Source organism: Aristolochia californica, unplaced genomic scaffold (assembly GCF_029961685.1).
Source record: "Aristolochia californica isolate CCGP_79_NKW_82.1479 unplaced genomic scaffold, dmAriCali1.0.hap1 SCAF_7, whole genome shotgun sequence".
Classification (NCBI taxonomy): Eukaryota; Viridiplantae; Streptophyta; class Magnoliopsida; order Piperales; family Aristolochiaceae; genus Aristolochia; species Aristolochia californica.
In genome coordinates this window covers 38,250,459-38,318,863 of record NW_027182268.1, presented here as the reverse complement: position 1 = coordinate 38,318,863, position 68,405 = coordinate 38,250,459, and the positions used below count along the sequence as shown (strand labels likewise).

Sequence of the window (68,405 nt, the reverse complement as noted above, 5' to 3'; positions counted from 1 at the left end):
ATTCGTTGCTGGTTCTATCGCTAATTGGACTGTTCATGTCGAATTTTGTCTAAGACCATCGTTTCAGTTCATTAATCTCTCATCACGTTTTTTTTTCCTTTTTTATATCTAATTCTTTATTTAGTGGCCGAATTGTGTTCTACGCTCTGTGATCTCATGCGCTTGTGATTTCCAGTATTTAAATTGGATATTTACATCCTCTATTGAATTCTAGTATTGTTTTTTCTCATCAAACTCGTGTAAATTTTCTACAACTACGAACTAGTAGCTGCTGACTCTCAAATTTGCTCATCGAGACTAGTGCAACCTTGCTCTTTCAGTTCATTGATCTCATTGCGAGCTCGTGTACTAGAATGAAGTTTCTACGAAGTTCCATTTTAGCTCTCCTTTTATTCCTTAGTCCAACTGCGGTCCTTTCTGCTCCGCTGCCATTAAATTGCTCTGATGCCGATCGGCTCTGCACTTCCTTTATCGCTTTCAAGCCCACTCATCACCAAACTTTTGCTGAAATCCAGAGCATGTTCGATGTTCTCCCTGAAGACATATCCATTGAAGGCAACGGTTATGACTACTTCTTCATTAAAAAAAATTGCTCCTGTTCTTCAGGTAAAAGGTACTTCACCAACACAACGTTCACGGTCAAGAAGGATGAAGGATCGGTGTATGCTATGGTTATCGATGCGTATAGTGGGCTTGCATTTCTGCCAAACACGACAAGAAAGGCGCGAGCCGGTGCCGTGGTCTCATTGCATCTATTCTGCGGATGCTCCAGTCGTTTGTGGAATTACTTGGTGAGTTATGTCATGCAAGAAAGGGATACAATCGCTTCATTGGCGAGCAGGTTTGGCGTGAGCATGGAAATCATTGAGACGGTGAATGGGATTGCAGATCCTAATAATGTTACAGTGGGATCATTATATTATATTCCACTGAACTCAGGTGTGCACTACTACTTTCGTTTATCTTCTGCAAAAGTTTCTCTATTTAGGTGTTTCATAATTGAGAATTGTTCGAGGTGAAAAAAATGGGCCAAGAACTAGAAGAAGAGAATCTTTCTTTGTGTCTTCTTATCTAATTTATGCGGTGGTGAAACCCAATGATTGTAATCTAGGAAGGAAATGTTTGTTTGGATCTTTGATCTGCTACTCATCTTCGTCTCCTGTCAGAAGTTTTCCCATTTCCGTTTATGTGGATGACGTATCTAAAGAGCAGAGGATGTAACAGGAACATCACGGAAGTAAGAAGTATCAGTTTACAGGAATTCAACTATCATACAGCTGTGATTTGAAGTCGTTTTGGCTGCTGCAACGTAGTCATTATATGGTTGATCGAAGAACATGCTAATCTGATCGAATCCAATTCTTGTCTTGAAATTAACTAGATCCAAGGCTTAGATAAAGGATTATTAGTCAGTTTGGGAAGACAAAGATTTTCTCGTAGTTTCCTAATATAATAATGTCGGGTATTGTGCTTTTGGCCAACTCTTCCAATTTCTCAAAAGAAGAGTAGTTTACCAAATTTCCTGTTTTTAACTGATCTGTGAAAGATAATCTCAGTTTTTTTATTTACCAGCTTCCTTTACAATGGGTTTATACCCAGACCACAGGCAGTGGAACTCAAACCTGAGACCTACTACAAAACCCTCCATTAGATTGACTAAGTAGAAGCCCAAGCCTCAATCAATTACCTTCTCTAATTATAATAGCACTAGTATAAACATTTGAAACTATAGCCAACATCCTTGTGAGCTTTCAATGCTTACAATGGTCAAATCAAGTCTTTTCTTCAATTTTGACACCTGCAGAATAATATTAAGAAAGTCAACATACATGTTCTTCCTAAGGAAAAGAAGCATGGAGGTGTCCACAAACTAATGACCCTCAACAATGTAGTGGACATCTCTTCAACTGATCGTTGTTTAATGGCAATAATACCTGGTAAACATCCTGGATAAATACTTCCTCCATGATATTTTTGCAATTTCTAAGGAGCTTGTGCTTATACTATTTCATATGCTTATGAAATGGTGGTGTCAAACTGATTTTTTTAATCTATTTTTTGCAGTTCCTGGTGAGCCATATTCTATAGACAAAGGGATATCTTCTTCTCCAGCACCTGCCACACCTCCTGTTTCAGCTGATATCAATTTCCCAGGTAGTCATGCTCTAGACTACTGTGAGTCTTTGTTTCTAGTTTCACTGTTGAAGCTAGTCAGTATCTGGGAGTTAAATTTGTTGATTCCATGAGTGATAATGTAATTTGAGGTTGAGAAATGACATCTGTGCAAATGGAAATTGTTATATGGTTTGAGCTTTTTGATGAAATGAGAAAATAAATTGTTATATTCTGCCCATGCAAGTCACTTTGGTCTATATGAATGTTTAGCATTTCTATTTTTCTAATCAGAATTGTTACATGCAAACATGTGGAAGTGTGACATCCCATTACTGGAAAGAACTTACTTCTTTTCAAGATTGAGCTTTTCTTATCAATAAATAATAAAATATAAATGATAGTGGTGACTGCCACTAGAGTTAACTTGTATACTAATAAACATTTAGAATCTCATGGTACTTTATCCTTGCTAGAAGACCCCAGTGTACTGGAACATTTTTGGAGTCCAACTTCCTTTATTAATCTGCTCATTTCTCATTTCTGTCGATTAATGAAAAGATAGAACTTTACAGAGGCAAAGAGTGTACATCTTGTTTTACATGTTTAAGCAGGAGAGCTAATTGCAACCTTATTTGCAGATTCTGAAGGGCACCATTCCTCTCATTTTCCATATGGATGGATCTTAGGGAGCATGGGAGTTGCTTTGGTACTGATACTTGGTGCTGTAATTGTATGTGTTTCATTCAAATCAAGGATGTGTTGTAATCAAGTCCCAGGGAGTCATGGAAAAGATCCTAATAGGAGAACCTCTCACAAATTTCAAACCCTTCAAAGGCCCAGTTTCTGTTATGGCTCAGGACGGTACCTTTGCTGCAAATCTGGAAAGTGGGACCCAAAAAATGGCGATGCGGCACATCATCAAATGAATGTTCATGTTCCTAAAGGTCACAAGTTATCCATACTGTCAACTATTTAAAGTAGTGATTAATTCACATTGTCAACCGTTCAAATCAGTGGTTATTGGCTATTCTCTGTTCGAGTGAGTTGTCTAGCTAGCTGCTCCAGTTAGTAGATAGTCCATAAAGTGCTTTGCTGAAATTCACATGAATAATGTGGCATAACCTATTCTTTCCAAGAATGCAGTTTTTGTACTAAGTGATGAGTATTTCAGGCAAACTTCAACAACCAAATGCTCGGTAGGAGAACTTTATATATAACTTTTTAAGGGTTTGGTTTGGCTATTTGTGGCTATAGCCCAGGTTTGGTTTATAAAAAATTATATTGAGAGAATAAGATAAGAATTTAGTGGTATAGGATGTAAAATTACAGAATGTTCCACTTGTTCATCTCAAGATTTTCAATGATTTTCATTATTTCAGCTGGGAATAAAGATATGGGTTTCACGTAAAGTAAAATTCCGTGAACCTTAAATGAGGATTATATGTATGATTTAACTAAAAGCTGTTTCATACGTACAAGAGCAGTGCAACAAGTGTCATTAAAGAAAAAGAGAGAATCTATTAATTATCCCTGCTTAGTTCCAGTTGTTGCCAATCCTATCTTCCATAGGCCATCCAATGCATATCTAGATCCTGCTTTTGGTAGTCTTTGTTACAATGGTTATTGTACACTGATTTGTTTTCTTTTTTCTATGCAGCTATTGTTACAAACGTGCTTGATGTGGAGAAGCCCATAGTTTTTTCATATGAAGACATTTTCTCTTCAACTGATGGATTTTCTGATGCAAATTTGCTTGGTAATGGGATGTATGGTTCGGTCTATTATGGAGTTCTTCATGATCAGGTCAATCTTCATTCAACACATTTTTTTTACTTTCAAAATAACATGTTCTTTTGTTTTCAGTTTTCTTTGTAACCGTTTATTGACTAGAGAGTTATGAATCTTTATAGGAGGTTGCTATCAAAAGAATGACTGCTACAAAAACTAAGGAATTCATGGTAGAGATGAAAGTTCTCTGTAAGGTCCATCATATGAACTTGGTACTGCTCATACTCTATTATGTGACTGTTTAATTTCCAAGTTTCTCCAATGTTTTGGTAACAGTTTTTCTAACTACCATGTGCTTCACTTTACGTTGTCAAGGTAGAATTGATCGGTTATGCTGCCACTGACGATGAGTTGTTCCTCATTTATGAATTTGCTCAGAAGGGTTCTCTTAAGAGTCATCTACATGATCCTCAGAACAAGGGTAATGGCATCTCAGAAACTAATTCAAGATTAGTTTTTTAAAGAAGCCTGGGCCTTTATATGTTCATTTTTTTGTTAATAAAAATGATTTTTTTTTGTACAAGGTTTTATATAATAATAATTCCAGGTGGCTTTAAGAAGCTTCAGCTATTCAATGTGCTTTTGTCCTATAGAGTTAATTAGTTTGTGTAAATAAATGCCAATGAATGTTTGAACTTTAACAAAAATGGTTTAACTTTTTTGAGATCTTGGGTGAAACCTTTTAAGAGTACATAATCCCCTTGCACTAGAAAGAGTACTTTGTTTGGAAATTGATGATATCAGTGCAAAAAGCTATCTGGTTTTATTGTTATTCTGTGTACAAGCTCTACTTTCCCCGAATAGTTTCTATTTTATTTATATCATTCTGCTGAAAATATGAACACTAACTGGAACTAGTCCTTCATTTGAAAAATACATGCCAGAAACCTAATGCTACAAAACATTGACATTAAATAGTAACTGAAAATGGCAATAAGCATGATGAAAATCAGTGAACAAAAAGAATACACTTTGCACTTTTGTATGGTAAGACAGTACTTCATTTTAGACAGGAGAAAGGCATACAACAGAAGAGTTTACAAGATCAAACGTAATCGACCACATGACTGAGAGACTATGGGATATTGCATTCAAATGGATAGTGAAGTCCCCCTTACATACACGAGATACACTGCTAATAACAAGGTCGACCATGCAGATATATCCATGCTAGGTATTAAAAAGTGGAGTGCTCTTCCTAGTAGAAGGTGGAACTTCATAATAATCATATTGATCTGAAATTTCCTGCAGTCACACAAGCTAGAAACTTCCATCACTGAGACAGGGGCAGCTAGGTAAGCCCCAGAGTTGGACAAGCCAAACACACCTCCTGAAAGAGGCATGATGGGTTGAGATGAACCCACAACATGTTGTTATGCTGTGCCAGTTATAAGACTTCTCTTGAGCAATTTACATAAACAACAAAATATTCAGTGCTTGTTATAAGACTCTTTTTTTGCAACTTGTCTTATATTTGGTTTTAAGAAATGATTCCTTTGGGTTCTAAGTTGTGGAGTCACTGCACCTTCAGGTCATACATCTCTTTCTTGGATTGCAAGAGTTCAGATTGCACTTGATGCTGCAAGAGGCCTTGAATATATTCATGAACACACCAAGGCTCATTATGTTCATCGAGATGTCAAAACAAGCAATATCTTACTTGACAGTGCACTAAGGGCAAAGGTTATTAATTTAGATATGAAATCATGGTTACTGTTGTTACCTAAAGTTTTGACTGAATGAGTATGATTTGCTTTAATTTGATAACAGATTTCAGATTTTGGACTGGCTAAACTTATTGGCAAAACTGGCGATGGAGAAGCATCTGTCACTAAAGTTGTGGGAACTTTTGGTTATTTGGCTCCAGAGTAAGCAAAATGCAGTATAAATTACATTCTTAATAAATGCTCCCTGAAATTTGCAGTTCACACCTCATTTAGAAAATTTGCCATTTACTGACTTAGTTCCATGGTTCCTTTAGATACCTTAGAGATGGCTTTGCTACCACCAAAAGTGATGTGTATGCATTTGGAGTAGTTCTGTTTGAGATAATATCGGGAAAGGAAGCAATAACAAGAACAGCAGGCAGAGCACTGAGCAACAATGAAAGGCGCTCTTTGGCATCCATTGTAAGTCCTGTTCTAGTATTTATAGTTGTGTAAATCAGCTTTTAACATGTTAAGGCTGCAATGTAATTCCATGTAAGTGATTCTGAGGCTGTGTGAATCTCAAATTTTGTGGGGACTATATAACTGTCATGATGCACATACCTCCTCCCTCAGTCAAGGGTGACTTACACTGGTTACTTGGGTGATATTCAGATGTTAGCTGCCCTCAAACACTGTCCGAGTTCAGTTAGCATGGAAGGCTTGAAAGAATACATTGATCCTAATTTGGCTGATTTATATCCTTATGACTGTGTTTGTAAAGTAAGTTTCTGTTGAATCAACCTTACCATTTCTTTTCCAATATCCAGTTATATTCTAGAAGTATAAAACTCTACATGAAGCTCTTTCATTTCCAATATCGAAGTACTGAGACATTGTGAAGTAAGTGAACAGATGAGTGAACAATGTGCGAGCTATCAAAACGATGAAAAGAGGGGAGGGAAAAACCCTTTAAAGTAGAGAATCCAAGCTTGTACAAGAAAGTCAAAATTGAGGGCAACAGTTCACCTTGTTCTGAAACAGTTTTTGCATTTGTAGGTGGCCATGTTGGCAAAGCAATGTGTGGATGAAGATCCAATTTTGAGGCCAGACATGAAGGACGTTGTAATCTCACTGTCACAGATCCTTCTCTCTTCTATTGAGTGGGAAGCTACACTTGCAGGAAACAGCCAAATTTTCAGTGGGCTTGTACAAGGAAGATGATTGGTTAGTTCCTTTTTGGCACTTTTTTACAACAATTTGTGTATATAGGAGCAGAATTGGTTCCTTGTTCCTACTTTAAACCCTCGTTTCCAAAAATACGAGTTCTTCTTTTTCTTTCGAGTTCTTTTTTATTTCATGAGAAAATTTTGATTTGTAAGATATTAATGTCGATATTGTAACAGAAAATACAGAACGGTGTGTACCCGGAGTTGATATAAGACATATTAGCTACTTATATCAGCTAGATTTGCCTCTGAAAATGCTGTCTTTTCTGAAAAATGAGAAGTAAAGTTGAACGAGTACTGAAATTTATTAACTATAATCATCTTTTCTGTTTTTAGTGGCTTAAGCAAACAAAGAGCGGTCTTTCAGCGAGTTGCAGATACGTGAGAAAGTGTGTTACTTTGGATTTCATCTAATGCAGATAAAGTTATTTGGTATTATTGATGGTTTTGGAGTTCTATCTACCCGAGTGGCCACTAATTCAACTGAGGAAATTTCTTCAATGTCTTCAGTAGACGGACGGGTTTAAACTTCGAAAATAGGCTTGGTTTTTATTGTGCATGCTTTGCTTGTTCAGGAGATTGGAGTGGACCGTTGTAGCGGTGTTGGTAGAAGGGGTGCGGGTTAGGACTTCGGAGCGGGCGTTTGGTAATCAGATTCTGCCCCCAAAAACCTGACTTAGAAACCCACTTCTGCAAAATTTCGTTGTACAGATGAAAATCAAATTAAGCGTGTAAAATATAAATCATATATAATTGGAACAGGATAAGTTATTTTTTATATTTTTTATATTTCTTTTAATTTGATTATTATATTTTATTCAATGTACTTTTTAACTATCCAATTATATAATAGTTGAGCTGATAATCAGGTAAATAAATAAAATAGCTGTAAAAAATATTTTATAAAATAAAATAAATTACATTAAAAAAAATGGATCCATTGATTGACCAGCCTGAAGGCAAACAACTACATGAGATGATGTTTTTGTTATGGATGGGGTGGAACCAGAGGAGAGGGCCCTAGAAATGCAGCTGATTTCGCTCCAGCTAGATTATCCAAGGCACTGAACGACGAGTTTAGCAAAAGAAGCTAGGTTACATAGGCTAAAGAAGTAAGACTAAATATTCCAGGCAAAGGGGCAGCAAATCCATAGATGATCAATGGTCTCATCTCAAAGGCGGCAAAGCCTACTAGAAACACTGACGATTGAGGTTCCTCCCTTCATCAAGTTATCTAGAGTAAGAAATTTGCCTTTCAGGGACTCCAGACGGAAATTTTGGATGTAGGAGGCACGAAAAGACTCTAGGTCAGACTTGCACAATTCCTACCGGCAGGTTGGTCATAATTTAGGAGACTAACCCCGTAACACTCGTGGCTGGCTTTGTTTAGTCCAACGACAAGAATTGGGTTGGGTTAGCACGGCTTACACCGTCATATTCCTTGCCTCTCTCATCATCTTTTCTGGTAAGTCAAAAAGCGTTGATTCCATCCAGGCTTGCAAGGCTTATGTAAGCGCAATTCTTGGATCAGCTTACGCTGGAGTCTTGACGAGCCAAGCACCGAATTTGCCTTTGTTTGTTTGCACTTTTGCCCTTTTGCACTCCTTTCTGCTTAAGGTTAAAATCTTTATCCTGTTTGAAATCATCGGTGACGTTTGCTTCCGACATTTTCGATTGATCTCTTCCCCTTTTTTTATAATACAAAAAAAAATGTCCCAAATTCTCAATTGCAATCTTTCAATTCTCCTCGAGTTGGGAATGGAATAAAGTGATCGCCGACCCAAAAGTAGAGAAAGACCTGCTTTTTACCCGAAGAATAAATTGAACGGTGATTGTGTGAATGAATAGGGAATATAGTTCTTGTTCGGCTTATCAAATCCTTTCCCCATACTAAGAGATATTATTCTTGTTCAGTTCTTCTCCGTTGCCGCATTTTCTGGCCAACAATTCTTCTCCAGTCAACCAGTTCAGTAGAAATCGGCAAAAACATGAATTGCTTCAGGCCCAAAACCCGCCGATCTTCCCCGAAAACCACTTCTCCTGTGAAAACAGAAACTAACCAAACCAAAACCAGGGAAGAAATTCTCTTACGAATCCCAAACTCCTCAATCCACCTCATGGAAGGGGGCGAGACGGTACAACTCGCTCAAGGAGACTTCGTGGTGGTCAGGCTCGTCGAAGACGATGTAGTCCTAGCCACCTTCATCAAGGTCGGGAAAGATCTTCAGTGGCCCTTGACCAAAGACGAGCCCGTAGTCAAGGTCGACCGACTCGATTATCTCTTCTCGTTACCCAGCGAAGGAGATGAGATTTTAAGCTATGGTGTGTCTTTCTCTGAAACCGGCTCTGGGTTGGATTCACTGGACGCGTTTCTCCAAGAAAATTCATGCTTTTCCTCGCCTACTTCGGATTCTCCCCCACCGCCTGTTGCTCCTTTGGACGCTCGAAAGCTGTACTGGAAAAAGTTTGCACCCCGGGTGGAGGACTACAATGGGGTCATCGCTAAGGCCATAGCCGGAGGGACAGGCGAAGTCGTGAAAGGGATTTTCAAGTGCAGCAATGCCTACGTTAAGCTGGTGGGCTGTTTCCGTATTTTAGTTTTTGTTTTCTTTCTTTCTATTGTTCATTCGAAGCCTGATATTTGATGCTCCCGGTTCCCGTTGTTGAACACACATTTTGATGTAATATCAGATTCAAAAAGAAGGGGAGATGATACGGTCTCGTGCCCCGAACAATGGCATCGTGGATGAAATACCATACGGAGCCCAAAGCAACACAGAGAAGAAGAAGAAAAAGAGTGAGATTCAGAAAGGCATGAAAAGGTAGACATGGTCTTGCCAAAAGGTTGAACTGTAATACATTAACCTTTTCTTTCGATGTGGGGATGCTTATTCTTTCATATCTTCCTTTTGTTCTGACGATTTGGTTTTAGGGTAAGGAAACTATCGAAAATGACAGAGAAGATGAGCAAAACATTGCTGAATGGCGTGATGTTAGCGTCGGGATCTGTTACTGCACCCTTGATTCGATCACAAACGGGCAAACGATTCCTAGCCATGGTCCCCGGCCAAGTTCTCTTAGCTTCACTAGATGCAGTCAGTAAGTGCTTCCTGATTTCTACCCTGCACAGAAGACGGTGCTTATAGTGTTCTTGAGTTTGATTATAACCTAATTATTGAAGTTCAAACGGTGGGGGGGAGAGTACCGCGAATGAACCGGTGATGAGTTTGATTTATTGACAAAAACTGCAGATAGGGTCTTGGATGCATTAGAAGCGGCTGAAAAGGAAACTTTCTCTGCCACGTCCACAGCAGTATCGGGAGCCGTCTCCAGAAGGTAATATGGACAGGCATAGCTACAAAGTAAATCTCCCTATTGAGCTTTTGGCTTGTAGATGTGAGCGTGATCGTTTCCTGGTAACAGATACGGCGAGAGTGCTGGAGAGATAACGGAGGACGCGTTTGCCTCGGCTGGACATGCTGCAGGGACAGCTTGGAACATCTTCAAGATCAGAAAAGCCATCAATCCCGCTTCCTCTCTTCCTTCTTCAATTCTGAAGAATGCAGCAAAGACTAAGGCTTGATGCAGAGAAAATACATCAGTTTCTGTTAAATGTTTTGTTGTTGCTCACCTTAGTTCATAGAGAGGTTGTATGTTGCTCACCTTACTTCTGGTTAATGTGGATCGCAGAAGGAAATTCTAAATTTATTGATCATCTACACCACCACTTTGAAATGCAGAATATAAGGTCAATTAGATACTTTTTGGGTGGTAAAGTATGATTTTCACCAATGAAATATGCAATGGATCTTTTAGATAAGTCAAGCTTAGTGAATTGTAAATCCATTAATACACCCATTGCAGTAGCTTATAATATTCAAACACATTCTAACAGTTATTAATTCTCCATAATGGGGCGTTACAATACCTAATAATATGTGAATCAGGCATGCCAATTTATACACTCTTTTCTATCAGCCTTATATGGAGGCCTAAAAGAGAATGAGCAATATCTTTTAAGGGCATTAACACGGTTGGGTATTTCATTGACTTGTTGCAATTCGAGTATATTAAGCTTGTCTAGTGTTATCCTCCAAGTGAATTATAGGAAACTAGATGGGTGTAGTTCAAATAATCTAAGAGAATAGTACCTACAATTACCCTAATAATAATATAAAAAAAAAAACAGAAGAAGCTTATGCATGTTATCCCTGAAAAGAAATAAGTGTAGGAAAAGCAGAATACTGTGTGTAAACAAAATTGTCATCGTCTTTGGCTAGAGATCACTTGATGGTGATTGATTTGTGGCTGCAAAGTTATTCCTCAGAAGGTTAGTTTTATGAATAAATCGAACGGGAATGAAATGAGCATCTTTGTAAAAGTAATCCCATTCAGAAAATGGCTCCAGTAGTATCTAATTCCTGGCAAGAAAGCTGCAGTTTGCAACTCTTTAGCTCCTACCTCAAAACGCAGAAACTGCGGCGCTTTGATATCCAAGAGTTGTTCATGGAAGCAGATTAGGGAGCTCTCTTCTCCAGACGTTCTCCACTACCTGCCTGAATCCAGTTCACTTTTTGTGACTTCTCCGTTGAACCCAAACTCAAACAACACAGAAAACATGAACTGGGTCAGGCTTAGAAGCCGCATGATTGAGACAGAAAAAACCCCGGCCAAACCACGAGAAGAAACCATCCTTCGCATTCCAAACTCCACAGTTCACCTCATGGAAGGCTGGGAAACCTTAAAACTTGCCCAAGGCGATTTCAGTCTTGTTAAAATCGTCCAAGATTCTCTGGTGCTCGCAATCTTTGTGAAGGTCGGGGAAGATCTTCGATGGCCTTTAACCAGAGACGAGCCGATTGTTAAGGTCGATCAACTGCACTATCTTTTCTCGTTACCGGGACAAGGAGGCAAGCTTTTCAGCTACGGAGTCACCTTTTCTGAACAAAATGCTGGATTGCCTTCACTCGACTCACTTCTTAAAGAGAACTCGAGCTTTTCCATGTCTTCATCAGACTCTGCTCTAGCTGCTCCATCTGACTCCAGCGGCCTGTATTGGAAGGAATTTGCTCCACGTGTTGAGGACTATAACGGACTTCTAGCAAAAGCCATTGCCGCAGGGACCGGCGCTGTGATTAAAGGGATCTTCGAGTGCAGCAGTGCTTACTCCAATCAGGCGAGGAGATTATGCTCATTTGCTTTACGAGGAAGCACAACTAATTCAGATTTTAGCTGTTCTGTTTTTTTTAACATCCAGGTTAAATATTGCAGGTCCAAAGTGGTGGAGAGATGATTCGAACTCACCTCCGATCCGTCATCGGCAAAGCCTCAGGCAGCGAGGTTGCTGATACAGCTCAGACTAATGTCAAGGAGGAAAACGACAAGCTTAAGATGGGCTTGAGAAGGTGATCAGTTAATAGTTAAGCTGATTTTCCCCATTCTCGTCTCTGAGAAAAATCCACTGTAATGGCTGGAATCTTAACGATTTTCTTTCCAACTCGATGGTGGTAAATTCATATGAATTACGAACATTCGTGGTGAGCCATATATATGTCCTAGGATTTGTCTCGTATTAGATAAAACGAGATGCTCTGTTGACTGTGATTTTAGGGCGAGGAATATATCAAACATGACGGAGAAGATGAGCAGAACATTGCTAGAAGGGATCGCACTGGCCTCAGGTTCCATGGTCATACCTTTAGTTCAATCACAAGCAGGCAAGAGATTCCTAAGCTCGACCTCCGGCGAGGTTCTTTTGGCTACATTAGACGCAGTCAGTAAGTATTTATTTAATGATCATCATTTTGATAAGCAATTCTCTCCATCGATCAAACTAACGCAGGCGAGACTTCTAGCCATCTTGTACTAAAATTGATAGCTAATGAATTTTGATAACGAATTGCAGACAAGGTTTTTGATGCATTGGAAGCAGCTGAAAAGGAGGCTTTTTCTGCAACTTCTACTGCAGTAACAGGCGTTGTTTCCCAAAGGTAGGTCTGGAACTTGGATTTTACTTAGCCGCTTGCTTCAGTCGATAAATAGAAGACTTGACTGACTGATTTGGAGTCCAAATAAGTGCGTCAGAGCATAATAGTCATCAAAGTCAGTCATTGGTTTCACTCATAAATCATAAGGTCCTTTCTGGTAATAGGTACGGAGAAGCCACCGGAGAGATGACGAACAATGCGTTAGCCACAGCAGGGCACGCGGCTGGAACTGTTTGGAATGTCTTCAAGATGAGAAGAGCCTTCAACCCTACATCAATGATCCGAAATGGAGCTAAAACAGGACGACCCCCAAATGTATCGTAACTATATCAGAGAGGAAGAGATATGTACCCTTTTGCTATACGAAGAATAAGTACGTAGAGTAAGTATTATCTGCAAGAGACTTGTTGATCAATAAAGAATAAACACATAAGGTTAAATAGTCTTCTTTTATTTTCTTTTACAATTGAAGAAAAAAACAGTTTCGCAATCATCCAGTTATCCAGTATTGTGGAGTTCAGAAATCAACAGATCCAGAAAAAACATGAATAGCACTAGGCAAACTATATATGCATTAAATATCATAGATGCAATTTGATTCACCTCCGAACAACATGAGAGACCGCCAGCTGGTATGACACTAGAAGTTTAGGCAGTAAATGACTAGGAATGGGCAAGAAATAACAACCACATCTAGGAGAGCCTCCTATAAAACCATTTTTATCATCTGGAGTTGAATCTACCTAGCCTCATAATCCAAGGGCAGAAAACATTATTGTAGTAGTCATGACTAGAGATATAGGGTAACAGGTTTCAGGAATCAACAAACTGGCAGGCACTTTCTAAGGGGCTTCCTGTAAAGGCATTTACCATAATCTCATCTGGTTTGCATATCTCTCGACTTTGTTCTGGAACAATATATACATAGTCATTGCGGCCTAACAAGTACCAAGTGTTGGCCCTAGGTTTAATATGTGAAGATAATATGTGACCAACCTTAATTTACAAAGAGAAGCCAATATTCTGCAAGGAGGTTCAAATGATCGTAGAGAATGAAGAACAGCTAAATTATCAATAAAGAGAATATCACCTTTCTTCCAGGGAATAGCAACAGATTCCCCCTCAAGACTTCTCAGGCAGCCAGGAGATCACATCAGCTAGCAAAGGGTACCATCTCCAAACGTAACAGCTTTCACAGGATCATTACGAGCATCCTCTCATCCATTATAAGCAGCCACCATACTATTAAACCTCATCTTCCTTCCCCTTAGTTTATCCGTCTTGATTGCTGGAACAGGACCCCTCACTGTTTTACCCCATCTTCCAACTATTCCAACTTCATACCCAATCAACCAGCTCAGCATCGATTTCAGGAGGCAGTGTTAAATCTATAAGTGGGATTAGAAAGTTTATATTGCCCAACCAAAACATGAAGCATTTCTATGATTGGGATTAGAAAATTTTATATTACACAATCACAACATAAATCATTAAAGTTTTCACTGCCACAAGCACGAAAAAAAGGTAAGCCTACAAATTTTACAACATCAACTCAAGTGGATCAGAAAGTGGATAGTCCTAAATCTCCATGAATTGGTCCTATCAAGTCTTAAGTTGCCATACCATTTCTAAGATCTAGAGCTACAATGGGTTGTTGAAGAAAAAAACACAGAAGACAAGCTGAAATTTTAAGTTATCCATTGATTGCAGAGAAAGGGGCATTAGATAACTGACTATCATACATAGGTTACAAATTACACACAAGACAAGTAGACAACATATCAATGATCTTAGTACTGTCCCACACAATACCTTTACTCGGTGATGCCTTTATTCTTGGTAAAAAATGTTGACAACCTGCAACCAATGGGAGAAGAAGGATCATTTTCTGAGCCGAGAATTCGTGTTTAAATCAGACCATGTTCCTCAAGCCTTTCAACAAATGCTAGATACTTCTTTTTCATCTTTTCATAAACAGGATGGCTGAGAACTAGAGGAGTTTCACCTCAATTTCCTAGCTCCATCTCACAGAAGAAAAATAATTTGGAGAGATAATCTGGAACCTACCATAGAAAAACTTTATCAGACTTAAATGAACTTAGAAGCCAACCCTAGCGATCCATTTTACAAACAAACCATACCACCATATTTTTAGTTATGTCATATTCTACAAGGTAGGGAGGATGAGATTGGCTCCTACTTAAAAAGGCCCATCCACATGCTTCCATTTTCACACAATGAACCCACATTATGCCAATTTTCTCCTAGAATTTTTAAATCATTGACACACTAGTTGAATAGAATTCATTCTTGATAATTATTCACTTTCTATTTTAGAGGACTAATTGTTCCCAGAAAACGAAAATATCAATGTGGAGATTAAGAAGAATTTTTTAGTTGTCAGGTGCACCATGCAACGAATTTGTGAGATTGAACAAGTTTTATCCACAGAAATGCTATGATCTGTAAGAATGAGGTATGTTTAAATCTGCAATTAATTTTTCTTTGTTAGAAGACAATCCAAGTGTCAACAATTGAAAAAATGATAAGTCTAAAGTAAGAATATGACCACAAACAATCAGGAAGAAACAAGAGAGAAAGAAAAACGCAGCATATATTTATTTCCTCTGAGAATTATGGAGTCGAAATGAATCAAAGAGAGAGAAAAACGGAAGTCAAACAGAAAGAAGTTACCTGAGCCATTTCATGGTGAAAGGCATCTTCTTATCAGGCGGCGACTCGTTGGCTGTAAAAACCTGTCCAGAAGGTTTGTTCGGGGAGCAGCTCCCCACAGACAGGGCAACTCACGATACCCGAAAGCCTCGACTACTTGGTTAAACTCCGAAGGTGTCTCCTGCAAAAGAATTGCGCCGCTCTGACGAAGTAGTGCAATTCAATCCTTCTTGATCCCGCTTTATGCAATTCGTCAACCGAACGAAATCCACTTCGAGAGATGGGATTCGGGGAGACGACGGCGGGGAAGAGAACCCCGCCGACGCATTTCTGCTGCGGAAGTCGAACTCGGAGGAAATAATCCGCGGGCGGCATTTTTTTCATCTTGAGCCCAAACCCGGTAGCTGTCCAAACCAGCAGAAGGAATGGTTTCGATTTATCCACATTCACTGAACCTGGACAATAAGCGCTACTCCGAGTCTCGGTTTTTATATACAATGGGTTGTTTTTAGACTTTAAATTATGATAATACCTCGACTCTACGTTTAAGTTAATATAATTTAAGTTTATAATCATTAATTGTCATAACATGTGATAATAAATAATAAAAAATAAAAATGAAAATGATGGACAATGAAAGTAAAATTAGGATAACAATTAATGATAAAAATGGTTAATTAAAAAGAAGATGATAATTATTAAGTGAGTATTTAATAATCAACCACAAATTCACATAACAGGTAAAACTATTATCGAAAAATTGGCAATAAAATGTTCTATATCCTATAATGCAAGGATATTTTGAACTTATAAACGGTTTTAAAAAAATCGATTGAAACAATCTGTCAATATAGACACCGAATTCTTTACATAGTTAAGTCACATAAGCTTGTGTATTAGACCTAATATTATAATAAAATTAGTAATTTACGTAACCATTTTATTAATTCATATATCATATTTGATTTTTTTTTAAAAATCGATCGATTTTATCGTGTTTATGTCTTAATGTTCTCATCCTTTTGTGTTAAAGTGACAGTTTATGACCTCACTGTCACACAAGAAGTAGGGTAAAAAAATTTGCCATAAATGTTTTTAGTTAAAAAAAAAATTATTTTATTTTTATAATTTTCTACATAAAAAACACCCTAAATTGAGTCTTAGATGGTAAAATATTTAGAAGTAGAATTAAGTGGATTGTCAACATTATGTACTACCGTTCTTATTGGTTATATTGGTAAATGTAGCATAAATGCTGCCTCCGCTTCACAGTTTACAGGTTGTGTGGGCTTACACGCGTGCACAACTGGCACGGCATTGGGGACTCGGAAATACCAACCGGATCCTGATTACAAAAATTCAAACATTTTGAAAGGCGCTTTCGCCCGTTAGGCTCCTGAGCTTTCTTATTTTCTTATTTGCCTCTCGCTACTTGTGCTCTCTTCTCCTGTCTTCCCACAAGCTACCCTTTCCTGATCCGGAGAAATGGCAAACATTGGCAGAGGGAAGTCGGCGAATAAGTGTAAAGCGAAATCCGCAACCGCGAGAAAGCCACTTAGAGACGTTTCTAACATCAGAAAGCTCACAAAATCAGTTGAGAAGATTTCGACAGACAAAGATCCCACTCTCGATCGCCTCGTCGTTGTTCATTCTGACCTCTCCAATCTCGTTCGGAAGGTAATTCCATTTTTTGTGCTTTAAATAAATGCATTTTTAAATGTAGTCTTTCTGATTACCTCCAGTTGTCTACTGTTGCCGTTTGCGTTCAATAAAGCCCTAATTCTATTTTATCAGCTAAAGCCTTCCATCCTAAATGTCCGTGGCGATTTGATTGAATTTCTGTCAGGCTCGAGGGAAATAGTCACTGATAATCTTGCTTTTACCGGACTTCTTTTCCCGTTTCCTTTCTGTTTTCTTCTTTTTGTATTGGTTTTGGGTTTCTAATGCTTGTTTTCAACATGGCAGTTAAAAGTATTTACGTTTTATAAGCTTCAAAGGGGTTTGACACTTAAGCTTTGAGGTCTGCACCGTATTTGCGATGCGGAGTGAGAAAGAATATTACATTTTCCTTTTGATATTAGGCTTTAGAATGCAAGCCTGCTGCTTAGACGCTTAAATGTCGCTTCATGAATTTTCAGAATTTTGTTTCAGGGCACTATATAACATGTTTTTCAATGATTCCATCTGTTTAAGCTAAATTTATGCCGGGGCAGCCCACTGTATTTTACATGTCATATTCGATAATTTTCTTCTAATGATTTTGAATTTTAAAGGAAAGAGACATGCCCAAAGAAACCAAACCATAGAACGTGTCTTAATTTACTCTGGAACAATACTCCATAACTTCATGCAGGTTTCCAGAATCTCTTCCAAATCAAGTTCCCGAATTAGTTTTAACTAATGAGTAAGTACAAGTAGGTAGAAATGCATCTATTAAGTTTCTTCAAGTATCTACAGTTTGGGGGTCTTTCACATGGTATTCCAACTTCTACTGAGAACTTCCTGAAACTTCTACTGAGATATTAGGATTCATCATTGGTAGGTGGGAAATATTGTTATGATTATCTTTATAGCGCATTAAATATAATGGAAGTGTAAAAATCAACAGAATGATCGCCATCATTAGACTTGTCCCTACAATGTTGGGCATGAGAAAGATTCACGGTGTAAGTTGCAATAAGTTTAGCCTAGTTATAAGATGATCAGTTAAAAAGTATTAGCAGTTTGAGGAGAAATATGGTCAAGGAATCATTACCTATCAAGTACCAAAATTGTAAATGTCTTCTTCTCATCCACTCGACCATTGTTGTGATCCCATCCTTCACCAATTAAAACTACTGAGTTCCAACCCGTATTGTCCTTATGCCGCTCAATTATTCATGGGAATTAGTTTTTTTATGGGCAGAAGTTTGTTTCCGTTGGGCCTTTGGCTTAGTGTTCACATGGGGGAGTTTTTACTGTGAGCTCTTGGGTTTAAATGCTGCCAAGGTTTGGGTTATGGGGTATCTGTTTAATCAACAGTCAAAAAACTTTCCTTCTGTATACTGTACAAATCCGAAGCTTTTCTACTCCTTTTATTTTGCCAGTAATGGAGGATGCTTTGACAAATTTTGCATCAAAGCTGGTTCATGTGGCATATCTTGAACTGTGTGTAAGTAGATTCCTTTTGCAGATTGATGAACTTGTTGGTCAAGCCCTAAAACATCAAACCACTTGCAAACTTGGGGTCCAAGAACTTGAGTTATTTGCAGATGTCCTGTCTGATATGCATTCAACACTAAAGGTATGAAGACTTTTGTTGTTGTGGTAGTTAAGACTTATCATACAGTTAATTTCGTGCTCCTCGACCTTCTAGTACAGATGTGGGATCTAAGATTCCAGCAAGCATGCAGTAGATCATCTACCGAATCTAGTAATCAGTTAGTATTGGAAGGAGCTTCTGTCACAACTGAACAAGAAAGAGACAAAGAAGACATTCCAGAGAGACTAGACTCGGATACTTTAATCTCTCCCTCACCCCTCGTATCATGGCGTGCTGGTTGTCGAGTTGATAGTGGAAGACAACTATTTTTGCTCACTCCATTGCCCAAAACTAAAACAGTATCATCAAAGGGTCCAGACTTGATGAGACATAAACCTGAAAGGCTGCCTGATGTAGGATTTCCTCCTCGTACTCTTTCTTTGCCTCCATCGTTAACTACTTCTGTCAATTACTTTTCTGAGGCTTTAGATGGGTCAGAGGCTGAGCCAGCACTAAAGAATTTTCCGAAATCAGCGATCTCCAAGACTGTGAGTACAGACTGTTCAATGTATGATTCTCTGTCAAAGACTTGTCAGAATATGGAAAAATCGATGTATCTTGTTACTCCACTTCAAAAGTTTTCTCCCCTGAAGACATGTGTGCTACTTGAACCAACTTCGGAATACTTTCAGAAATACAGCAGTGCCATCAATTTAGCTGTTGGAATTCAAGATTGTGAAACAGAAAAGAGTTCAGATCTTGAGTCAGCTAAGTATCCTGATCTCCTTGACCATGTACCTGGGAATATTAGGAGAAAAAAAATAGAACCGTCTCTTGATTGGTTTTTGTCACCTCCAAAAACTTGCATCGTGATGGAACCACATACTGAGAAAATAGACTCCAATGAAGCTACTGAGGGACCTTTCAGTAGTCAGTTCACCCTCGCTGAGGACTCAACTGAAGATGTTTCTGCAATAGACGCCAATAAAACTACTGAGGGACCTTCAAGTAGTCAGTTTATCCTTGCCAAGGAATCAATCGAGCGTGTTTGTGCAGTAGACAAGGATGACCTATCTATCATTCAGTCTTCTAAGCATGGTAAACACTTTTCCTCTTAGTATGTATGATGGATTTTGTTTCTTTTACAAACTTGGTCAAGATAACGAGTTGCTTTTTTCTGCAAACTGCCAGGTATTTCAAATGCATGCCTGGTACATCCGGAGAGCACTCCTATGTGGAAGGATATTGGTAGTACACAGCGAAATGGTAAGCGTCCTGGAGAAAATACACTTAAGAGGGAGTTGTGGACAAGATTCGATGCAGCCTCAACAAGTAGATTAGAATTAAATCTCTCTGTATTCCAAGAGACGAAAACAAAAGGATTTCTTGACAGATTAGAAGAGGCCCTTTGCGAGGAGAGCGATTCAGAACCCAAAGGTTTGAGATAATGAAAGCTTAATGTAGTACAGAGCAGCCTGCTATTGTCCTGTAAATTGCTGTGGATTGTTGAACTTGCAGTTCAGGCATGACTTTCGATGCTTCTCTGCTAAATGTAGTTTTCTTTTATCTTTTTCATAATCAGAGAGGCACGTATCATTTTTTTGTTCCCATTCTTCCACAATAGAGCACTGCTATGGTAGGCCATTCCATTGTCATAACTGTTAAGACTATCATTATTTGTAAAACCAAATTAAATCGAATTTTTCATCAATCTATTAAAGTTATGATCATATAAGATAAGTGAATCTCCATTCATGACCCTTTGTTATTCCCCATGTCATTTTCCCATTGAAGTTAATGTTGTTCATCAGCAATCAGAACTCTTTAACAGGAGTTCAAATTCCATGCTCATCATTCTTCTTTTTCACAAGGATTATTTTATTAATCTTTCTTTTTACTTAACTCGTAGATGATGCCTTCTTTAGAATTTTGTCTTGATTACCCATCAGCAGGGGTCTATCAACCACAGTTTTCTGTAGAGTTTCAAAATACTAGTAATTTGAAAGCATCTTTAAACAAGAAAATTCTTATTACCATTTAGTAGGCTTATCGTTATAAAATGCTAGCGAGGGATTGTTCGATATGAAAATCTTATGGAAACTCTATCACAAGGAAGATAAAAGTCAGATACTTCGTTTTGCTATTTTAGTTGATGAATATAAAGGGCTCTTTCATTATTTTACATGGTGAGAATAGTTGGAAACAACTTTTTCATGGATTGAAATATAAGTACTATATCAACGGATGGGCATCGAGAGGTTTACGGGTTTTGTTGATGTTATTTTAACTGAGTTTGAGTTCGAGTCGGGTTCAAAGTCCAACTTATATTTAAAACTATAAAAATTTAATTTTTAAAATAAAAAAATAAAAAAAATATTAATAATATTAATAATATTAATCTATTGACAAACAACAACATTAGGTGTTGAGGGACCCATTACATAAATTCCATGTCCTATTTCGAGACCCCTTAAGGACTGTTGATTTCTGTATTCATATTTTACCAATTTCGTCTAATAATTAGTTTATTAAGGTTTACTTCTTTTTATTTAAAAAATTAAGGAGATTCGGTGTCACTTCTCACTCTAACTATAAATTTAAATTAAGATATGGTCCTGATCTAAACACATTTTAAATAGCCCAACGTTTGATCTGATGGAACAAAAATAGACAACAAAAAAATTGATTAAAGAGATTCACAAATCCATTGTCGTCTAGTCCGGTTAGGATACCTGGCTTTCACCCAGGCGACCCGGGTTCAAATCCCGGCAATGGAAGTTTTTTAGGATCATATCTCCTGACAATATAGTTTTGCGATCAGGAAATCGCGTAGATCGAAAACGGATTGTTGGTCGATTTTTCAGTGAGATTGAAGGATTTCAGCTCGATTCCCTTACGGCTTATTCCAGTATCCATGCTCTATTTTTATCCTATCCTAATCTTGTTTTTTATATCCTTATCCTGTCATTAGGGCAAAACCGACCCATCCCCAACCCACGAATAAAACCTGAACCTAAGTTTTTCGAGTCAGGTCGGGTTCCAAGTAAACCCGACTCAATGCCAACCACCCCTACCGAGAGGAGTAGTATCTGCAGTTTGGGAGAACTTAAAATGCTCCAAGCGTGCAAAGAGCCCCACGCCCTTTTAAAACGTTGCTTCTTGTATTTTTCGCGGGACTATTTCACTGTTTGGAGAGTAAAACCCTCGGCTCTTGCCAAAACTCTGGAAAGTCATCTGTGATGCTCGGAATGGTGAAATCAACCTCCTGGATACCCCACCTTGAAGCTTACGTCGACTCATCTTGTTCTCCTGACAAGCAGGTTTTATATCACTTGAAGTTACGAAAATTGTGATTTTTTTTTTTGTCGTCGAAGAGCTTCTTTCATCAAATGACTAATATTTTATTTTTATTTTTAATCATTTTTGAGTCTTTTTCATCCTATACTCAGTTTTTCTCTTAGAAAAACCGTATTTTTTATTTTTTTTCCGTAAGTTCTTCTTAGTCTCTGGGTGAGCTTCAATTACTTCCACATTGCTGCTATATCAATTACTTCTGCATTTCTGAAATATCTCGTGTTTTACTTTTCTACCTTCATCTAATTCAATTTGAGCTTGTCGTTGCTTTAATTTGGTTTGCTGTAGGTAGCAAGCATTAATGCCATTGCTGCCCTCATGAAGGGCGATCTTTTAACTGTCGCAGCCCTGGTGAGTCTTTGTTGTGGTTGTTGTTTCTGTACGCTTCTTATGATAATTTTATATTATATTTTTCGACTGACACAGTTGCCACTGCTTCCATGGTTAGATTCAGGAAATGGAGATCTATTTGACCACAACAGATAATGTTATTCGCGCAAGAAGTATGTCTTTAAAAGGAAACCTTAGTCACTTAACACTATCGATTTTTCCTTTATTTCTGTAAGAAAAGTTGCTTCTGCGCGCTTAGAAACGTCTTGCATATTTTTTTTTTTTTTTTTGGAATGGCGCTTGCATCTGTTGTTTTCATTCATTAGTACCAAGAATCTCAACTAGAGTTTGTAGACCAGATTAGAACTTGGTTTGCCTTATTGGTATCAGATACACCATACATTGCTGCAGGTATCTAAAATTTCATACTGTTCAGCCAATACATTGCCTAGTATTAGCTGCGACTTCCTGTACTGGACATTTCAAAATTCAATATATACTGGCAGCATGGCTAGCCACTGACTACAGATATAAAATCACTTACTGTGATGGATATCTTGAGAATGTTAGATTCTGAGCGAGTTGGGGGAGAAGCACTTCACCAAACATCAAAACTTGTAAACAGTGTCATCAAAAGCTTGTGACATCCATATGGAGATTGATAACAGTATGACTTTATAAGATTCCACTGTTAGTCAATTTGAGCCAAAAACGCGTTTGTTCTGAGTTGAATTGGGGGAGTTGTTTGATTATGAATTTGGCTATTTCTGGTGATCTTTTCCCCATTAGGATGGCAGCAGGGTAGGTATTGCAAAACTTCTTCCTTGCCTGCCAGACAAAAGCCTGCCCTGTTCCCTTGCACCATAAAAACAAAATAGTCTCAGGCATTTAAAGTTTTGACCCATGCTTTTATAATTATTTAAAAGTGTTTTTTGTTTAACATTATGAATTGATACACTTCTACTTCTTACATAAACATAACTGTTTAATTAGACTGTTAAGCTCCATGTAAGTTATACTAAGTTTTTGTCTAATTTGTTTATTTATTTATTGTTATTTTGAGAAAGCACATAAGTTGTTCTAATTCAAAATTATATTTTAAAACTAATTTAAATATATGTGAATAACTTCTTTGTGTGGGGAGGGTTTTAAACAAACCTGCCTGTCCCTATGTAAATATTTTTTCCCAACTGCCTCTCTACCCTCAGGCTTGAAACTTGGCCTTGTCCTCACACTAAACGGGTTGATGAACCACTGCCATCAGTTCTCATGGCTATTCTTATAGTTTCTCCTTCCTTCATTTTCTATTTGTCCTTTCATTTGACTTCTAATGTACAAATACATTGATATTGTTGTTTCTGACTGTCCACTCCCAAAATAATCTCAGGTATCCTTCTTTTATCAGAAGTCCTTACACGTCTTATTTCAAAGACGCTAGACAGTGCAACTGTGCACAGTTTGATAGCATTTTTCACTGCAAGATTGGTGAGTTGCTGTACTTGTTTGGAAGTTTAAGTAACCTTTTGCAAATAGAATGATAAGCTGGAAGTTCATGATTTGTGACTGGCAGTTCCTTTGTCAGAATTTATTTATTGACATGATTTTAATTGACTCCAACCAAATTGTTACAATTTATGTTGCAAGAATGTCTGCTTTCTTGAGCCATTTCAGGGTGAGCCACCGCATGGCTAGATGTTCATATGGTTAACTGAAGACTGGACGTCTTGTAATCATTTGCATTCCCCTTTGAATTGATAGAAGGTGCGTGAATAACTTGTAGTAACAATGATCAAAGATATATGGAGCTGCTAATATGGTGCCGGATATCTTCAGACATCAATCTGATCGTGTTTTAAGGTTACTAGGGAAGGCATTGTCGGAGGTCGCATACTGATTAGATGTTGGCTCATTCAGAAAAAAAAAAATGTCTTATGGTGATTAGTTCTTCACGTGTGGTCCAAAAATGGAACTCTTGCAAATAGTTATGAATCCCAGCATCTAACCTCCTATTTCTCTAAACTATTTTTACGATTACTGATGCAATGACCATGTCTGCATCAGGCAGATTTGCAAGCTTTACGTGGTGCACTTAATGGCTTCTTGGCTACGCTCTTGCAAATAGTTATGGATCCCAGTATCTAACCTCCTATTTCTCTAAACTATTTTCCTGATTACTGATGCAATGACCATGTATGCATCAGGCAGATTGGCAAGCTCTACGTGGTGCGCTTAATGGCTGCTTGGCTCTTCTAAAAAGGAAAAGTAATGTTGGTGCGGTCTTAAATAGTGACGCAAGATTGCTTGCTGAGTCTTTCTTACAGAACATACAGGTCCAATCTTTAGCACAGTATGATAGAAAGGTAAGAATCTCAATTTTCAGGGAGCATTCAGTTTTTCATGTACATATTTATTAATTGTACATTTGTCTGTTTCGCTTCTTGACTACTTTTGACACTCTTGCAGCTTTGTTTTGAGCTTCTCGAATGCCTTTTGGACTGCTTTGCTGATGCTGTTATACCACTGGTATATCTTCCTCTAGCAAGAGCACTCAGCTCACTTACTTTTTCGTACTTCATGCTTTCAGGCATGAATCTTTATGTACTTTTACCTGTTGATGACTGTCGATCAGTGTTATTTTGTCAGTATTGTAGTTATATAAGATGAATGGAAAGTATCTTGTTCTCCTTTTTGTTTGAGGAGGAAAATTTTGGGGCATGTCTGGCAGAAAGTACTCTCTTTACCACAATAAGGGACAACTTGTTTGGTCTTTTCAATACAACCATAGCTCTGCCTGAAGATTGTTTGACTCCTTACAGTTAGGATTCTGTTGATGAGAAAACTTAAGGATGGGACGAACAATAGACAGATAGAAAGACAAATAGTGCATATGCTTGAGATGTTTATTACAAAGTTTTGTGAGAACTCTCCTCCATTATGTCGACTACAGTAGGGCTTACTTCCCAACTGGAAGTAGGCCAGGAATTGGGCTTGACCTCCTATGTCCATATTTTTGTCTCAATATATATGTGATTGGCCAGGTTCAAATTCATATGTGCTTAAGACATAAAGGATGTGTTCAAGCTGTTAACAATGGGCTTGAGCTAAATTCGGATACGATATGGACTAAGTTCCTTTATTATAATGGTGATTTCAAAATTTTACTTTTCTCTATGATATTTTCATAAAATAAAAGATGAGAAAAAAAGTAAAACTACATATACAATTATCCAATGTACCAATCCATTAAAATCTATAATCTTTACGTAAAATGCAAATGGAAAATTAGCTTAGTAGAAGTTTAATCCATTCTTACTTTTAAAGTAAGTGTTCGGTTAAGCTTGGTTTCATCCTAAAATGATTAGCCACTTATTTTTTAATATTATTACCCAAAAACACTTATTAACTTTCATCAATGTGGAGCTATTCCCATTCAATACTCTTCCTTATGTTTTGGCATACACACAATGGGCTTGAGACGTGGGCACAAACTCATAATGGCGCACAAACTAGGCCTTGGGCCTAACAAACTTCTTACACTGATACCACTGTTGGATTGAGCCTAGTTTCATCCAAAACGACTAGCTATTTAAGAGGCCTGTTGCTCAACATGATAACCTAATAACACTCCTTAACTTTTATCAATGTGGGACAACTCCCGCTCAACAATAAGTTATGTATAGGAGCTCATGGGACCTCATGGATTGAGTTCAGATGTGTCCCGTTTGTCTTCCATATCCTAATCCATGTACCTGTTTATAGCCCACTGGAACTCTACTAGTGGTCAAGTCCGATTCTTCAGGGGTCTGGCTAATCAAGTTGTGATCAGATCTGTGACCTATTGTGGGGCCTAACTGGAGGTGATTTGGCTGCATTTGGTAGCTTTATTATGCTGACTGAGCCTAGTTTATGGTTGTTCTTATATTTAAGCTTAATCTTGTTAAAATTGTATGAGCTATTTTTGGATGCAACTCTCTTTCTTATTTCATATGTGCTACTTTTTGTACTTGCTAGCTTAAGTTTTTAATTGATATGAACATTTACAATGTCTAACATTGATATATTGGTCTTATTTGGTGCAGGCAGATGGCCTCATATATGGTATTTGTGAAGCTATTGATGAAGAAAAGGATCCTCGATGCTTGATGCTAACATTTCATCTTGTGGAAAAACTTGTTCACCGGTTTCCAAATCCATTTGATCCCATTGGAAGCTTTGCAGCAGATCTTTTTGAAATTTTGGGCCGTTATTTTCCAATCTATTTCACTCACGTGAGTTAAGCAAAGCCCACACACTTTCTTTATTTTGGTGTTTATTGTTTCAATGTCATTTGGATTGTTTCTATTATGATCTTGTGGGGTCCAACTAGGGTATGGGCATCACATTGGGCCAACCTGGTATAAGATAAGTCTGAGGGCCTTGTTTTCCATGTTCTATTACCGTTGGAGCTTTTGGTGTATTGGCTTGGTAGTTGGTATCTAACATGTGGTATTATAGCAAACACCACATGTGACACTGTCGGAATGAAAATTGCTAAAAGGTGGAAAGGGGGACTTGATCCTAAGTGAAGTTGTTATAGAGTGAGTCACCTTGTCTTGAAGGAGGCAACTTACGGAAACATTACCTAATACTAAAGTGAGGGCCATAGCAAAAAGGTGAAAATGGCTTTGGATGCAACACGGTGGTTTAGATTTAAGGAATAACAAAGTCTCCTTTTAATCACGTATCATATACACTGAAGCCTAATGTAGGACAAATCTTTAAAAGAATATTACAAAATCCTAAGAAAAAAACACTTTAATCATGTTTTATTTCAAACATACATCCACTCAAACAAAAAATTATCGAATTTCCTTATATATATTTGTGAAATAGATTAATTAGGTGAGGAATAACCCTTATCTTATTCTCAAAAAAAAAAAAAAACCCTTACCCATTATTGTTCCATTTAATAAATAGTAAATGGTAAGCAGGTAAAATTACCCGAATGCCTAATCGGATAAAAAAATTTGTTCCATTTTCATTTCATTTAATAAGCAATGAAATAAAAATTGGGTAAACGGGTAAATTGACACCTCTGGGTCTGAGTTCAAGTTTAATGGGTAAAACTTGAAGGACAAAAAAGTAGGGTTTTTGCATCTGTTAAGAAAAATAGCAAAACAAAAGAAAACCGAATATAAGTTTTTTCAAAAGAGATAAAAAACCAGAATTTCATTCAATAGCAAAAGAGTAATTTCTATGTTACATATGAGGGTCTTTTATAGGCATACAAATCAACAAAATAAGAAACTCCTATGTTATCCAAAATAAAAGATACACTTTCTAAATCTATATCTACTTTTTGGAAAAGAAACTTAAAACATGACAATTTCTAATTTATAGACTTGCCAACTGTAGACTTCTCATTTAGAAAGAAAGACTAAACTGAAAACAGGAAACTACCAATTAATAGACTTTCTTGTTGGAGCTTTTAGCCAAAATGGTAAGTTGCTATTTGAGTGATGCTTCCCATAAAGTCAACAAGTTGCTTGTCTTTCTAATTTCAGCAAGTTTGAAATAGGGAAGTGTAATTTAGAGAGACTTTTTATTGTTAGAACTTGAGTCCAAAATATGAAATTCAGGTCTCTTTAAATTAGTTTCCTTCTTCCTTTTTCTTTCGGGTGATTAGGTGTGATCATTTGTTCTTAAATATTCTTCAGCTAGCTCGTCCACATTGATGTGTATTGCATCACTTACCAACCTATTCTAGAGCAAAAGCTGTTATAGAATGGGTAGTTGTGGATGTTGATGAAAAAACATGGTAGATTGTTATGATCCTATGGGGCCCAACTTAGGGTATGGGCAATGAGGCTAGCAAAGTATGAGATAGGTTTTAAGGGACTCATTTTCCACGCTTTATTTACTCTAGAGCTTTTGGTGTATTAGCTAGGAATTGTGCCGATATAATATGTTTTATTTTAGTTTATTTATTTTTTAAAGTTTAGTGAAATGACTCTTTATTAGAAAACAATTAAAAAAAATTCATTCTTAGATTTTATTTCTTGTGATATGAATTTGATACATCTGATATACTAGAGTAAGAGCCCTCTTTAGGCAAAATCTCTTGTATCTTCTTGTTTGAAGGAGCGTAGTATTCTTGCCATTTTTATGCATGCTATATCTCAATCCATGTTCACCTATTCTTTAAGTATAGTTTAAGAGTTGATATTATTCATAAATCCTGTCTTGTTGGTTATTTCTTTCCTTTTTTCTTTCATTCAATTTTATGTTTTGATGTGTAACTAAGATACATGCTTTTGCTATGTGCAGCCAGAAAACAATGATATTGAGGTAAAACGAGAGGACCTGTCAAGGGCGCTAATGGTATGTAGTTTGTATTGAAAATTCATTAAGTATTACCTTTTTGTTGGTGTTCTGGAATGTGTTGTTACTATCATACAAGTGAGGAATGTATTGTCAAAGGTGCTAATAGTATGTAGTTTGTTTAGAAAATTCATTAACTATAATTGTGTAGTTAGGTCCAAGGCCCATCCCAAAATGACTAGCCAACTTAGGAAACCTTTTTCCCAGCTAATAACTTCAAGATCTTTGTACTCACTAATCCATGTGGGACTATTCCTTAACACTCCCCCTCACGTGTAGGCCCTCTTTGTGGCTTTACAAGTGGATAATTTAGGTGTAGATTCTCTTTTTGTGGCTCTACAAGTGAACAATTTAGGTACAGGTCCTCTTTTGTGGCTCTACAAGTGGATAGTTTTAGGTGTAGGTCTTCTTTTGTTGCTCTAAAAGTAGATAGTTTAAGTGTAGGCCCACATATGAGTACTTGGTCTGATACCATGTAAAGTTGGGTCTAAGGCCCATCCCAAAATGACTAGCCATCATAAGAAACCTCTTTCCCAACTAATAATCTCAAAATCTTTGTACTCACTAATCCATGTGGGACTATTTCTTAACACTTCCCCTCATGTGTAGGTTTTCTTTTGTGGTTCTACAAGTGGATAATTTTAGGCCCTCTTTTGTGGCTCTACAAGTGGATAATTTTAGGTGTAGGCCCTCTTTTGTGGCTCTACAAGTGGATAATTTAGGTGTAACCCCTCTTTTGTGGCTCAACAAGTGGATAAATTTTAGATATAAGCTATAATCTTTTTGTTGGTGTTTCGGAATGTAATGTTATCAGTGAGGTAAAATGGTTGATGATTGGTTTGACCTGAAACATGTTTTGACATGACAATTGTGAAAGTATATGAATGGTAGCTCTCACTAAGTATGTTAAAGGATCATAACTGTTCATTGCTAATACTTGTTGTATGGTTTCCCATTGGTTCACAGTGTGCTTTTGGGTCATCACTAATTTTTGAGCCATATGCCATCCCTTTGCTCCTGGAGAAACTTTCTTCTTCCCTTCCTTTAGCAAAGGTTAGTGAAATCAGGTTATAGCTCAATAAACTATAAAAGTGTTGGTAAAGTGACTTATCTTACCTGATGGTAAATTAATGACTTCGTAATTTGTTACAGCTTGATTCTTTAAAGTATCTGAGACATTGCTCACTGCATTATGGAGCAGATAGGATGATGAAGCATGCAAACGCTATTTGGTCTTCTTTGAAGGATATCATCATGTCTTCTTCATCACAAGAGCTGCCTATCTCATTTGAACCAGAGCACATGGAATCCCAAAACAATGAGATTATAAAAGAAGCTCTTTTATGTTTGCAAGAAGTAATGTTTCAATTTGGTAGCTCTGATGATGCTTCTTTTATAAATCTAGTTGTTGAAGATGCAGAATTGGTGATGATTTTAAGGTCTTTTAGTAGTGATAGAAGTTATGCAGATATTCCTGTTGAAGGGAGACAGAAACTACATGCTCTTGGAAGCATTTTATCAGTTTCAGCTAAAGTTTCTACTGGTTGCTGTCAAAGAGTCATGCAGAGTTTCTTTCCTGTATTGATGGATATGTTGGGAATTTTTTCAGCTAATTTGCCATGCAATCCCATTTTGGAGGGCGGTGATTTAGAAACTGGGATAAATAATTTTGGGGCACTTTATCTTTGTGTTGAACTTCTTGCTGCATGTAGAGAACTGGTGTCAGGCTTGGGAGAAGCTGCCGGACAATCCACACAGGCACAGGATACATGGTGTTGCATGGTTCAAAACTATTTTGGTTCATTATCTGGTTTTCTTGGTTCTACTTTGGTAATGACTGGAAATAATGCTAACAAAGAAGCATATGCCCATGTTGGAGGTAAATTGGTCTTTCTCTGAATCTTCTTTTTCATTGGATGATTTTACTGCTTGTGACCTTTTGTTTTGAATCCATTTTACAAAATCCGAGCCAAGTCAGCTGCTCAAAAAGTGACCCGGTCTGGTTGAATCTGATTGACCCAAAGATGGCAATATTTGAGGCCATAAGCTTATTTTTAAAATGATAAAAAAAGAAAAAAAATTGATAGGGGGAGAACCATCTCCCTTATTTTAATGGTAAAATATATTGATTTACTATAGTTTAGGGGAGGCAGTTGCTCCTCCTGCTCCCCTGGTGAGGACCCTTCCCTGGTCCTCAAAAAGGAGGGAAAGCCCGGCCTGTGGCCCCATTCTCCACTACCTTTTGCGATGGAGGATGGATCCCTCACCCTCCCCTGTTGTTGCAGTAAAAAAGGAGGAGGAGAGGGGCAGCAATACCCCTCAGTTTCCGCCATTCATCCATTTGGAGAGGGCAAGGGGGAGAGGGGCTGCTGCACTTCCCACTCACTGGGCTAGGTCAGCTGGTCAACCAGTTGAACTGGTAAATCTGGCATAGGTGACTGGGTTTTGACGCATTCTTGGGTTTTTATTGCTTTTACTCAGTGGAGAGACCAGATGTGGTTGAAACATGTTCAACTGGTTAGTGTGGTTTGGGTTTGATGTCACTAGTTCAAAAACAATCATAGGGAGCACCATATTCTTATCTTTGTTTGTTATGGTAGTGTTTCCTATAAAAGGATACGTGGAACAACTTATGATAATTTGTGTGGAGTACTAGAGTTCTTGGTGGGGGCCGAGCATGTCTTGATGTGTTAGTGAAGGTTGTCTTATCTGCGACGAAATAGTGGTTTCACATCTTTGTTCTTCATCTTTTAAACAAGTTAATAACTGAGATGAGATGATAACCCAGTCTCTTACGTAGATAAACTCCTCCAGGGCGATATCTTTGTGTTCCAATTTGTTTTTTTAATTTTTATCTCCATGGTTTTCGTCCCAAATTTCTTCGTTATTATATCTTAACATTTGGTTCGTTATTCTAATTAATATAAATGTCATTAAAAACATATTTGATGTTTCACGTATTGTTTCCAGTGAGTTGACCTTATTGAGCAAACTCATCATTGAACAGAAATATTCCTAGATCAGATGACAGATTAATGTTAACTGCAATTACTGTGGACATTTAGTATCCATTAAGCTGCATATAGTCCCGAGGGATGAAATGGGAAAGGTAAGTGAGCTAGCTTCTTGAATTGATACCAAAATTTCTCTCTGGTATGGTTGCAGCTAAGGGATTGCAAACTATGGCCACATTTTCTGGATGTTTTGTACGGGCATCAAAGGCAGTCTACGAAAATATTCTGTCGCTATTTATGTCTATCATCACAAGCCAGTCTCAAGACAAATTCTTATGGCATCTGGCTTTGAAGACTATCGTGCAAATTGGTAAATCTGTCGAGAAATTTCATGGTTCCGACAATGCAACAAGCTTCATGAGCATTGTTGTTGAAAAGTTTATTTTTCTACTTTCTGTTGACGATGGTATTATGCCTCATCCACTCATACTGGAGGCAATTTCTGAAATAAGTGCTGCTGGGACTAGTTTTCTGTTGAGAGTGATTCAGGGGATTGAAGAAGCTATCTCTGTCAACTTTGCCCACAATTTGGTACGTATAGAAAATAATGTAATGAGTGTCCTTCTCCAAGAGAAGAAAGATTGTGGTAAAAAGGGTCACATTGCTCTTTGGCATAATTTATTACTACAAGTACTCAACGTTCTTCCTTTTTTCCAGGTTGAAGGAAATTCTAACACTACCGAGATTTTAGTTCTTCTGTTGCAGTGCTATTCAACTCGGTTACTTCCATGGTACACTTTTAGCAACAGCAAGACTGTCCTTTTCTCCATTTTTTAAGAAAAGACTGTTTTTCTCTATCATGCCATGATGACTTGTTTCACCTATTACATGTTTTTTTACACCGATGCTTCTCAGTCTTGCACAGTGCTATAAATGCCTGGCTAAAACCATAAATTTTCTTAACGTGTTCTGCTCTCTGATGGTTAAATGGCTGGCAACTTAGGTTGTCTTATTTCACTAGTTAGATATAGACTCTATTTCATTCATTTCTTTGTGGGATGCAGGTTGCAGAACAATGGAGATTTTGAGGAAGTTGCTTTGCGTTTTGTTCTCAGTGTTTGGGATCAAATGGAGAATCCAACATTCAAAGTCCCCTCTCAAAAACTGGTAAATGAGATGACCTCGTACCATTTTCATTTACCTTTTTTTAAATAGGATGTATGTCAAAAGCTATTGTGAGTTATGAATTAGGTTACCTGGTGTTCGATTTATTTGAGTTTGAATGCTAAATAGTTCTGGATATATCTGACAATTTTTTTTTTCAATCTCAGGATCTTCTAGAAGCTACAATGATGACAATGAGGATCACTGTTAGAGGTTGTTCTCCAGAAAATCAGGGGATGATTGTGCAAAAAGCTTATAAAGTATTTGTGACCTCTGCATTTTTTCACTCAAGGGAAATACAGTCTCGGTTGACTTCTTTCAATCCGGAAGAGCTTGCTCAAGATTTTTTTATTCTTTCATGTAGAGATGAATGGGTCATTTCACTGTTTGCTTCAGTACTGATATCGCTTCATCCTCAAACACCTGTTCCTGAGGTAAAAATGATACTGAATATCTTCATGACTATCCTTCTCCTCAAAGGGCATGTTCCAGTAGCTCAGGCCTTGGGTTCTGTCATTAACAAGTGGCCCTTAAAGGTAAAGACAACAGAGGCACTTAATAGCTGTACTTTAGATGAAGCACTAGAAGTTGTATTCGAGAGGGGATTGCAGAAAGTGCCGGGTGTGACCAAACTATGTGAATCTATTGGAACAATTCAAATCCATGCTATTGTTGGGTTAGGATGGATAGGGAAAGGTTTGGTAATGCGGGGGCATGAGAAAGTTAAGGAGGTTGTGATGCTGCTTTTAGAATGTGTACAATCAAAGAAGCTGGGACCCACAAACAGACAGGATCTGGATGATCTTGTGAGAATATCTGCGGCTGATGCGTACCGTCTTCTAATGAGTGATTCAGAAGTTTGCTTGAATAAAAAGTTCCATGCAACATTAAGACCACTCTATAAGCAGCATTTCTTCTCAACCATGATGCCTCTTTTTCTGTCTTCTATTAAAGAATGTGATTCACCATCTACAAGGTATGTAATATTTTTTTTTGAAATGTAATATGAATACACTATAAAATCTACTATGTTTTACATTACAAATCTTTTATCTTAACCAAGATGTGGTATTTGTGAACATTTGTCTTCATATAGTAGTGTTATTTTTTTTTGACTTTGAAGCTTAACCTTCACTTTTTGTATGTATTTCTTGTTAAGGAATAGTCCTACATCGATTGGTGAGTACAAAGATCTTGAGTTTGTTAGCTGGGAAATAGGTTTCTTAAGTTGGCTAATCATTTTGGGATGGACCTTGGACCCAATTTCACATGGTATCATAACAGGTACTCATATGCGGGCATACACCTAAACTATCAACTTGTAGAGCCAGAAAAGAGGGCCTACACCTAAACTATCTACTTGTAGAACCACAAAAGAGGGCCTACACTTAAACTATCCACTTGTAGCGTCACAAAAGAGGGCCTACACCTAAACTATCCACTTGTAGAGCCACAAAAGAGGGCCTACTCATGAGGGTGAGTGTTAAGGAATAGTCCCACATAGATTAATTAGTACACAGATCTTGAGTTTATTAGCTTGGAAAGAGGTTTTCTAAGTTGGCTAGTCATTTTGGGATAGGCCTTGGACCCAACTTCACATTTCTAAACCCTATACCCAATTTTCTGGGTCCAGTTGGATTTGTTTGTAACCTCATGTTTTATCAGGCTTTGGTTGGCTTAACATAACAAAATAGGCAACAAACAAGGTGAAATAGTCTAAGTTATTCCATGTCCTTTACAAGGCTGGACATATAATAGTAATGTAGCAGGATTTGGAGAACAAAATGGAGGAAATTCATACTGTTCATATTCGTTATCTTTGTTCTTATTATCCAGATCATCTTTTTCTTCAACATCATATTGTACATTGTATAACGCGGGGTTAGGGATCAAAAAGACATGCAGTATCATGTATTGTGTTAAGGAATTAAACAGCATCTGTGGAAATGTTTCGTGTGGATTTGCCATTTTAATCTTTAAAGCTCTGGATAACTGAAGCTAAGAGAAGGGTTTTGATTGCCAGTTTGGTGTCAGATTGCAGACAATGATAGAAAGAAACATGGGAATAAAATGTCCTTCTCCCAAATGGCTTTACCATCTGGTAGAACCATGTTTGATTTTGCCAATGACCTCCTGGCCTTGTTTGCCTGGGAGGTGAGGAGAGAATGAACTTGAGATCCATGCTTGTGGCAGCAGAAACCACATGTATATCATAAAGACAAAGGGATTTTGTTGAGTTGCTAATTGACATTTGCAATTTGCGACGTCCATGTTTCTCCTATTGTCTTGGTATTGTTAGCAGCCAAAATCGTGGAATGCTTTGTGAATTTTGTTTTGGTACCCTATTTATCTTTTATTAATGTGGATGCTCCTGTAACTGAAAAGATCTAGTACATTCCTGAAACTATTGTATGCAATTTCAGGGCCATTCAATATCGGGCTTTTGGACATGTAATTTCTGAAACTCCACTTACTGCTGTTGTTACTGAAGCAAAAAAGGTTAGTTCTGTTTCAAAAGTTCAGTTACCTTTAATGAATATCTTCTGTATAAATCTTGGGAAATTTCACCACTTGCCTTTAATACAAATTGCATTTTTTCCAGCTTGTCCCTGCATTGTTGGAGGGCTTATCCACTTTGAGCCAGGATGTTCTCAATAAGGATCTGACATACAGCCTCTTGCTGGTTTTGTCTGCGATCTTAATGGATGAGAATGGTAACTACAAAATGATCATATGGTTTCTTGGTGCAATCTCTACTGCATATCTGGTTTGCCAGTTAGAAGCTGACCCTTTCTAGTGTGTTTAGGTGTATATTTCAGTTTCTTAGTTGTTTCTCACAATATTTCATTTCAATTCCTTTTTGTATCTTGTGATGGGGGAGGGCAGCGAATGTTGCTAACCTGTAGTGGAATGAATGTGCTGGATGTTGTAGTGCCATGCCATGTATTCTGTTTGCGAGTACTTAAAAATTATGTTCTCTCAGTCTACTTTTCATGATAGTATTGAAGTTTTTTTTTTTTTTCAATTTCAATTTACTTTTTGTTCTTGACTTGATCCAGAATTTCTATTCCAGTTGATACTTTTCCATTTTTGCAGGAAAAGAAGCCATCTTGGACAATGTACACATCATCATTGCTCTCCTCATTAAGCTCGTTCCATATCCTCATATGATGGTAACTTTGTATGCTCTATTCTTTATTATTTATCCATTTATTTATAAAAGATTTACTTTTTTTCCTTCTTTCTTCCATGAAAAAGAAAGACAACCTGAGGTATAGGGTTTTGTTTGAGAGCAAAGCAAATAGCATGAGGTTGCTGGAGTAGGATATTCATTGACTTCCTTAGGGTGGGTTGGCTACACTCCAGATTCCATGGATCTGATCAGCCTGTGATCCAAAGATTTTTAACATGCTCCCATCTGGCCTTGTTTTCATGAATCCTCCCAGTTCTGCTCTAACATTTGCTAGATCCATTGCTAGGTGGTGGCACTTCCACTCTTCCCTCACTACCTTATCTTCACATTCCTCATTGCCAAAATTTTACACGTACATTGTTTCTCAGGCCCCTAACCTGTTAAGGTGTTTCCATATAAACACATATTTGCTGCATGGACCCTAGATCTCTCTGATATTTGTGGCTCAATTGTTCCTTGAATGCATTCTATCTGATTGTAATTTCCTTTTTTACAATGCTGTATTGCATGATGATATTCTTCTGCAAATTTTGAAAATTGAGGATTTTGTTCTATGTTATTGAGTTTATATTATGATGACTGGTAACTTATCATACTTGATATCTGCATTCTACTCTCTCCTCACTTGGCTCATGAATATATGAATTATTAAGCCAAAAAGAGAAAATAAATGTGGGTAACAGAAGATTTGCTTGAGGTTTTCCTTAAGCTGAGAAGATAGAACGAGGTCTGTTTTTTCACTTCTTCTTCTTCTTCTTCTTCTAATTACTGATTTATTTTGTCTTTCCAACTTTTCTGTGTCTGGCTCTACTGAGCGTTTCTGAGAGCTTATTTTTTTGAAGATACCATAGATATTTCTTCAATTCTGGCAACCTTTAGGCTTATTTTGGAATCCCAAGTTAGAACTGAAATCTCAGAGATCATTTTGGTATCTTGCAGCTTATCCGAGAGACAGCAATCCAATGCCTTTTAGCTATGTCAATGCTGCCACATTCAAGGATTTATCCTTTCAGACCACAGGTTGATCTCTTTTTTCATACTTAATAATGCATTATGTTGTCTGTGCTTGCATGTTGGAAGTTGATAGGAGCGTAAGTGTCTTCTCCAGGTAGTGCAAGCTTTGTCAAAGGCACTCGATGACAAAAAAAGGGCTGTTCGCCTAGAAGCTGTTAGGTGCCGTCAAGCATGGTCAGCAAAATCTTGAACTGTTTGTTTCATTGTGTACCAAAAGGTGGGTAGTGTTAATTTTTTTTTTTTTTATAAACTATTTGCACCAGGGCATCCATAGCGAGAAGAAGTCTTCCCTTTTGATGGAACTGAGTTGCATTAATGATTAATTATTCTTTTATCCACTCGCTTCATCTTGCTTATTTGTAAGAAACTTATGAATATATAAATGTTTTTAGTCCTTGTCAGAGAAGTCAATGGAGTGTGGTAGAGGGATGTTTAATGCCATTCAATATTTTATTAGCACTGTTCTACTGATTTTTAGAAGCACAGACTGGCTTAGTTTTTGATTTACTAATGGAAGATGAGCATTTTTGCAGGATGATGCAGCCGTAATGTAATTACATGTTGGGAGTCTAATGCCTACCGAGCACAACTGTAATAGTGTATTTGTGATTAAGAGAAGCCTGGATGGAACATTTTGTTGTGCAGGCGATATTCTTTTAAATTGCTGTTATATATTCTATTTGAATGAGGGGAGTGGGTGACAGTATATTTGTAATATCTTCGCCCTCTTGAGTGATGGGAGGTGGTTTTAGCGCTTTAGACCATTGAAAATGGCTAGTCTGAAACTTTGGAGGTGGGTTTGATTTATTTCAAGATGGCCTAGAGAGGCGGATTATTGTTGCTGAGAACGTGAAATCAAAGGTGCTGGGGGATCTCTAAGCATAGGAATTCTTGACTAGGAAGGAGATGATCTCAACAGAAACTGACGTTGGCGACCTGTGAAGATGCCATTACATGTTGAATGTGGTATTGGCTTAGGAAAATGCTGAAAGGAGTCCGCTCCCTTAAATTGGTCTCAAACCCTGATATTGCTAGAGCATCATTTGTGGTAACAGTTATAGGCCTTTTGTCCTTTTTTTTCTGAGAATTGAAATAGAATTTTGAAAGAAATATAAACTTATTACCGTCTTGCCTTTCTTATATTTTCTGCTACCAACCAGTATCTGGAATTGAAGTGAATTCTACTCAAGAGTCAAACAAGAAAAATATTAACGTTCTGTACATGACTAGAGTGTAATTTCTTCTTGTAATAGTATGCTTGACGAATCAAACTGGAACTCATGGACGAACATACTTGAATTTTGTATATAAAATATTAGTTTATTATGTGCATTTAGATAATGAGAAGAGACTTAAGAAAAACATCATTGAATTGAACAACAAGTGCATTGAGAGAATACAATGAGAAGAGAGGATGAGTGAAATGATTAGGACATTGAGAGGAATTAGGCCATGTACTACAGCTGTGGTACAGGTGATGGGCAATGAGTTTGCCTGCTATCATGCTAGTGTTCATCATGTTATTCCATCCTTTTGCACTAATCATCATTGTCCTGGTAAGCATATTATTAAGTTCATCAATACAAGGTTCATTAAGTTCCCATTGATCACATTTCTTTCTTTTGCATCTTTACTTTCTCTTCTTGGAGTCTAATATCTGTCCTGATACAAAGCATACTTCTCCTAAATGGGGGGTTGTTCTTTGTATTTCCCTCTTTGGGTATCTGGAACTGAGAAAACTGACATTGAAGATCAACTTGAAGATTTGGACAAAACAATAGGAACCCATTGGTGTTGATATAGTTCTTGTTGAAGAGTATATATGGAAGATTTTTACATGACTTTCACAGAGGAGTCTCATAGAAGAGTTTCAATCAGTTATCTTTTAGTGTTTAAACCCTAAAATTTATGCCCTTTCTCATTTGTATGATTTGTCCCTTCCTTTAAAACTTTCTAACTCGGTCACTGTATACTTTCCAAAGAAATTTACTGCATATAATATATAAGAACAATGGATTCTCTGATTTTGCTTCTGAAAAGCAATATTATAATGATTTTGATCCTATTGATTTTGCTTCACGAGTAGCTTTATTGATGTTTTGGGTTATGATGATGATCATATTGATAAGCCGTACTACAGATTTAATATTCTTCTTAAGTAAAGTTTAGAGAAGACAGAATAAACGGTGTTATTATAATTGGTAGAGAAGCTAACTCTGAGGTTTAAATGGAGCCCCTAAAGGTGATCGAGGTGTCCCTGACATCCTCTACTTACTGCTGAACAAAAGCTAGAGGCCCAAACTTTCTGGTGTAAACTTTCCACCCCTTGACGACAATGGCTGATTTCAAACGATTTCATTCGCTAATGGCAGCAGTGGGTGGACATTTTGCACAAGGAACGTCTGCCCCCCTCAAAAGATCAAAAGAACGACGACCGCCATACAAGTTGCTTTTGAATAAGATATTTCTCCCACTCGCTTCTAGAAATAAACAATGGTCGTCTCTGGAAAAGCAAAACCAGAGGAGAAGAGAGAAAGAAAGCAAAAGCTTAAGACTAGTGACGAGCGCAGCCTAAGTCATTGCGCTCTGTTGGCAACGATGTGGCCGGAAGAAGGCACTAAGTAAAAGATGAAGCCACTTTTGTTATATATAGACGCGCGACGTGAAAGATTAAAAGACAATCAGCACTCTAGCTGCTATACTTAAACTATTCTGATCTTTATTCGGGTTTAAGAGAGGATCGATCGATCGTGCCTCCACGCTCGTCATAATTGCTTCTCCACTTCCCAGTGCTTTAGAAACTTCTTTTATTCATCTTTTGATTGGGATTGTGAGACTGCATCAAAATAATGTCTCCGTCCCACCAGTTCCAGATTTTTTTATTAAATCTTGAACGCAGCAAAAACTCGTGTTTGCTTTAATTGTTAAGGTTAGCAGACCCTTGTGTGAACGATATATCTGAGGGGCAGTTGCCAGTGAGCCGTCAGCGGGGCAGTAATTCTGGGTCCTTTGCGGTAGACTCATCATCCCTGCGGATGATCATTCCGAACACCTGGCCTTCTGGTAGATTCTTTTGTAATCTTACTTCCTTCTGTAATCTGTTCGTGAGAGCTACCAAAGATTGACGGTTGAGAGTTATATTTACGAAGACATCTCCATCAAGCGAGTACATTTTAACCGATTTATTCACCTCCTTGTGTTCTAACATCAAAGACCGACTGTACTTTTTTTTCTGAGCCTAGCTTTACCCTCCCCGTAACCAGGAAAAAAAGTTATTTTTGTTTCAAAAGAATCTTAGGCAGGTTAGATTTCTGAATAAGACTAGCGCGACTTTGGATATTTCATCGAGACAAACTTGAGGCTTCATAGTGGGTGATAGCCATGAGTTGTCTGTCCGTGTCTGAATTTGGAGGTCCAGGTTGAAATAAAGGAGAGGTAAAGTTGACTAATAAGGCCAAACTCCTGCACCGATTAAGACGGTTACCAAGAACCCAAACCCCTTTATTGAATTTGTTCCCTCCGAAATAAAGAAATCTAGTTTTCCTCCCATCCACATCAACCACAAGAAGCAGTTCACTCTCTTCGATTTACTGTTTCTCTCTTTTAAAGTCGTTCTACATCACTCCTACGTTTTTTTTTTTTTATAGTTATTCAACATATACAATCACTGTTCAGACATGTTAGTACACAGTATTAGATCGTTCCTTCAATCAGTGGGTTCCCTTATGCTCCTACAGAGTCCTTTTTTTGTTCCTTTCCTTCCTAATTGTATCTTCTCCTTCCTCTACAGGTCGAAAAAAGCTAAACAGTCTTTTTTCTGTGGAAATTTGACAGAGGTGCTTCTCTGTAATGGATGTTATCCATGGGTAAATGATTTTTGAGATGTGTAATTTTTAAAAAAGTTAGTGGCTCTTATGAACCCTGCAGACTATTTATTGAATTCATATCCAGGTAGGCAGCCGATCAAGAGAATGTGGTCTTCACACTCTCTTGCCTCTCTCTCTCTGTCTTTCCCTCCCTCCCTCTCCCACTTCATCCACGGCCAGTTCTGTCTGTCAAGTAATAGGTAATCACATAGCTTCGGTTCTCATGATGCCGTTAATGGTCGTCTTACCTTTCATTTGACTTGTTGAAATTTCTTGATTGATTTCAGTTTGGTCGTTTCTTTCACTCGTTGAAGACGTACGTCTGGAACACTGACCGGGAAGAAGAAAAAAATGAAATTTTGGAAACGGGATTCTGACCAAGAAAAAGCGCAGAAAGTCTTGAAAAAGAAGTCATCGGCGGCTGCCATTTTCATCTATTCCGATTGGGTTGATATTTTGTTGATGGTCTTGGGAACTGTGGGAGCTATCGGAGATGGGATGTCCATCAACGTCATGTTCGTGACCTCCAGTCGAATAATCAACCGCTTGGGGTTCGGCAAGTCGAAGCTGGGTCATGAAACATTCATGGACGAGGTCGAAAAGGTAGTAGCTTCAAGCTTCAAGTTCTCTTTTTCTTTCTTTTTCAGCTTTGGCGTCTGATCTAATCAAGTTTAAAGACAACGCACCCTCATGGTTCATGGAATCCAGTTTTAGATTTCCATATCAATTACATATTCTCTTCTCTTTGATGTCACAGTGCACCCTGCAATTTGTATACCTTGGATTGGCGGTGTTGGTGATTGCTTTCCTCGGTAAGCGCGAGAGCCCCTCTTCTAACTCCTTTTACAGGGAGGACCCCGAAGAGTCCAAGAACTCACTTATGAAAAGTATAAAAGCATTTCTAAATTAGTTTTTTCTTTAAACATTAAACAATTGCAGAAGGATATTGCTGGAGTAAAACTAGTGAAAGGCAAGTGCTAAAGATTCGGTACAAGTATTTGGAAGCTGTTCTTAGACAGGAAGTTGGCTTCTTTGATTCTCAAGAATCCACAGTCTCAGAGGTACTCGACGGGATATCCAAAGACACCTCCCTCATACAGGAGGTTCTGAGCGACAAGGTGTATATACTTCTTTAATTTAGTTTATTCGATGCGAGCGTAGTCTTTCTGAGCTGTCTCAGAGGTGCTCTCTTTGAAAACCGGCATGTCTAATCATCAGCATCCAAGAAACGAGGAAGGTTTTTTTTTCTTTTTTTGTATTTCTTAGTTTTGCTCTATTTCTATTTCCGATGGAATATTGTGGCTCAAAAGAGAGACCTTTTTTTGCTTTTGCTCTTGGACGATTCTCTGCCGAAAGTGAGGCACAATCCGCTTATTTTATTTATTTATTTTTTGAATTTCCTTTTCTTATTGTTGTTTTGCTGCTACAGGTGCCCACCTTTTTGATGCACTCATCCGTGTTCATCTCAGGACTTATATTCTCCTCTTACCTCTCATGGAGGCTGTTCGTGGTGGCTTTACCCCTTCTCTTGTTACTAATGATTCCCGGATTAGTTTACGGAAAATATTTACTCTATCTGTCTCAAAAATCTCATAAAGAATACAGCAAAGCAAATACCATCCTGGAGCAGGCTCTCAGCTCAATCAGAACTATCTATTCATTCACCGCCGAGAAGAGGATTGTCCGGAAATACTCCAACATACTAGATAAAACTACAAAGCTGGGGATTGCTCAAGGCCTCGCGAAAGGGATCGCGGTGGGTACTATGGGTCTTTCTTTCGCTATATGGGCGTTCCTTGCATGGTACGGTAGTAGACTGGTGATGTATGAAGGAGAGAGCGGGGGCAGGATTCAAGCCGCAGGACTTTGCTTTATCTTCGGCGGATTGTAAGTGACTTCGCCTTTCCTTCGAATATATTTTGTCTTTTAATGAAGATCACTGCAGCTTTCATGAAAGACTGGCCGCTTGATCCGACTATCATTGCCAATAATTTTACCGGTAATGTTTCAAAAAGTAAACTAGATGTCCCGCTTTTCTTGTGGCTGACGAACGTAGAATTATTGAAATCATGCGCGTACGACTCACACGTCTTAATTATTTTTTAAAAGGACTCTACGTGAGGAGTTGAACCAGACTGTCGACCTCACACCGCTTCCGAATTTTTGACTCTTCCAAATGTCCACATGCTATCGCTGGAATTCTTTTTCACTACTAATTTAATATTGATTATCTGGTGGCTGTCTGACTCATGTACAGATCCCTGGGAATGGCTCTTCCGGAAATCAAGTACTTCACTGAAGCATCAGTTGCAGCGACGGGGATTCTGGAAAAGATTACCCGGGCTCCACTGATAGACGCAGAAGACACGACAGGTATAATACTGGAGCAGGTCAGAGGCGAGTTGGAATTTGAGAATATCAAGTTCACATACCCTTCCCGGCCGGACACAGTTGTCCTAAGAGACTTCAACCTGGTGGTACCCGCCGGAGAGACGGTGGCACTAGTGGGTTCCAGTGGGAGCGGGAAGTCCACGGCCATCTCCCTCGTGCAGCGATTTTACGACGCCGAAGAAGGCGCAGTGAAGATCGATGGGGTGGACGTGAAGACGCTCCAGTTGAAATGGATAAGAGGGAAAATGGGTCTGGTGAGTCAAGACCATGCGCTCTTCGGGACTTCGATCAAGGAGAACATAATGTTTGGAAAGCCTGAAGCTACCATGGAAGAGGTGATAGCTGCAGCCATGGCTGCAAATGCTCATAACTTCATCAGGCAGCTCCCTGAGGGATACGAGACAAAGGTCAGATTCTGTTCCAAGTTACTCCTGACATGGCATAACCTTTTACAAGTTTGGTCTGGTAATAGGCAACATGTCCCATTCAGACTCAGGGTTCAGGTTTTCAAAAATCTGTCTCCAACCCAGTCCATGCTCCGAACTGTACTCTTTCGGTTCGGACGTGTTGTCAACAATTACATTTAAATGTGTTCGATAGGTGGGGGAGCGCGGAGCATTTCTATCAGGAGGTCAGAAGCAGCGAATCTCCATAGCCAGAGCTTTGATAAAGAACCCGGCAATTCTCCTGCTTGACGAAGCCACAAGCGCTCTCGACTCTGAGTCCGAAAAACTTGTCCAAAATGCTCTTGATCAAGCTTCCATGGGGAGAACTACGATGGTGATCGCCTCGTGTCCCATTCTTTTTCATTTCTCTCGGTGGTGAGCTTTGTAAAAGCTACTAATATATACGGCATTTACACTTTTTTGTTTTTTTGTTTTCTGTTATCTTTAACTGGTTAGGTGGTCGCCCACAAATTGTCCACAGTAAGAAACGCGAACCAGATTGCCGTCGTCCATGCAGGTCGGATAGTAGAGATTGGGTCACATTGTGACCTGGTTGCTCGCCAGAACGGCCATTATGCACGTATGGCTCAACTACAGGAGAAGTTCGACTTCGATGATGCAGACCCCAACCCCAAATACCGCATTTCTTCCGTCCCTCGGAGCACTAGCAGCCGGCACATGTCTAGTGTTCCCCGTTCAAGCCCTGCCTCCTTTACAGCCGGCTTCCCCCTATCCAGTCCGGCCTCCTTCTCTGTCCCTACTCCCAGCTTCCCTGAAGAGGCGCCTTCTCAAATCTCTCGCCACCCACCCCCTTCTTTCCATCGTCTTCTCAAATTAAACGCCCCCGAATGGAAACAAGGTTTGATGGGTTGCATCTCCGCCATGATCTTCGGGGCTGTGCAACCCACTTATGCCATTACCATGGGTGGCGTCGTCGCTGCCTTTTTTTCGCCCAGCCACGACGAAATTCGCTCCCGCATCCGGGCTTTCTCATTAACCTTTGCGTCCCTTTCTGTAATCTCCATTATCGTCAACCTCTGCCAACAGTACACTTTTGCCTACATGGGCGAGAAACTCACTCGAAGAATTCGAATTCGCGTGTTGAAAAACATCCTGACATTTGAAATTGCATGGTTTGATGAGGAAGCCAACTCAAGCGGTGCTCTGTGCTCCCGATTAAGCAAAGATGCTTCCCTCGTGAAAAGCCTGGTGGCCGACAGAGTCTCTCTAATAGTTCAGACTGCTGCTGCCGTGATAGTTGCTATAGTGATGGGTCTAATTCTGGCATGGAAGCTCGCACTTGTGATGATTGCTGTGCAACCGCTGACGATCCTATGTATGTACTCTAGAAAGGTCTTGCTATCGAGTCTTTCTGAGGACATGGTTAAGGCACAAAATCAAAGCACCCAAATCGCAGTGGAAGCAGTCTGTAACCATCGGATCGTGAGCTCGTTTGGGTGTGTGGGTAAGATACTGGAGTTGTTTGAAGGGGCGCAAGAAGGGCCAAGGAAGGCTGCGGCCAAAAGGGCATGGTTGGCCGGGGTTGGGATGGGTTCTGCCCAGTGTGTAACATTTCTCTGTTGGGCGTTGGATTTCTGGTACGGGGGTCGACTCGTAGACGCCGGAGAGATTTCTGCGGGGGCAATGTTTAAGACATTCTTCGTGCTGGTGAGTACCGGAAAAGTTATCGCGGACGCGGGGAGCATGACAACGGATTTGGCAAAGGGAGCCGCCACAGTGGCATCGGTGTTCGAGGCATTGGATCGGCAGTCCAAGATGCAGAACAATTTTCAACAGGTAAGGTTGTTTACTCGCGCTACTACCTCTTTAGTCAATCAATTTGGTCAATGCAGTAGACTCTTGTTTGTTTAGTTCAAAGTTCAAGCCTACAAAAAAAAAAAAAAATGTAAATTGATCAGGCGGGCGATGGATCTGGAGGGAGGAAGCTGATAAAGATATGCGGAGGGATAGAGCTAAAGAAGGTTGATTTCGCATACCCCAATCGGCCTCAAACTCTGATACTCCAAGGATTTTCTTTGAACGTGAAGCCAGGCACGAGCATCGGTCTCGTCGGGAGGAGTGGATGCGGGAAATCAACCGTGATCGGACTGTTACAGAGGTTCTACGACGTGGACAGAGGAGTCGTGAGGGTGGACGGAGTGGATATAAGGGAATTGGATCTCGGGTGGTACCGAGGGCACACGGCGCTTGTTGGTCAAGAGCCGGTCATCTTCTCTGGCAGCATCCGTGACAATATCCTGTTCGGGAAACCTGATGCTTCGGAACAAGAGGTCGTGGAGGCTGCTAAAGCTGCGAACGCTCATGACTTCATCTCGTAAGTATGCTCATCACATAATAGGAGTTCAACAACGTATGATTCTTGCCCGATGTAGTTGTTAGACACCTAAGATGACATTTAAATAGTTGAGCAAGCTACCCCAGTATTCAATAATGAAGGTTGGGCTCACCTGAGTAATAATTTTTAATTAAAATTTCCAACTCAAAAGCAACCTTAAAGGGGTCGGATTCACCTTTCAGGTAGGGTTTGCTCGTATCTCTGAGCACAATAAGCTTTTTTTTTTTCCTTTCCTCAGATGTAACTTTGGTGGGGGTTCCTCATTTAGTGATATACTTGTTTGTCATGGGCGACATTTGCAGGTCACTAGATGAAGGGTACGAGACAGAATGTGGGGATAGAGGAGTGCAACTATCGGGAGGCCAGAAACAGAGAATTGCCATTGCAAGGGCCATCATAAGGAACCCTACCATCCTGTTACTGGATGAAGCAACAAGCGCTCTAGATTTGCAGTCAGAGCAAGTGGTGCAGGAGGCGCTCGATCGGATTATGGTGGGGAGGACCACCATCGTGGTGGCTCACCGTCTCAACACCATTAAAAATCTCGACTGCATAACTTTCCTTGCCGAAGGGAAGGTGACAGAGCAAGGAACTTACGCTCAGCTCATGACCAAGAAAGGTGCCTTTTTTAACCTTGCAAACCTTCAAGAATAGCCAATATGGAAAAAAGGGAGTGTTTCGTTTCACCTTTCCCTATGTTACACAGTTCTTAACTTCTTTCCTACAGTGTTTTTCTTCCGTAAATTAGAGAATAATTGGTGCAGAAAGCTTCAAAGTTTCTATTTTCTGCTAATAATGGTTGTAGACGAGAAAGGGGGGAGTCGAGCTACATTATATAGATGAAAGCATGTAAAAGGAAAATCAATTCTCTGGTTGTGGTTTTTCACTTGTAAATCTCTCTGATTTGAGAGAGTTTTTCTTATGCAACTCAGAAAAATGTCGAAAATACAATCTGCCGACGGGTTCAACAGAAACCCTATTCGAAAGGAAGAGGGAAAGGGAAAATTACAGTTATACCCTTGGACAAACCAGAAAAGACAAATAAAGATAAATATACGAGGAGCTATATGCGATTTGGTGAAGACATCAGCAAGTTGAGATGTGGAGGAAACATGGGGCAAGGTGAGAGAGCCTTGTAAGTAGTGATGCCGCACAAAATGACAATCAATCTCAATATGCTTCGTACGCTCATGAAAGACAGGATTCTTGGCAATCTGAATGGCACTTTAATTTTCACAAAACATAGGAGTAACAGACAGTTGAGGAAAACCAAGTTCTTCAAGTAAGCGCCGAAACCAAATTAACTCAGCAGTAGTAGACGCCATAGCCTGATATTCTGCCTCGGCAGAAGAGCGAGAGACAACGGATTGTTTCTTACTCTTCCAAGCCACCAAAGAATTGCCAAGGAAGATACAATACCCAGTAGTCGATTTGCGATCTATCGGATCACCAGCCCAATCAGCATCAGAATAACCAGTGAGAACCAAATCAGAGGTGGAGGACAAAAGTAAGCCATGATGCACAGTGCCACGTAAGTAACGTAAGATGCGGAGAACGGCAGTCCAATGAGTGGTACGAGGGGCGGAAGCAAACTGACTAACCACATGAACAACATAGGTAATATCAGGACGGGTGACCGTCAAGTAAACCAAGGACCCAACAACCTCTCTGTACCGGGTAACATCAGACAACAAGTCACCATCTGTAGGGCCAAGGCGATGATTGAGTTCAATGGGAGAGTCGATAATCCTATCATCTGTCAACCCTGCGCGACTGATCACTTCAGATATGTACTTTGACTGAGACAAAATATAACCTTCAGGAGAATAGGCAACTTCAATACCCAAAAAATACCGTAAATAGCCAAGATCTTTCATTTCAAAAAGAGAATGAAGTTGACGTTTAAGATCTGCAATGCCATCTTCATCAGTACCAGTCACAATCATATCATCAACATATAGAAGGACCACAATATGCCCTACAACAGTTTTACGAATGAACATGGCAGAATCATAGTTGGAAGCAACAAAGCTAAGACGAAGCAAGGAGGAACTAAACTTCGCAAACCAAGCGCGAGGAGCCTGTTTGAGACCATATAAAGCCCGTCGAAGACGGCAAACGTAACCAGCAGGATGAGAAAGGCCTGGTGGTGGTCGCATATATACCTCCTCGGTCAAATCACCATTTAAAAAAGCATTTTTAACATCCAATTGATGAAGATGCCATCTGTGAACTGCTGCAATAGAGATCAAGGTATGAATGGTCTTCATTTGAGCAACAGGAGCAAAAGTCTCATCATAATCAAGGCCTTCAGTATGTGAGAACCCTTTAGCAACTAACCGAGCTTTGTAGCGCTCAAGTGTACCATCAGATTGAGTTTTGACTTTGAAAATCCATTTACAACCAATAACATGCTTACCTGGAGGAAGTGGCACCAACTCCCAGGTACCTGTTTGGTGCAAGGCAGTGAGCTCATCATTAATGGCTTGGCGCCAATTTGCATCGGATGCAGCTTCCTTGTAGGACTTAGGCTCAACAAAAGAATGAATCCTAGACAAAAAAGTCAAATAGGGAGAAGAGAACAAATATGAAGATGGACTATACCTCTGAGGTGGACGGCGGACACGAGTGGAGACGCAAGGAGTGGCAAGAGGCGGATCACCAGAGTCTAGAGAGTCAAGAGGGAGAGGCGCCATGGGAGAAGGTGAGTCAGTACCTACATGTGACTGTTGTGAAGGCAGACTAGAGGAAGCCTCCAGACTGAGAGGTGAATCAGGGGACGGATGGTGAGTGATTAACTGGTCATCATGGGGCTCATCAGAAACAAATGGATCAATGTGTAACAATTCTGGATCATGCAAACTAGGTGTAGACAAGGGAATTCGAAAGTAACAAAATTGCTCCAAGAACTTAACATTGCGAGAAACAAATAGTTTACCGGACTCAGGGTGGTAACATCGGTATCCTTTTTTACCAAACCCATAACCAAGAAACACACATAAAGCAGATTTGGCAGATAATTTTGTGCGATAGGAAGGGGGTAATAAGACAAAGCATGCACAGCCAAAGACACGCAAGTGTTCATAGGTAGGATGAACACGATATAACCGTTCAAAAGGGGAGATACTGCCAGAAACAAATGAAGGAATACGATTAATCAAATAAGTGGCAGTATGAAGAGCTTCCCCCCAAAATTCAGGAGGGACAGAGGCATGGAGCAGCAAGGAGCGAGCAGTTTCAACAAGATGACGATGTTTACGTTCTGCAACACCATTCTGCTGAGGGTGTAAGGACAAGACAACTGATGAATAGTGTCCTCAGACTTCAGAAAATCATTCAATAAAGATGACATATACTCACCACCCGAATCAGAGCGAAAAAATTTAATGTGAGTAAAAAAATGGGTCCGCACCATAGCACAAAATTGAACATAAATAGAATAAAAATCGGATTTGCGATGCATAAGAAATATCCAAGAGAAACGAGTGAAATCATCGACAAGCAATGCATAAAAACGAGCCCCACCCTTAGTGGGTACAGGTGCCGGGCCCCAAACATCAGAGTGAACAAGATCAAAAGGAGAAGAAGTAACTGAGTGACTTAATGTAAAAGGTAAATGGCATTGTTTGCCAAGATGACAACCAACACAATCACTAAGAGGGGAATATTTAATAGTGGAATCCAACATATTGTGTGTGATCATAAACTGTAAACGAGAAGCAGAAACATGTCCTAAACGAGTACGCCATAAGTAAAAAGGATTATTTACAGAAAGTAAATCTTGCAACATGGATTGAACTGATAAACTAGACACCTGCAGAGATACCAGTAATTTTAAGTCATCAAGCATATAAATACCACCTTCTCTATGGCCTATCCCAATCTGCCTCCCGGACTTGCGATCCTGTATAAGACAATGATCAGAAGCAAATGAAATGGTAAGACCTAAATCAGTGACTTTGCCAATGGAAAGAAGGTTAATAGCAAGATGGGGAACATAGAGAACATCAGATAATGACCAAGTAGAGTGAGAGACAGTTCCAACCGAGGCTAGTGGCATGGAAGAGCCATTAGCAGCTTGGATGTTAACTGGGTGAGAAGGCTTAACACAATCATGTAGAAGAGACAAGTGGGGGGTCATATGGTGTGTGGCCCCAAAATCTAAGATCCATTTGTGAGTGTCACTGGAGCTAGCCAAACAAGACATACCTGCATGGGATGTAAATTGAGTACTGGGAGCAGACAACTTGCCAAGAATGCGAGTGAGCTCGGCAGCTAATGATGAGAGATCAAGCGTAGAATCACTGCTAGGAGGAGCTGGTGCAGGAGGTGCCTCTGAATAATCCAACGATCCAATGGCAGCAGATGGACGAAAACCTCTATGTGGTGGACGACTAAAGGTATGATGTGGTGCAGATTTGAAGTGGCCTTGATGTTGACGACTGGAGGCATGATGTTGTGGAGGTTTGAAATTGCCTTGATGTTTAGTGTTGCTTTGTAATGAGGGGCACTGGTGTTTCCAATGACCTTTACCATGACAGTAGGAACATTCATCTTGTGGAACTGGTATTTTTGGCTTCCCGGATGACTGATGAGTTTGAGAGTGTGTTCCAGAACCAAGTATGCCCCCTGATGGTTGAGAAGGGGTGGGTGCCGGAAACAAGTACCTGGGACATATCAGGCGAGGATGTCTTACTCGAAGAAAGTCCACCCAAAGACCTCAATCGTGTTTCTTCAGCCAACAATTCAGATACAGTTGCAGACAAGGTGGGTAGTGGAACTCTATGGATCATAGATCCTCTTATCAGTTCAAAATCACTGCGAAGAGCCATAAGGAAATCGGTAAGCTTGTGATCATCACATGCTCTGGTATATTCAGGGAGCTTCCGAAAGGAGGGTGGATCCATCATATATAGTTGATCCCACAAAGGTGTCATAAATGAGTAGAATTCTTGAATTGTACGATCACCTTGCTTAGCAGACCGCAGTTCTGTCTCAATTTGATACCTTTTAGCAAAGTTTGTCTGTTCATACAGAGTTTCCAAGTAGTCCCATATTTCTTTTGCAGTCTCATACTTCAAAAGTTGCAAACTGATAGACGGATCTACTGAGTTGTTAATCCAAGTGATGATCTTTGCATTATCAGTCAACCACTTCTTATTTTTTTTTATGAAGTCAGTGGATGTAGGCTCTGGAGCAGTGATTTGTCCATCAATGTAATCCCACAAGTCCTTTCCAATTAAAAAATTTCTCATCACAAACTTCCAAAGGGAGTAATTACTCCCATTTAACCGGACAGAGATAACCTTCATATCATGGCTAATTGAATCCATAGGTCTGTAAGTCTAACAGCAAAAGCGCCACACGCAACAATCGAAGCCAATTCTTAATCCAGCCAAGCTAATCAACCTTGCTCACAATACAAATCGAAATCACACTTTCTCAAACAAAAAAATAGATGCATGAGAGCGTCAAACAGCCACACAGAGTTGCTGCCAAATCCCACTCCAAACCTTCAAACTCAATAACCTTCAACGGTAAGTCTACTGCCAAATCCCACTCCGAACCTTCAAACCAAATGCAGAAATCCACGCTCACCGCACCACGAGTACCAGAAATCGATGAAACAGAGTAACACAACCACAAAGAACTGAGAAAAAGATGGAAACCGACCTCTGATGGCGCCGAAACGACAATGCAACCAACGACAAGGGTTTTGCGGGGCGGTGAGACGTCTTCAAGGACCCTAGATCACCGGACGTGGAGCAGACGAGTGGCGCGAGGCGGAAGACGAGCAGAACGAGCGCAGTCCGAGCAGAAAAAGAAAAAATTTGAGTGCGGGAGCAACCAAATCACCTTAGACAACCAAATCGAAGCAAAATCGCTTGATTTCCAGCTCTGATACCATGTAAATCTCTCTGATTTGAGAGAGTTTTTCTTATGCAACTCAGAAAAATGTCGAAAATACAATCTGCCGACGGGTTCAACAGAAACCCTATTCGAAAGGAAGAGGGAAAGGGAAAATTACAGTTATACCCTTGGACAAACCAAAAAAGACAAATAAAGATAAATATACATATTTACATTAACACAACTTTATGAGGAAACAGATACACGACTTTGGGCATATAAAAGCAAAAGCCAACAGTTGAGACTTGTTTGTGTATTTCCTTTAGAAAGAACGAGCACCGACCCTTGCATTATCCTCATCACGTCCATTGGCTCATCTTCATCCAACCTCTTAATTTACTTAAGAACAAATTCATTGATTATCCCATACTAAAATTAGATGTAGACTGCAGAGTGATGATATGGGATGGTGGGGACATCACTCATGTGCCGCAATTACATGAGGTCTCCTAGGGGTTATGATACCGAAGTCAAGGAATTTTCTCGTACACACCCTCACATATTCACTCTTGCTAGGAACCATACATCCTATATTCTGCACCATGAGGGCCTTGAAGACGAAATGTTAAAACAAATATAGATCGATGCCCCTACATTTGATGGTCACTTTGACCCATGGGCATTTTTCACATGAGTTTGTGAAATGGACAAATTTTTTGAGTGGTACGAACTATCTGAGGATAGAAAGTCAGGTTTTGAAAATAAAATTAATAGACATTGCTCAACTTTTATATGAAAAATATTGAGAAGGATATTGCAAGAAGATGCAAACCTCTTATTACTCACTGAGAGGAAATGAAACTCAAGCAATAGACAAAATACCTTCCCCCACCTATAGAAGCATTCGTCTAGATCAGTGGCACAATCTTCAGTAGGGGAGTAAGTCGATCAATGAGTGCATTGTTGAAATTTATGAGTTCTAAAATGTAGTGTTCCTTCATGGATGATGAGGTGATCACTTTGAATAGGTTCTAGAAGGGCTTGAATGACAATCTTAGGCATGAGACGATGCTTCAGGGTGTCACTGTTATGGAGGATGTTTATGCGCTGACCTATAATTATGAGTTGACCTCTATGTCTTAGCCAACGCGTGTGTCAAACATAGATGTATTGTGCCTTTTAGGTCTCCCACAATCAATCCTCAAGTCCTAGGGAAGTCAATTTTAGGGGCTCCCCCTCAAAGCCTGAATTACACTTTTGATCAGCCTACATTGGGGTTAGGGAAAAAAGTACCAAAATTCAATTCTAAGATTTGGTGTCACAAATGTCAAGGATTTAGGCACATCATGTCCAATTGTAGCACTCGGGCTCTTCCCATCAAGGATCAGGAGTACTCAAAGGAATATCAGGAAAATGTCAAACACTCGTATTGTTGCCTTTTAGGAGATCACCGCCGCACTAGGATTTAGTTCTCCCAACTGTCCAATTTGCCTCCAATAATTCGGTCAATACATCTATAGGAATGGGCCCATTTCAAGTTATCCATGGTTATCAGACTAGGAAACCTTTGGATCTGTACCCATATCTCCTCATGTTTTGGTTTTAGAGCACCACATTTGCAAGTAGGGTTAAGGACTTGTATGTTGAAATCACTAAACGCATCCAAGTAAGTAATGCCCAATACAAATTTCAGGCCAATGTGCATAAATGTGATAAATAGTTTAATGATTTCATGGTTTGGATTAGACCTAATCGACTTCCTACTGGATCTACTTGTTGATTTGCCAATAGATCGAGGCATTAGGGACCACCTTTCTATCCCTGACGACCCTTTTCATCACATTCTAACTCCACCCCCTCACCCAACATACCTCCTCCTTCATTGTTTAATACCCCTTTGGATTTTGTTCCATCACCTCTAGCACCAATACATAAAGAACATATTGATGCTATTTTGGATGAACAAATTGTTTTTACCAAAAGTGACGTGGTTCAATGTTTCTTAGTAAAATGGACATTGTGACCGGATTCTGACTGCACATGGGTTACAAGAGACACATTGCAGAAGTTGGACTCTGTTTTGTAGGAGTAATAATAGAGCATTATGAGTCTCACATGATAGGGTCGAGTTTTCCCCACATCGAGAGAGTTGGTGGGAATACCACTTGCGTGCTGCCGATTACACGAGTGTATGCCAAACAACATTGGACCACGGTTGAACCCACCACATTGTAGTTAGGTAGTGATTCATTTAAGATTAATTAGATGATATTTTGTAATTTTATTGTTCACATTTTGGATTATCCTTGGGAGTAACTATTTCATTTTTAGGGGCATTGTTGTTATTTTGAAGTCCCAATTAGGGTTTTTGATTTTCTCCTCACCCCCTCCCTGCCCTCACTCTTCTTCTTCTTCTCTTTTGGTTCTTTTTCCTCTCATTTTCATTACAGGAAACACATACCTGGTGCCTCATCAGGGGGCTGGCCTCCTTAGATTAAAAAGAAAAAAGAAAAAGCCACCAGATCGGTTATTGTACAAATATGGGTGGTTGAAAAGAGGAAGGGGACGGAAACAAAGTATCAATGAACCTACTTTGGATTTTCTTGAACTTTTAGTTTTGTAGGATTAGCAACAACATAGCTTCTTTCACTTTGTCATCATTAAGATGATTGACTCGCTCTGGTTTAAATTAGTCAAAGTGGAAATCGACCGGTCCCTCCACCCAGATATCAATTCAGCTCCATTTTCAGTCCCTGATCAAATCAAATATCTTACGTACACAGCACCAATAAAGCAAATACACCCACGATTTCCACCGTCTGCAACACTGGTTATGGCATACGGCCGTGACCTTCCAACTCCATGTCATTTGATTGCGTTCTCATTTTGAGATTCAGATTTACGTTAGAAGATCACACAAAGATTTAAAGAGAAAACTACAATATCTCTTTCCGAGGGGCATGACGTTGAGTGAAGGATGCCATATCTCTCACTAGGTAGTGGCAATTATACAGAGTCCTTCGTTTTCAAAGCTTTATGTCACCCTTTTCCATCGCTATTCCCCAAAAATTCTATAGTTCGTCATCCTCCCTTAGTTTTGGCTGATATTAAAAGCCGTCCACTGTAGAAGGATACTGCTGGAGCAAGACAAGTGAAAGACAGGTGCTAACGATTCTTACAAGTATTTGGAAGCTGTTCTCCGACAAGAAGTTGGATTCTGAAAACTCTCAAGAAGCGACCATTTCGGAGATCATCAACAGCATTTCCAAATACACCTCTCAGTGAGAAGGTATCTTTGTAAACATTATTTTCAAGGCAAGAAGCATATGAACATGGGAATTTTACTTAAATACCCATTTAAAATAAAATACTTTTAAAAATACCAACGTCATCAAAATATTTCTAAAACTATCCAACTTTGACTGGTCAAATATCTATGTGTAGTCAAAAGCGACACATAAGCTTTGACTGCTTATGTGTCGCCATGTCATCTGTGCAATAAACATAGATCAACACGTCATCTGCCACGTCATTAAATAAAAATTAAATAATTTTTAAAAAAAATAAAAAAATCAGATACATTTTTTATTACCTAATATCTACAATATTGGACATTTATCTTTGGGAAAAGTAATAAATGTTATGTCTCAAAGTCTAAAAATTATTTTAGAGTTTAAAAATACAATTTATTTATATAATTTTTATCATATTATTTACAAAATAATAAATTATTAAAAATATATATTAGTTAATTAAAAATCTTACAACACCTTTTATTATCAATTAAAAATATTTATTAACTGAAAAAATATAAAAAAATTACTTGAGTTTAAAAAATAAATGTACTTGTACACTTTTTATTACCTTATATTTAAAATAATAAGTTATAAAAAATCTTACTCTTACCATTTTAACACTTTTTTATTATCGATTTAAAAATTATTTTAATAAAAAAATTTGAAAATTTTAGTTTTGAGTTTAAAAATCAAATTTATCAATACGTTTTTTTTCAAATTTATTATTACCTTATATTTAAAATAATTTAAAATAAAATAAATATATAATTAATTAAAAAAATTTACTCTTACTAATTTAACATATTTTATTATCAATTTAAAATATTTTTTAATTTTTTAATTGAGAGGGGGGCGTCGAGGGCGAAGTCTGAGGCCGAGCGGCGGCAGTGGGCACTGCGAGAGGGGAGAGGAGAGAAGGGCGAGGCTGAGTGACGGCAGCGAGAGGAGAGAGGGCGAGGCCAGAGTAGGCTGAGGGCGAGCGGCAGTGAGAGGGGGAGAGGAGAGGAGGTCGAGGCCAAGCGACAGCAGCGAGAGGAGAGGGGGTGAGAGGTGAGGAGAGGAGAGGAGGCCGAGCGGCGGCAAGAAGGCGAGAGGAGAGGAGAGGAGGCCGAGCGGCGGCGGCGAGAGGGCGAGAGGAGAGGAGAGGAGGCCGATCGGCGGCAAGAAGGGGAGAGGAGAGGGGGCGAGAGGAGAGGAGAGGAGGCCGAGCGGCAGCGGCGGCGAGAGGGCGAGAGGAGAGGGGGCGAGAGGGCGAGAGGAGAGGAGGCCGAGCGGCGACGGCGAGAGGGCGAGAGGAGAGGAGAGGAGAAAGATGAGAGGGGACACATAAGGCATTTAAAATAATTTATTTTGAAAAACAATGCGGTGGAATACGGTGAGGATTATTTTATTTTTTAATGACGTGTCAGCTTACATGGCAGATGACATGGTAAAAGAATAACGTGTCAGACGACGTTTACTGCACAAATGACGTGGCAACACATAAGCAGTCAAAGCTTATGTGTCGCTTTTGACAGCACACATAGGCATTTGACCGGTCAAAGTTGGGTAGTTTTAGAAATATTTTGATGACGTCGGTATTTTTAAAAATAATTTATTTTAAATGGGTATTTAAGTAAAATTCCCTAAAAGCATACATATTAATTAGCTTTTACTACTAAGAGTGGAAGCCAGTTTTTTTTTTTCTTCTCGTAGTGTATGAGATCCAATACAAGCGTTTATGGGTATATGCACAAGAAAATTAGGTCTCATGTGAGTTTAGTTTTGAAGCAGAACCTTAGAAGATTTAGTTGCATGAGTTTTCATCCTCTTATTTAATCAGGAATAACTTGAATAAAAACTACTTAATTGAGGTTAATAATGCTAAGTGAGAGACAAGATTGTGATTTGAATATAAGTTCAAGAACGTAACAATGTATGGGAGATTACCATGAACAAAGTGAAAAAGTTAGTCTATGTTATAACTTATCGGCTATTTTTCTATTTTAGATTACCATAATTAGCTATGTTATAATGTACGTTGGTTTAAAAAAAAACGAGGAACAAGGTTCTTCCATCTCAAATTTGTTTAGGAATAATCCCATATAGATTAGTGAGTACAAAGATTTTGAGTTTATTATTTTGGAAAGAAGTTTCCTAAGTTCGCTAGTCATCATTGGATGGGCTTTGGGCCCAACTTCACGTGGTATTAGAGCATGTGCTCATATGTGGGCCTCCGTTCAAATTATCCACTTATAGAGTCATAAAAGAGGTTTATACGTGAAGGGGAGTGTTAAGGAATAATCCCACATAGATTAGTGAGTACAAAGATTTAACCCACTAATATTTGGGTATTTTGGTATTATTAACTTCCCATTGAATCTGGGGCCTTTGGGCCAAGTTTTTCAAATGTCTGCCAATTGGGAATGGTTGAGGACTGGGTTGTGACTCATACCTTCTATTGACATCATCTCAGGTTCCCACTTTTCTGATGCATTCATCCGTCTTTATATCCGGACTCGCGTTCTGCTGTTACTTCTCATGGCGGCTATTTCCCCTCGTTATATTACTTGTAATTCCCGGACTCCTGTACAGGAAATATATGTTGTATTTATCGAAGAAATCCCATAAAGAGTATGGTAAAGCAAACATCATAATGGAGCAAGCTCTCAGCTCGATCATAACCGTCTACTCTTTAACAGCAGAAAAGAGAATCATTAGAAAGTTTTCAGCCGTATTAGAGAAAACTTCAAAGCTGGGGATAGCTCAAGGCCTTGCAAAAGGATTAGCAGTGGGAAGCACAGGGCTTTCTTCTGCAATATGGGCTTTTCTCGCCTGGTACGGGAGTAGGTTGGTAATGTATAAAGGGGAGAACGGAGGGAGGATCTACGCAGCTGGGATTTCTTTCATACTGGGTGGCACGTAAGTTTTCTTTAATTTCTGTCTCTTAATCCAGCAATTGTGAGTGCACTCTGCTTGCTAATCTTTTAATGCAGTTCACTGGGCTTGGCACTTCCGGATGTCAACTACTTCACTGAAGCAACAGTCGCTGCAACGAGAATTATCGACAGGATCGATCGAGTTCCTGTAATTGATGGAGACGACAAGAAAGGTCTCGTATTGGAAAAAGTTCGGGGAGAGATTGAATTTGAGCGTGTCAAATTCGCATACCCTTCGAGACCAGACTCAGTCGTTCTCCAGGATTTCAATCTAGTGGTTCCTGCGGGACAGACTTTGGCTCTGGTGGGTTCAAGCGGAAGTGGTAAGTCCACGGCGATCTCCCTGCTGCAACGGTTTTATGATGTAAGTGAAGGAGCAGTGAAGATCGATGGTGTAGGCATCAAGGAGCATCAGCTGAAATGGATCAGAGGAAATGGGTCTTGTTAGTTAAGACCCCTCTTTGGAAGAACAACCTTGGAGAGTTCTTTAATTTATGTCTTCGATATAGATGCCCGGGCAATGTTGAGCCCACTGAGACGATGAATGCCTAATCCACTGACTCGGGCAGTTTTAGATATCTTTACCATCAGTTTCTTTAATTGCTTCAATTGGTGTTTAACTGTATCTTTCATTAGCTGGTGGCACACAAGATTTCCACGGTGAAAAGCGCCGAACAGATAGCGGTCGTCGAAGCGGGTCGAATAATTGAAATCGGATCCCACAGCGACCTTATCAACAGCAAAAATGGTCTTTGCGATGATCAAGAGCACGCTTCTGAAACCCTCATAGGCTCTGCGACCGGAAACAGCGCCGGCCGAGGCAGCGTGCCAAGATCGAGCCCCGCCTCTTTCACCGCTGCTTCCTCCCTCCCGGATAGGACCACTCCTCCTGCCTCTCAACCGCCTCCATCTTTCTCCCGCCTTCTGGCCTTAAACGCCCCCGAATCGAAGCAGGTTCTCATGGGCAGCCTCTCTGCTAACCTCTTCGGTGCTGTACAACCGATTTACGCCTTGACCATCGGTGGGATGATAGCGGCATTCTTTGCCCCCACCCACGACGAAATGCGAGCTCATATTCGTGCCTACTCCTCCATCTTCTCCTCCCTCTGCTTGATCTCTATTGTGCTGAACTTGTCCCAGCATTACAATTTTGCTTACATGGGCGAGCGTCTGACTCGAAGGATCCGTATCCGAATGTTTGAAAAAATCCTCTCTTTCGAACTCGCGTGGTTCGATGAGGATGCCAACTCAAGTGGGGCGTTATGTCCGCGGATAAGCAACGAGGCTTCGAGGGTGAAGTCGCTAGTTGCTGATAGAGCTTCCCTATTAGTGCAAACCGCATCAGCTGTGTTTGTAGCGGTATTCATGGGTTTAATTGTTGCGTGGAAGCTCGCACTGGTCATGATCACGGTACAGCCACTCACAATACTATGTTTCTATACGAAGAAGGTAATGTTATCGAGGCTATCGTTGGATGTGGTGAAAGCGCAGAATCGAAGTACTCAAATTGCGGCCAAGACAGTCTCAAACCATCGGATCGTAACTTCATTCGGATGCGGGGGAAGCTACTAGGAGATTTTCGACGCCGCGCAGGAGGAGCCGAAGAGGGCAGCTAGAAAAAAAGGCATGGTTGGCAGGAGTAAGGATTGGCTCCGCCCAGTGTTTTACATTTCTTTGCTGGGCATTGGATTTTTGGTACTGGGGGAGATTGGTGATGGCCCGGCAGATATCGGCGGGAGACGTGTTTAAGACGTTTTTCGTTTTGGTTAGTACCGGAAAAAGTGATAGCAGAAGCCGGGAGCATGACTTCAGATTTGGCCAAAGGAGCCACTGCAGTGGCATCGGCGTTCGAGGTGTTGGATAGGCAATCGAAGATGAGACCTGGGTCGGACCAGGTAAGTAAAATTTGTTTTGATTTTAATTTGTATAACCAATTTGCTAATTAATTGCATATTTAACAAGAAATGGTCCAAGCAAGTAATTTACAACTATAAACGGATCAGGTGAGCGAGAAACCCAGAGGTACGCGATTGGACAAGATAACTGGAAGAATAGAGCTAAAGAAGGTGGACTTCCGATACCCGAGTCGCCCTCAAAACCTCATCCTGCGGGAATTTTGCTTAGATGTGAAAGCAGGGACCAGTATCGGCCTCGTGGGAAGAAGCGGATGTGGGAAATCGACAGTTATCGGATTGATTCAAAGGTTTTAGACGCAGAGAGTGGGACGGCGAAGGTGGATGGAGTGGACATCAGAGAAATGGATATCGGGTGGTACAGAGGGCACATGGCCCTAGTCTGTCAGGAACCAGTGATCTATTCCGGCAGCGTAAGGGACAACATCGTCTTCGGAAAGCCGGAAGCTTTGGAAGACGAGGTGGTGGAGGCGGCCAAAGCTGCTAACGCTCACGATTTCATTTCGTAAGTCTGGTTTCTCTTTCCGTCCTTCCACCTCAAATCGGTTATGATAAATCCATTCAGAAATCTGATTGCCGTAGTGTTTACTCATTGGTGACGGATGGTGACGGCGGTACAGGTCATTGAAAGACGGGTACGAGACGGAATGCGGAGACAGAGGAGTGCAATTATCAGGAGGTCAAAAGCAAAGGATTGGCATCGCTAGGGCCATCATAAGAAACCCAGTCATTCTGCTGCTCGACGAAGCAATTGTAGAATTCAACCAGAACCTAAGATTTCATGCTCAAGTTAAAAAGCTACATAAAAGGAAATACAGGGAAAGCCATTTCTCCAACAAAATGGGCATATAAATACAACATGAACTAAAAAGATGACTCTACACAATGGTGTTTCCAGTTTCCATTGTCATAGTCTTCGAGCGTCACCACGATCATCAAATTACTTAGGTCGGGATGCAGTTTCCATGGGACCGGCTTGTCTCGACACCTGGTAATTTCAAGACAAAATGTTAACAAATTGAGCTCTTTGTAAGCGGGGTAAGATTTGAGAGGTTCAGGAAGAACTGCAAGGAACCTGAAAGTAAGTCTCGAGTTTCTTCCTCAGAGTGTCATGCTCCTTCTTCACTAGCTGGTAAGTTTTGAAGCATCTGCACTTACATCAGGGTTTATCTTATCAGTAAGAAAGGGGAAACTGGAGGACTTCATCGCGTAATTGTAAAATGGAAATATCGGTACCCTTCCGAATTGAGTTCCCGGCAGAAGTCTCTGAAATGAGAGCACTCACTCTTCAACCTACGAGCTCCAATGCTGGAAGAACGTTCAGATCGTTTCCGTCAGGGGAAATCGCATGAGCAAAAGGAAAATACGATTTATGCTTTTTCAAAAACGTAACACGAGAGGTAATGAATCAAATAGATGTTTAAAAAATTGCTTTCTCTCAAGTGCTTTAATTTCAGCAAAGGATTCAAGAAGATGAAGCATACTTCTGTTCCCAAGTCTACAAAAGCAAAAGAAAAAGGAAAGGAATCCAACAGAGAAGAACTTTTCAGGACTGAAGCTTTTGTTTGTCCTAATACTCTCAGATTCATATGGTCCAGTAACCTCGCCCATTATTTCATCCTCGGCAATTTATTTACCTGGAACAACTGCCCTTGAAAGTATGCATGTAGGAGTCCAGCTTACTGAAATCCAAGGGGCGCTGCTCCCTGAATAACAGTGAAGCATGCAGTAAGTGGTAGCAGCTTCAGATTACTATTTAGAAAGCCATAAAGAGCATAAACAAAGAGCAAGGTGTACGTAAGATGACTAACAGTGCGGCCTCGAGGTTAACCATCGTTCTGATAGAATCCTTGTAGAACGAGCTCACTACTTCTTCGACGAAATTAGGGTTAATGTCGTCTTGCAGCTCCTCCAACTGTACAAATTGCTCATCGAGGAAACCCTGCAACAGCGCAAACCATTAATGTAACCAACTGCCTACCAACCAACAGTCGGTTAATTAGAAACGAGAAAAGTTGGCGACGAACAGTAAGACTTTGAGACACTGTTTGGTTACAGATGACAGAATTGACAAGAGATCAGGAAAACAGAAGCTGTCAGATAAGGAAAGAGATTCTTCCCTTCCCTTCAACCGAACCGTAACGTCCATTTCCGGGCATCCAAAAAAAGTGTCCTATAAAGTAAATGAGTTTTAGAATCTATGCCTATTACTGTTCGATGCTCTCAGTGATCAAATTTCTGTCACCCATCTCTTCGCCTTCTTCTTTCGATTCGTTTTTCTTTCCTCGTCGTCAGCAAAGCCTCTTTTAAGGTTTAACGAGGGCAATCTTTCTGGTGGGCCAAAACCGATTAATTGTCTGACTGAATCAGTACCTCTTCGCTATCCTGGCCTAACACTGGATCCTTCCTTCCCTAGGCATCATGGGCATGACGATCCCATCTGAACTCTGCCTGGGGGAGGAAACGGCGTGATCCTCTTTCAATCAATCGCCACAAAGAAAGAGAAAAAAAATACTTCCCATCAGCTTCACCTATTTTAACCATCCGAGATGTGGTGAACACTGTAACAGTTATGTTGCCGACTCCAATGGTATCTCGGGTGAAAAATATTTTGCATGGGCGAAGACTCTGATTTTCTTCGCCCCGCAGTAGTGTTTCTTACAGTCTAAAACTGCAGAAAGGAACGGAATAGTCAGGACATTTTCCGTCCCGACGGCTTTCTCATCTGCTTACTCATCTTATTATTTATGCATGTAGAATCATAGATAGAGAAGTAAGGAGATCGGAACAGCATTAAAGAATGGAAAATTCGCATTGGTGGACAATGGGGCGGACCAAATAATTCAAATGATAGCTAGAATGGGAATTGAGAGAAGGTTACCTGATCGAAAAGGGATTTTCTCATGTTGGCAACCTGGCGATGCAATGGGCTCACCATTACGAGCTATAAGGGGATATGCAGGAACTGAAGGATGGGTTTGCAGAAGAAAAATATAATTCTGAGAGGAAGCCGCCACAGGGGATGTGAGAAGAATGGAGGCCAGAGGAGGAGTATATATAGCAGATGAAAGTGATGAGCGCTACCCAAAAGAAGCGACCATGTAAGGACGCGTCTTAAGCTGGTGTCTGCCAAAAACTTTGAAAAGGAAGATATCTGGGTCGAGGAAATCACAAATTCCATATATTTAGCTATTTTTGAAGGGAGGGAATAAATTCAGCCCAGATTCTGAAACTTCGAACATTCATGAGATGTGTCATGCACTAAATCTCCCGAATCTGGATTCTTGAACCTGAAATGTGTCCCCTCGGACCTCACAAGTCGCACCAACAAAAATGTTTTTTTTTTTACATATAAAATATTTAAAATAAAAATAAAACCCCTTGAAACAATAATAGAAAAAAGCTCAATCGTCGCCGAGACCGATCTGGGTCAATATCTGAAACAATAAAAGGAGAGAAAAAAAAAAAAAAAAACTAGCCTAGTTGACCCAACCTTTTCCAGCGGTTCAATTGTCAAACTGTTTGATTTACAGTGAATGATGAGAGACCAGCAGTCCCTATCTACCAGAAAGGAGTGGGAGAGGCAGAGAACTCCAATTCGGTTCTAAAGTTTTAATGAAAGGAGAGAAAAAAAAAAAAAAAACTAGCCTAGTTGACCCAACCTTTTCCAGCGGTTCAATTGTCAAACTGTTTGATTTACAGTGAATGATGAGAGACCAGCAGTCCCTATCTACCAGAAAGGAGTGGGAGAGGGAGAGGGAGAGGGAGAGGAAGAGAACTCCAATTCGGTTCTAATGTTTTAATAAAAGGAGAAATAAAAAAAAAACTAGTCTAGTTGACCCTACCTTTTCCAGCGGTTCAATTGTCAAACTGTTTGATTTACAGTGAATGATGAGAGACCAGCAGTCCCTATCCACCAGAAAGGAGTGGGAGAGGGAGAGGGAGAGGAAGAGAACTCCGATTCGGTTCTAAAGTTTGGACAAAAGAGAGGCCAGCGTTTCGGATGCTCCATCACTCGACGCATATCCGGACAGAGGAAAAGGGACTCTCTCCTTGGTTGTCACCTTTTTAAAATTTTCATTTTCAAATATATTCTAAATCATGACCATCTTCTTTTTCTGGGTCAAGAGGTGGTTCTGTTCTAATTATACTGGTTCATGTTTAAAATCAGCTTCCTAATGTTGTTCTACAACTTCAGTTTTTCAGTTCTTTCTTACCCAGAATTTTAGGTTTCGTAATGTTGTTGTGCAACTTCAGTTTTTCGATTCTTTCTTACCCAGAATCTTAGGTTTCTTAATGTTGCTGCGCAAGTTCAGTTTTTCAATTCTTTCTTACCCAGAATCTTAGGTTTCGTAGTCCCTATTAATCATAAATTTACTCACAAAGGAGAAGAAATTTACCCAGAATCTTCAAGTTTCACCCTTACAATGGAACTCCAAATGCTTATAGTGTTCCTGCGAAGAAGCGAAAAGCAGCATTATGCAGCAGTTACGGCAACGATCTTTTTTCTGTTCGAGGTTTCGCCTCGTGAGTACACGCGTTGGTGTTGTTCTTTACACAAGCCTCGAATCGGCGGCGAATACTACCCAAGTTGCTATCTAACAAGGACCCATGGGGATACGTCACATTCTCAGATTTACAATGATCATGAGAAAACAAAAGCTTATCTGAAGTTGATGTGGTGGCTCATGGTTGCCCACGAGTTTGAGATTTCCATTCATTTGCTAACGACATCCTTCCCAGTCTCACAGATGAAAACCTTTCAAATTTATCACAGTCAGAATGCTAGAAATGAAACCACGGCGACGTATGCGGGTCGAGGACGGAACTATCGGTTCTCCGGCCGGTGTATATACCAAGATTGAAGTTCTATCTGCTTGCAAGGTTACTAAGGCAAGAGGCATCTTTGTTTTTGTCGTGTTATCACATCCAATCATGAGAGGAGAAGATACAGAAAAAGCTAGGTAGAAAGAGAATGACAACATCAGAACACTCGATATGCTTTGGAGTAGGAATAGATACGCCCACACTGCAAACTCTGCCTCTGTAGAGAGCCGAAAATGGAGGCTCAGGGATCTTTGATATGTGCAAGAGACAGAATAGTCCTAGTCAGATCTTTTCGCAAAGTGAATGAACCAAATGTCCCGGGACAGGATTACCCCTTAAATTGAGTTATTCTTTATTCTCTGCTACCAACCACTGAAGGGGCTGCAATGGAGCTCCTACGTTTTGTTGTTTTGCCTTGCATTCATCCACTCCGTTTAAAGGAGTGGATCCGAATATATATTATTTTCCTCACTCAGGGATTCTTACTTTAGATCGCTGTCACATGCAGATAAGAATCCCAACCTGGACGATAAAGCCTGCTTTTAATGTCTGGAATATATATATATATATATAATGAATACCAGTTATCGATACATGAACCTGAATCTTTCTTTTTGATTGTTCTTTGTGACGCTTCAATAAACCGCCGCGTCGCATGGTACAATTTCAACCCGTTGGCTGCTTACATAAATAACCTGCACTAATCCATCAATGATACAGGAGTCTAGGGGGATTTGGCTCGATACAGGTATCTCGGTTGCTACTATGCCTCCAGCAGATAGGACTGTCTGTCTTTCCGAAGAACCGAGACATCCCACTTGCTAAAACCGACATGAGCTAATCCTACAGAAAAGAGCAGAAAGAATCCTTCACAATATGGCACAAACTGATAAATTAAACTAACAAAATGAGATGGACAAGCAAAGAGCGGAAAAGAATTATAAAGAATATGGGCGATGTTGCTTTCACGCGAAAGAATTAATACCTAACAGAACCTTCTCTGGGAATAAACCGTTACCTCCATTGGGGTACTGATCTCAATAATAAACCAATTGGGTTTTAAATAGGATCATCCAAAAGTTAATTTTAAGGTTGCTTTTTTTCTTCTGGAACCCTTTCACAGCATAAATTCTCTACCTCTTCGAAAGAATCCCATGGCCTGGTAGACATTATCGAGAGTAGCATCCGCTATACTGGCCGCTTTTTTGAGCGCCTTCCAGAAGAACTTTATACAAATACGGTGCATCGGATGTGATTTCCTCGTAGGGAACCTGCAAATGAGGAAGTCAATCATTAGAAATAAAGCAGAATAGAGATGCACAAGAAAATATCCACAGAAAAGGAAAAGTCCATAATACTACATTGTTTAGTGACTCAACAAAATGATGAAAACCATTGCTAGCCTCTGAAATGAAGCTTCCACACCAAACTTCAAATTATTGTACGCAGAATAGACAGCATCAAACATAAACCATGAACAGGTTGACCAACAAAAGCCACATGTTAAGTATAAAGGAAAAATAAATGAAGAAACTATTAGACCCACCTAGCCATCCATCTTAAGATGCTGATACAATCAGAAAACACACTTGAAGAACAGATTGAATGGATGGTGAGCAAACATCTATCATAGCAATTGCCAACACCACAAGATAGGTCATGAAGGGAAGGAGGTGAGACAAACTCTTCCATCAAATGTGTGACTAAGAGCAGCTGATCTAAGCCATCAAAGTAGGCTCTGTTCGACTCATGGGCATATAGCTGCCAACGCACATCATTCTCAGAACTTTTTCTGGAGCTCCAATAATCTTTTAAGCATCAGGAATCAAACTCAGGACCATGACCTCGAAACAGATAGCTTTTATTAATTACATATATATTAAAATATAGGACACCTAATTCCAATAACAGTGAGGAATCAGGTAATCTGCCTGGTAATTAAATGATCTGATGAGTGAATCTTAATCCTAACAAACATAGCAGATCTAAGATTCCTACTAGAACCAGGATCTGTCAGCAGCTCTTCAGGGCCAAAATAGAGAAATACACAACATCACAACCACCCTACAACCTATATGTAAATCCTAATCACTGAAGCTGAATTTTTTATATTCCCAGAGAAACAGAAACACCTCTTAAATAGACACCCTTTCAAAAATTTTGGTAGATTTTGCTAACCATATACAGCATAACCTGACACAGAGCAAGTTAGTTCAAGCAAACTGGCTGGAAGCTGACCTACAAAACTGTACTAAAAAACTTTCCCACTAAACATCAACCAAATGATCTACAAAGATATACTGTCTGGGAAGATGTTTACACCTCAGGAGACCCATATATAACCTCCAACTTGCACCAATCACTTGTTCCTCTTTACACAGGTAAATGATGTAAAACAGCTTTCTAACATCTTCATTAGAACTTCAACTATTAAAGTTGGGTCCATGTCCATCCCATGTAGGATTATTTTAACTCTCTTGCTCACTTGTAGGCCCTCTTTATGATTCCTACATGTAAACAACTTTGCTTAGAAGATCAACCACTCTGATACTATATTGAAGTCTAGGTCTATCCTAAATAGAGTAGTTGAAGTTAGATCTTGTTCCAAGTGATAAGCACAAGAATTTTCTAATCCTGGATCAATGTGGGATTATTCTACACCAACTGCATTGTGGTCAACAGATCCACCTCTTCAACATTATTAAAAAGAGATATTAAAAACACAAATTTTGAGGCTCACAACTTCACTAGAAGGTAGCAAATTTACATGAAAACAAAACTTTCTAAGACAATGAAAGGGCACATCCTAGAGGCCAAACCAATAGGATTCCTCCTCATCCAACCAGGGGCTTGTGTAGTAACCATAGCCAAACCATTAGAAGCACTGCACACATAGTAAGGCTGCAGCTTTCTGTAGATAGAGAAGGTGTCAGTGATAACCCTCCAAAGGACTAACCCCACAAAAATTGGCAGAGTGGCAGCACAACTAGCAGATCCAGACACAGAGACAAGATGATCTAACACCTAATTTTGTCACTCAAAAGTTACAATAATTATGGGAGCAATATTGCTAGCAAGCCAATTCCATCTCACCATAAATAGTAGCACGCAAAAAATTCAAACATGAAGAGAATAGCATTCAATGAAGATAAAGTTCCAAATTAATTCTTTTTTGTCATCATTTTCATAGATAAGGGTGTTTTAAGTCTTTCCAAATCAATTATTTTTTTGTCAATTGTGCGACCGTCAAGGCATTCAAATCACACTTCATTGATTGTTCCTGGAATTCCTTTTCAACAGGACTATCAATTGGAGGAAGCACTCTTCGGGAATTAATTTTAACAACAATCTATGATTATCTATACAAAATACTCTAAGATAGCATCACGTTGCAAATGTGCGGTCATCCTGCTGTCAAACACAATTACGCTCTTATTGTAGAGCTCTAAAGAAAACAATTGAGCATATAACAAGCTAAACCAATAATTGACAAT

The 68,405-nt window shown here is 39.5% G+C and overlaps 8 protein-coding genes, 1 non-coding gene and 1 pseudogene across 16 annotated transcripts in view; 8 read left to right on the top strand and 2 right to left on the bottom strand.

Annotated features, from left to right (window-relative positions):
* The window catches only part of LOC137937887 (lysM domain receptor-like kinase 3), a 7,986-nt gene extending 445 nt beyond the window's left edge, over positions 1 to 7,541 (top strand). The window contains exons 1-13 of one of the 4 annotated variants that reach the window (XR_011109678.1): positions 1 to 939; positions 2,065 to 2,154; positions 2,754 to 3,059; positions 3,773 to 3,918; positions 4,026 to 4,115; positions 4,219 to 4,324; positions 5,435 to 5,586; positions 5,674 to 5,771; positions 5,885 to 6,032; positions 6,225 to 6,332; positions 6,609 to 6,776; positions 7,115 to 7,210; positions 7,354 to 7,541. The exon at positions 1 to 939 is cut by the window's left edge and continues 445 nt beyond it. Coding sequence is in view for 3 of the 4 variants with exons in the window: in XM_068783075.1 (XP_068639176.1) it covers positions 354 to 939; positions 2,065 to 2,154; positions 2,754 to 3,059; positions 3,773 to 3,918; positions 4,026 to 4,115; positions 4,219 to 4,324; positions 5,435 to 5,586; positions 5,674 to 5,771; positions 5,885 to 6,032; positions 6,225 to 6,332; positions 6,609 to 6,773 (1,995 nt within the window). In the remaining variant the exon portion in view is untranslated. The other 3 variants (XM_068783075.1, XM_068783074.1, XM_068783073.1) reach the window with 3 other exon arrangements.
* A 1,001-nt stretch (positions 7,542 to 8,542) lies between these two features.
* On the top strand, positions 8,543 to 10,497 carry LOC137937889 (senescence/dehydration-associated protein At4g35985, chloroplastic-like). The gene is made up of 5 exons (XM_068783076.1): positions 8,543 to 9,354; positions 9,470 to 9,600; positions 9,711 to 9,877; positions 10,030 to 10,114; positions 10,202 to 10,497. The coding sequence occupies exons 1-5, from the start codon at positions 8,767 to 8,769 to the stop codon at positions 10,359 to 10,361; spliced, it is 1,131 nt and encodes a 376-aa protein (XP_068639177.1). The 5' UTR covers positions 8,543 to 8,766; the 3' UTR covers positions 10,362 to 10,497.
* Positions 10,498 to 11,396: 899 nt separating this feature from the next.
* LOC137937427 (senescence/dehydration-associated protein At4g35985, chloroplastic-like) lies at positions 11,397 to 13,089 on the top strand. The gene is made up of 5 exons (XM_068782488.1): positions 11,397 to 11,954; positions 12,050 to 12,183; positions 12,389 to 12,555; positions 12,684 to 12,768; positions 12,930 to 13,089. Exons 1-5 carry the CDS (start codon positions 11,397 to 11,399, stop codon positions 13,087 to 13,089), a joined length of 1,104 nt encoding a protein of 367 aa, XP_068638589.1.
* Positions 13,090 to 16,868: 3,779 nt separating this feature from the next.
* LOC137937569 (uncharacterized) lies at positions 16,869 to 20,278 on the top strand. The gene is made up of 4 exons (XM_068782652.1): positions 16,869 to 17,115; positions 18,611 to 18,721; positions 18,799 to 19,777; positions 19,871 to 20,278. The coding sequence occupies exons 1-4, from the start codon at positions 16,924 to 16,926 to the stop codon at positions 20,125 to 20,127; spliced, it is 1,539 nt and encodes a 512-aa protein (XP_068638753.1). The 5' UTR covers positions 16,869 to 16,923; the 3' UTR covers positions 20,128 to 20,278.
* A 1,104-nt stretch (positions 20,279 to 21,382) lies between these two features.
* Positions 21,383 to 21,456, top strand: TRNAE-UUC (transfer RNA glutamic acid (anticodon UUC)). Its single transcript has one exon. It is a non-coding gene; the product is annotated as a tRNA-Glu (tRNA).
* Positions 21,457 to 21,836: 380 nt separating this feature from the next.
* Positions 21,837 to 38,177, top strand: LOC137936863 (MMS19 nucleotide excision repair protein homolog). Of its 2 annotated transcripts, XM_068781794.1 has the most exons (20): positions 21,837 to 21,999; positions 22,322 to 22,384; positions 22,482 to 22,536; positions 23,751 to 23,848; positions 24,565 to 24,723; positions 24,827 to 24,886; positions 26,443 to 26,631; positions 28,670 to 28,723; positions 29,690 to 29,776; positions 29,876 to 30,602; positions 31,889 to 32,268; positions 32,395 to 32,468; positions 32,742 to 32,844; positions 33,009 to 33,817; positions 35,265 to 35,340; positions 35,444 to 35,555; positions 35,938 to 36,014; positions 36,974 to 37,054; positions 37,143 to 37,265; positions 37,582 to 38,177. In XM_068781794.1, exons 1-19 carry the CDS (start codon positions 21,919 to 21,921, stop codon positions 37,236 to 37,238), a joined length of 3,381 nt encoding a protein of 1,126 aa, XP_068637895.1. In that variant the 5' UTR covers positions 21,837 to 21,918; the 3' UTR covers positions 37,239 to 37,265; positions 37,582 to 38,177. The 2 variants fall into 2 exon arrangements, with proteins under 2 accessions (XP_068637895.1, XP_068637897.1); XM_068781796.1 differs by lacking the exon at positions 37,582 to 38,177 and having other exon boundaries at positions 35,938 to 36,022; positions 37,143 to 37,228.
* Positions 38,178 to 41,023: 2,846 nt separating this feature from the next.
* LOC137936503 (putative ABC transporter B family member 8) lies at positions 41,024 to 46,874 on the top strand. The gene is made up of 10 exons (XM_068781222.1): positions 41,024 to 41,114; positions 41,202 to 41,517; positions 41,672 to 41,726; positions 41,854 to 42,032; positions 42,344 to 42,801; positions 43,172 to 43,712; positions 43,906 to 44,085; positions 44,208 to 45,548; positions 45,671 to 46,086; positions 46,410 to 46,874. Exons 2-10 carry the CDS (start codon positions 41,266 to 41,268, stop codon positions 46,759 to 46,761), a joined length of 3,774 nt encoding a protein of 1,257 aa, XP_068637323.1. The 5' UTR covers positions 41,024 to 41,114; positions 41,202 to 41,265; the 3' UTR covers positions 46,762 to 46,874.
* A 7,748-nt stretch (positions 46,875 to 54,622) lies between these two features.
* On the top strand, positions 54,623 to 60,936 carry LOC137937426 (putative ABC transporter B family member 8; annotated as a pseudogene).
* Positions 60,856 to 63,070, bottom strand: LOC137937556 (pseudo histidine-containing phosphotransfer protein 5-like). The gene is made up of 6 exons (XM_068782625.1): positions 62,966 to 63,070; positions 61,896 to 62,026; positions 61,722 to 61,790; positions 61,321 to 61,392; positions 61,160 to 61,232; positions 60,856 to 61,072 (listed from the first exon to the last, which is right to left on the bottom strand). The coding sequence occupies exons 1-6, from the start codon at positions 63,020 to 63,022 to the stop codon at positions 61,025 to 61,027; spliced, it is 450 nt and encodes a 149-aa protein (XP_068638726.1). The 5' UTR covers positions 63,023 to 63,070; the 3' UTR covers positions 60,856 to 61,024.
* A 2,446-nt stretch (positions 63,071 to 65,516) lies between these two features.
* Positions 65,517 to 68,405, bottom strand: part of LOC137937842 (uncharacterized) — an 8,014-nt gene continuing 5,125 nt past the window's right edge. For 3 of the 4 annotated variants that reach the window (XR_011109669.1, XM_068783025.1, XM_068783026.1), the window contains 2 exons: positions 66,049 to 66,182; positions 65,517 to 65,754 (listed from right to left, as the gene is read on the bottom strand). Coding sequence is in view for 2 of the 4 variants with exons in the window: in XM_068783025.1 (XP_068639126.1) it covers positions 65,675 to 65,754; positions 66,049 to 66,182 (214 nt within the window). In the remaining 2 variants the exon portion in view is untranslated. Of the gene's footprint in view, positions 65,755 to 65,896; positions 66,183 to 68,405 lie in introns of all 4 variants that reach the window. The other variant, XR_011109668.1, reaches the window with a different exon arrangement.

Excerpts from the sequence above, each read along its gene's own strand:
- LOC137936863 (XM_068781794.1), top strand. The coding sequence starts at position 21,919 with ATGCTCGGAATGGTGAAATCAACCTCCTGGATACCCCACCTTGAAGCT. Across the intron at positions 22,385-22,481 it reads TTTTAACTGTCGCAGCCCTG|ATTCAGGAAATGGAGATCTA; the intron begins GTGAGTCTTTGT and ends TTCCATGGTTAG. Across the intron at positions 35,556-35,937 it reads GATCTTAATGGATGAGAATG|GAAAAGAAGCCATCTTGGAC; the intron begins GTAACTACAAAA and ends CCATTTTTGCAG.
- LOC137937889 (XM_068783076.1), top strand. The coding sequence starts at position 8,767 with ATGAATTGCTTCAGGCCCAAAACCCGCCGATCTTCCCCGAAAACCACT. Across the intron at positions 9,355-9,469 it reads GCAATGCCTACGTTAAGCTG|ATTCAAAAAGAAGGGGAGAT; the intron begins GTGGGCTGTTTC and ends ATGTAATATCAG. Across the intron at positions 9,601-9,710 it reads ATTCAGAAAGGCATGAAAAG|GGTAAGGAAACTATCGAAAA; the intron begins GTAGACATGGTC and ends ATTTGGTTTTAG.
- LOC137936503 (XM_068781222.1), top strand. The coding sequence starts at position 41,266 with ATGAAATTTTGGAAACGGGATTCTGACCAAGAAAAAGCGCAGAAAGTC. Across the intron at positions 41,727-41,853 it reads GTTGGTGATTGCTTTCCTCG|AAGGATATTGCTGGAGTAAA; the intron begins GTAAGCGCGAGA and ends AAACAATTGCAG. Across the intron at positions 42,033-42,343 it reads AGGAGGTTCTGAGCGACAAG|GTGCCCACCTTTTTGATGCA; the intron begins GTGTATATACTT and ends TTGCTGCTACAG.
- LOC137937569 (XM_068782652.1), top strand. The coding sequence starts at position 16,924 with ATGGCAAACATTGGCAGAGGGAAGTCGGCGAATAAGTGTAAAGCGAAA. Across the intron at positions 17,116-18,610 it reads TCTCCAATCTCGTTCGGAAG|ATTGATGAACTTGTTGGTCA; the intron begins GTAATTCCATTT and ends TTCCTTTTGCAG. Across the intron at positions 18,722-18,798 it reads ATATGCATTCAACACTAAAG|ATGTGGGATCTAAGATTCCA; the intron begins GTATGAAGACTT and ends CTTCTAGTACAG.
- LOC137937427 (XM_068782488.1), top strand. The coding sequence starts at position 11,397 with ATGAACTGGGTCAGGCTTAGAAGCCGCATGATTGAGACAGAAAAAACC. Across the intron at positions 12,184-12,388 it reads CTTAAGATGGGCTTGAGAAG|GGCGAGGAATATATCAAACA; the intron begins GTGATCAGTTAA and ends CTGTGATTTTAG. Across the intron at positions 12,556-12,683 it reads GGCTACATTAGACGCAGTCA|ACAAGGTTTTTGATGCATTG; the intron begins GTAAGTATTTAT and ends AACGAATTGCAG.
- LOC137937556 (XM_068782625.1), bottom strand. The coding sequence starts at position 63,022 with ATGGTGAGCCCATTGCATCGCCAGGTTGCCAACATGAGAAAATCCCTT. Across the intron at positions 61,393-61,721 it reads TTCAAGGGCAGTTGTTCCAG|CATTGGAGCTCGTAGGTTGA; the intron begins GTAAATAAATTG and ends ACGTTCTTCCAG. Across the intron at positions 61,233-61,320 it reads CGGGAACTCAATTCGGAAGG|ATGCTTCAAAACTTACCAGC; the intron begins GTACCGATATTT and ends ATGTAAGTGCAG.